Here is a 72,089-nt window from a genome sequence, read left to right as displayed (position 1 = left end):
TAAGCAACTGTTGGCCCTATAATTACATAAGAATATATTTTTTAAGTGGATTGGAATATACCTTTGGACACGTGTCCAACCATAAGTTTTTGTCCAGCAATCAACAGAGTTCATGTTTCAAATACGACTGATGAAACATGATGAGGATGATGATATATTCCAGCTTAGGAAGATAATTTTTCAAGATTTAGCATCTGTGATGATGATGATGAAGATATACTGTCCAGCCCAGGAAACTAATTTTTCAAGATTTTTCATCTGTGGCATTCTGTAATTGTACCAATTAAAGAGTTTAACCAGTGTCCCTCCTTGGCAGGTACATTCTTTATCATTTATAAGATGTTCACTATGTTCATGTTTATGTTTTTAATGTTTTTCACACTTTCAATTTTAAATAAATAAAAAAATAAAATAAAATAAAATAAAACCACTTAAAATATGAAGAAAAAAAAATGATTTAAAAAATTCAAAGAAAAAGGATATAAGCAATACCTTTGGGAAAATGCTCGATATGTTTATGTTTGTGTTTTTAATGTTTTTCACACTTTCAATTAAAATAAAATAAAATAAAATAAAAATCCTTACAATATGGAAGAAAAAAAATGACTTAAAAATCCAACAAAAAGGGATAAATAATCCTAATTTAAAATGTATATCAAAGTTTTCCCAAAAAGATGAACAATTTGTTGGAGGATATGCTATATGGGTCACAAAAAGTGATAAAAATGGCCTACAAAACAATAAGAAGGAAATACTAACAAGATGCACTAAATTCTGTATTTATTTATCAAAAATTCCTGATATCCTAACAATTGTATCGAGAATGAATTGACGATACAAACTGGTACAAATGACGCATTTGGCCACTACATACATATAGAGATACAACAATTGTATGGCCACAACACTTCTACTATATTAGTATGTTACGATATTTTGAACACTTGGTTTTAAATGCATACTCATCGCTGCGACAAAGATCCAAGTATAGCTAGCTTAAAAGCAAAGACAAAATAGATAGCAGCGAAAAGATATAGAGAATCAATGATGAAAGGATACGTTTCTCAATTGTCTTCTCGCCGGCCATTGTGATGTCCAGGAAAGCCTTGGCAAGAAAACCCAAAATTCAACTCCTTGCGCCAGATTCCAGCTTTAAAAAAAGTAGGCTTTGTTGAGGTTGAAACCTCAGCAGAGTTCCAACTACCAAAATAAGACGATAAAAGGAATTACAAAACAAAGGAACAAAGAGAAGATGAGGGGCAACAAAGGTTGCTAACTCCTAGTAGAAAGGATAGCAAAGAAAGATTGGTCTGATTAGTCCCTCCACATTGTATTTGGAGAGATGAACTATTCCAAATGGAGATTAATGGTCGGGCAGCTGTGTATTAGAAAGGCAGCTCACGATCTTCGATGATTTTCCACTTGATGAGCCACCATTGAGTCATGGACCAAAATTTCAGAGGCAATCAGATTATACGAATGACGATTATTGAATTTTTCTTTGTTGAACATTCACCAATATCTTTTGGGAAGTTAATATTTGCTAATCTGGCAGCATATCACACTTAATACACAAGCACTCAGAAATTGTACGCATAGCATAATTAACTGAAATTAAATCAATTAGTTCCTCCACGTTGGATTTGCAGAGATGATTTATACCAACTGGAGATGAGGAGCCTGGCAGCTCACCATCATCGATCAGATTTTACACTTGATGAGCCAACATTGGTCATGGACCAAAAACTCATAGGCAATCAGACAATACAAATGACGATTGATGAATTTTTCTTTGTTGACCATTCACCGACATCTGAAGTTATTTGATTCTCTGGCAGCATATCACACTTAACATGCAAGCACTCAGAAATTGTAGACATGGAATATTTAACTGGAACTAAATCAACTAGTTCCTCCGTGTTGGATTTGCAGAGATGAATTATCCCAAATGGAGATGAGGGGCCGGGCAGCTGTATTGGAAAGGCAGCTCACCATCATCAATCAGATTTTCCACTTGACGAGCCACCATTGGGTTACCATGGACCAAAAACTCAAAGGCAATCAGACAATACTAATAAGCCGGTTGATGAATTTTTCTCTGCTGAATGTTCACCAATATCTTTTGGGAAGTTATTTCATACTCTGGCAGCATACGACAATTAATACACAAGCACTCAGAAATTGTATGCATGGCATATTTAACTGAAATTAAATCGATTAAATTGTGGAACCCTCAGCCACTTAAGTCACTGTCCCAAAATCAGATTGTTTGTACAATCCTTGTTAGCATCTGCTCTTAAGGTGGGCCACATGCGACACGAATATGGATGATGGACATAGACGGTATGGATCAGTTAGTTGAGCATCCAGAAGAGGCCCATATAGATGTGGTCATACTTTTATATTGTAGGCCTTGATGTACCAAAAACTTAAACTACAAGGAGGCAAAGACTATTTCCCTCTTTTTTGAGGGAGTGTGGAAATGCAGGTTATTGGAATCCTACAATGGGAAGGACTCACCAAGGAGGTTTCTCTATAAAATGACCAGTCCCTGACTCTGGCTTGCAATCTCTCAATGCACAAAGCTTCACATCTGGCTGTGCTTATGGGCAAGCAAGGAGGAAGATATGTGACAGGGCACTATTCATCATATCCTTTAGGTAGCTTCAAGGTTCATCAATGGAGAAAACAGGTACATTTTCAAGGATCTAAATCCTCATTGGCACATGTATGTGATCTGTGGTTTCTGGGTGAATTGGTGCCCACAGTTGGTATCAGAGCCAACATTCATCTTATGTGAGGATTTCTTCCCAAGTTCAGAATTGTAATCATGGAAGCCAGTCTCAAGTAGGAAAGCCTGTTACAATTTTGTCACCAGTTGCATTTTCATGCCCACTGCATAGGTACTTTATAATTCCCGTGAGTTATATCTGGGGCAATTCATGCAATAAGAGATGGAAGATGCAATTCACAGCATACATGCCAACGTGGCATACAAATGATAGACATAGGCCATTCATCCCTGACCACACATGTAGCTAAAAAAAAGGAAGAAGATTCTCTATTCAACATGCACGTGGCCCACACCCACCTGATAAGTGGACCTTGTTGACCTTTGGTCCAGGTATTTTCATGTTAGGCCCCACTGATGAGTGCAATGGGCTCTGCGCATGTGCACAAATTCAATGTATGTGTGTCACTCACCTTTTCTATGTTGAGTTTTACTCACCAGGACGACACCTCATCAAAGACCGACAAACATGCATTGGACCCTTCAGTTCGGGGAACCAGACTGTCAATCACACAGTCCCATCATGTATAGGTCATGGCAGATGCTCCAAAGATCTCCCAGATTGGAACTACTCCGACTGAATGTGGACTCTTGTTGTATTCTCCTTAGCCGTTCATTTGCAGGGAATTGATCAGCTCAGAATCTCTGGCTCATTTATCTGTCGGGCCTTAAATTCACAGTGCCACGACTTATTATCAGGTCCTCATTGGGCACATTATAGCCATAAACGGGCCTGGAGTCCCGGTCTGTCTGGGCCCCATCAAAGATGTCCTTAATACCCGAGATGGAATCCAAACTTATGCCCAGAACCAGTCCAAAATCTTATGAATCAGCCCCGACCCGATGCTTGGTCGGGAGGGTCAAAAAGCCCACAAACAAGTCTGGCCCATTGCCAGACCTAATAAGGACCACCCTAATGTGTACATAGAGCAAAATGTACTCTATCGTTTCCCTTTAAAAAATAAAAAAAGGGTTTGTTAGTACTAAATATGATAGGGACCTCTCTACCACATGATGCAGGACATGAAATTCAAATATGATGTGCGAGATTTCAGGCTTAAGATCACGTTAGTTCAGAAACAATTACACAAATTCCATATCCCAAATGAAAGTCCAAACCATTCAATTAAGGGGAATCTATGCGGGTCTAGGCCTACACATGTTAGGGTTGGATCAATAAAAATTATGAACCACACAATACTCAAAGATAAGAAATAATCATCCACACATGCACAGTAATCAGTCCCTAATCCAAGGGATTCACTAATTTCAACTTAAGGAACCCTAGGGTAAAAAGAAGGGCAAATAAATTAAGGGTAATATAATCTAGGGTTAGGGTTTATGAAAATAGGTATGAAAATGAGAAAATAAGAGAAAACCTGAACCGGGAGACAATTCCCGCAAGCGGACAGTGGGCCAGGGCCTGGCGCACGTGCACACTAGCATGGCCGCACGTGCGAGCGGGTCCCACACCCGGAAACCAATTCCTTGGCCCTGGTCGGCCAGGGGTGGGCTCCAAACCCCCAAAGTTTCAAGGCGATCCGAGCTACGGGCTGTGCGCGGTGCTCTGCCGAAGTTTCAACCCTCCTGCAGGGCCAGATTCTAGAAACTGGTTGTAAGGAAAAGATCTGCTGCAAAACTAATGGATTCGAGGCGAGGATGGCTGTAGAAGGTGAGATATATGGATGGAAGGGGGTAGGGGCAGATGGGGATAGATGTGGCTTCGCACCACGGTGGTTAGTCATTCGAAAAGGGAGGGCTTCGCACCCACTTGAATCTTTCCACAACTCAGAAACTTAAAGAGTAGAAAAAAACTTGTAGGAATTTTTATTAAACTTCAATGAATCAAAAGAACTACAAGAGGTGCCTATTTATAGGAAAACGCTATACCCCAATACTCGCGCCATGTGCGCAACCTATTACTTGGTGATTAAGTAAACCAAAATAAAAACTAATCAAAAAAATCTAAAGCATCCATGATATTCTAAATAACATAAATAATCAAAACCTAAAATATGAAATTAATCTGACTAGTGGGCCCCGATCATGAGATCCCATGATGGGCTTTACTTGATTATCGGGCCCACTCTAATAAACCAAAACTCCGTCTCCTAACTAGGAGGCCCTCCCTGGACGTCGTCATCGAGCCAGATCGACGGTGGGGCCCTCCCTCTCCTTCCGTACCTACATAGGGGGTGACGTGCGTGCACGTGTGCGCGTGATGTCCCCATCACCATACACGTGACAGGGAAATGTGTGAACACAGATTCTCCTAACTGTGGGCCCCATCATTGGGTGTCCCATGCTTCAAAATGATACTGGCCTGCAGATTCTTGCCGTCACTTATTTGTACTTTCACCAGGGAAAGTCAGATTCTTGAACATAAGTGCACTGTATGGACAATATGTGCACAGTGTCCAATCCGGACCTCCCATAATTCTTTACCCATGCATGGGCCGTGGGCATCATGTATGGACCATCCAATATGAGCGTTGTGGATTAGGACGTTATATATGTACTGTGCATAGAGGTTACAATTAACCCATTGAACATTACTTGATCTCAAACCTTGCTATAAACATGTGTACCACTGCATTTTGGTTAAATTGCATGAATAGATATTTGTCACTATTAAAGTTGAACCACAAAAAAAAAAAAAAAAAAAAAAAAAAATGTTGTTTGCGTATCAAGATTTAAATTGAGATTAATTCATGCTAAATGGTCACTCAGGCCTAAGTAACCTATCCGAATCTAAGGCATTCGATAAAAGCCCGACTTCATGTCCGTTTATATTCTAAAGGGTCCATAGTGTGATAAAGTGGCTAGATAGATTAAATTGTAGTGACCATAGATGACCCAGTTGCCCTGGATAGACTAAAGTGGAGTGATCATAGATGACCCAGTTACCGTCTCCTTGTTTAAGGACATTGAGTACATCCATTAGAGGAAATGGATTTGTGGAATACTAGTTTCTAAGGATTAGAGGGTAGAATTAGTTGCATGTTCCACCAAAGTGGCAATAACCAATGATGCCCGTCATTTATTGGATTCAAAGAGCATGTCATACTTGCTATACATTAAGGATATAAAAAAATGGGGCGTTTGTCTTCAAATGGGCAGCGTTCGACCCAAAGGAGTTCACTATTCAATGGAAGTCAAACGATATGGAGTGGATGATGTTAATGATATAAGATATAAGATAAAAGGGTCAATCTTGCCACAAAAGTGTTGGGCCATTCGGGCTTATGTTGTTGGCATTCAACCAGGTTGTGAGAATCATTCGTGTGTTGTTATCTCTGCCCAAAGGAATTGATCTTAATGATGCACTAGTTTTCACACCATGTTTGATGTTTAGGCCCATCATCTTGAATGATCTACTTGACCACTCCGTCAATTAGATGAAGGGTTAGCATGATAAAGTCTTCACTCATGTTGTTAATGCAATTATTTTCTAATATGAGCTTCTGCAACTTTGTGCCATGGTTATTAATGTTGTTTCAATTAATTCCTAAATCAATAACATTCCTCCTCTCATCGGTTTTAACTTCCAAGAGCATAAAGAGATCCTCGAGATCACTCTATGGTGCATAGACCTAGACTTAGCTTTGAGAGAGGAACAACCTCTTAAACCCACCGAATCAAGTTCAATAGTAGAGGTGGCCAAGTCTGAGAAGTAGGAGCGATCGATTAGGTTAAGTTTTATGATTATAAGGCATTCCATATCGAAGTCTATTCGTGAAGGTATACCTAAGAAATAAAATATGAAAGAATTCCTAATCGAAATTAGAAAAAGATTCACCAAATCTGATAAGGCAGAGACACATCTTAGCAAACTCATCTCCTTAAAGTACAACAGCAATGGGAATATAAGGGAACGTATCATGAAGATGTCCCACCTCACCTCTAAACTAAGGGCGCTCAACTTGGACATTTGGAAATATGGTGGTCTATCTCGTACTAATTACTCTTCCACTTCGCTTTAGCACATTCAATGTCAATTACAAAGCACAAAAGGAAAAGCGGACCTTGACCGAGCTGATTACACAATGTGTGCAGGAAGATGAAAGACTTAAGCAAGATCGACCTAAGAGTGCTCACACTGCGTACTCGTGCAAATAACTCTAAGAAAGGAAGAAACATGCTGTGGATAATGGTAAGTTAAAGGTAACAAAAGACGTTTTGCAAGCAAAGGATAAAAGAAAGACGGATGAAACCTGCTACTTCTGAAACTAGAATGATTATTTCAAGAAGTGCTAATATATAAGGTTTGGTTACATAACAGAAAAATAAATGTAAAGCTCTTACCTGTTTAAGATTAAGCTTAATTGAAACACATGAGCATTCATGATAGATCAATTCAGGGGCCACTACTCATATTTAAAATTCTATGTGAAGGTTTCTAAAGAGCCGGAGACCCACTGATGCGGAGTGCTACGTCATCATAGAGAATGAAACTAAACAGTAGATCGATGCAGAAAATCTTCATAGGATAAAATTAGAGTCCATTTTTCCATTGGGACCTTATCAACACCTTTATTTCTCTTCTAAGACAATATGATTTTTTATGATGATAATTATAGATTTCTTTTAGAAGTAAAAAGACAGTGTAAATCTTTGGTTCAAATGTTATTGGTGTTGACTCGCTAATGCATAACCTATATTAATTAAGCCTTGATGCTTACCATTTTATGCACGTGGTGAATGTGGATGTGAAGAATGGCATAAGAACACTACACACGAGCATAGAAGTTGGGTGCCAATAAGGATTTTAGCTTTTTAGAGGTGATGTACAGATATTTATTGCCAGATAAAAGCATAACATCACTTTTACAGATGATTATTCCCACTATGACACTCATCCTTTATCTATGAAAGGGCACACATGTATTCATACAATAGCATACCACTCAATAATCTATATCTAGTATGCAAAATATTAATAATAATAATAATAACAACAACAATAATAATAATAATGAAGTTGAAAGACAAAACAAGGTTCTTGAGGGCATGGGACATCTATAGTAAAACCCAGAATCATCTGTGACAATTTCATCAACTATCTTAAGGGATTAAGGGATTCAGATTCTATTACCATTCATAGAATATAAGGATGGTCGAAACAAGGAATGCGAAAATTCTGAAGGAAAGAAAAAACCATAATAACACAACCCAGAAACTCGTTTGAGGGGCAAAACATAACTTTCTCCATGCTAGCCACAAGGAAGATTTGCCCATTCCTCAATTAGCCAATGTGGGAATAATGGAAGGTCAACCAGAGGTTCCTCAAAACAATCCCATCCAAAAAAGAAATGACCAAAAGGATACCATTAATGGACATATGGTATAACCAAGGCTTCCTAACCCAAGGGTCTAAACATTAGGTGTGCAAAGAAATCTCATAGTCACGTCAATGGTAGTTAAGGTTTAATGAGGTAATTTCTTCATTCAGTTCTAAAGGAAACACCACTTATAAGTGTATACAGGCCCGTGAGAGTTTCTTGGTGTTGTATGTTAATGACAGTTCAGGTCTGCACTCGACTTAATAGAGCATCTACAATAGGAATGCTCGGGAGATATATGATGAATCCAATATTGATCCACAAAGGAGCTACGATCTTTACAAAGAATTAAAGAGTTTATGCTCACAGACCAATCAGTTGAAACCGATTGGATATACAGATTTTGACTAATGCTGAATGCCTTATCAGCACCAAGTCCACATCAGGTTTTGTTTTCATGCCAAATGCCTTACGGTTGTATCCATCATTAAAGCAGAGGTTATCGCCTACAACAAAGCCAGGTGTTAGGTGTGTCACGATACAATGTTCTTCTTAGATAACAAGTTCCTTGTTGTAAAATAGATGATTCAAAATCACCAGATATCTATAAATCTCTATACATCTACTAATCAAGGCATTACCTCCTTGTAGGATATTGCATTAGCAGGAGATTATACAGACAACATAATAGTTATGTACACATTCCACTTTACTCAAGTTCAATTGATGATTCTGGTGTTATAGCATTATACCTTCTGTTCATTACTTTCATTCATTGTTCATGCATAAATTGATGAACAAAATGGTTTAGCTTTTATTTAATGCATAAAACATCTCTTGGTAGAGATGGCAGGACCGCTTGAAAATTACCATACATGACCACAATTGGCTTGTAATTTCCATACCACAAGTCCGAGCGACAAGATCGATGTCAATAAGAGTGCTCATATATGTGACTTGGCCTCAAGGCTTAAGTGTTTGTATTAATTGGCATATAATTTTAAATGTCCTATTCACCCCCTTCTAGGACTTGGCCATAATTCTAAGCTTCAAAAGCCTCCTCATCATGGTATTGTATCAGATAACCACGCAATTTCACACTATCCCATGTAGGAGCATCCTCTTACTGGATAATTCCTCTTTTTTCCAAAAATAAAAACATTAGCAATACAGAGCATCTTCCTAGCAGTGACCGATATTCCAAACATCCTAAGCATATTTACTTGGAACCAAAAACATATCCAGGGATTTCCAATTCAAAGAAGAAAAAAGAAGGTAGAAACAATTCCAGAAGGCAGAAACAATGCCGAATGATAAAAACAAAACAGGTTATGCTTCCAAGCAATCATGAAATCATGGGTTGGAGGGGCAAAACATAACTTTCTCCATGCTAGCCACAAGGAAGATTTGCCCATTCCTCAATTAGCCAATGTGGGAATAATGGAAGGTCAACCAGAGGTTCCTCAAAACAATCCCATCCAAAAAAGAAATGACCAAAAGGATACCATTAATGGACATATGGTATAACCAAGGCTTCCTAACCCAGGGGTCTAAACATTAGGTGTGCAAAGAAATCTCATAGTCACGTCAATGGTAGTTAAGGTTTAATGAGGTAATTTCTTCATTCAGTTCTAAAGGAAACACCACTTATAAGTGTATACAGGCCCGTGAGAGTTTCTTGGTGTTGTATGTTAATGACAGTTCAGGTCTGCACTCGACTTAATAGAGCATCTACAATAGGAATGCTCGGGAGATATATGATGAATCCAATATTGATCCACAAAGGAGCTACGATCTTTACAAAGAATTAAAGAGTTTATGCTCACAGACCAATCAGTTGAAACCGATTGGATATACAGATTTTGACTAATGCTGAATGCCTTATCAGCACCAAGTCCACATCAGGTTTTGTTTTCATGCCAAATGCCTTACGGTTGTATCCATCATTAAAGCAGAGGTTATCGCCTACAACAAAGCCAGGTGTTAGGTGTGTCACGATACAATGTTCTTCTTAGATAACAAGTTCCTTGTTGTAAAATAGATGATTCAAAATCACCAGATATCTATAAATCTCTATACATCTACTAATCAAGGCATTACCTCCTTGTAGGATATTGCATTAGCAGGAGATTATACAGACAACATAATAGTTATGTACACATTCCACTTTACTCAAGTTCAATTGATGATTCTGGTGTTATAGCATTATACCTTCTGTTCATTACTTTCATTCATTGTTCATGCATAAATTGATGAACAAAATGGTTTAGCTTTTATTTAATGCATAAAACATCTCTTGGTAGAGATGGCAGGACCGCTTGAAAATTACCATACATGACCACAATTGGCTTGTAATTTCCATACCACAAGTCCGAGCGACAAGATCGATGTCAATAAGAGTGCTCATATATGTGACTTGGCCTCAAGGCTTAAGTGTTTGTATTAATTGGCATATAATTTTAAATGTCCTATTCACCCCCTTCTAGGACTTGGCCATAATTCTAAGCTTCAAAAGCCTCCTCATCATGGTATTGTATCAGATAACCACGCAATTTCACACTATCCCATGTAGGAGCATCCTCTTACTGGATAATTCCTCTTTTTTCCAAAAATAAAAACATTAGCAATACAGAGCATCTTCCTAGCAGTGACCGATATTCCAAACATCCTAAGCATATTTACTTGGAACCAAAAACATATCCAGGGATTTCCAATTCAAAGAAGAAAAAAGAAGGTAGAAACAATTCCAGAAGGCAGAAACAATGCCGAATGATAAAAACAAAACAGGTTATGCTTCCAAGCAATCATGAAATCATGGGTTGGAAAATCATGCCAAAGCAATGCTACGCTGCTTCACACAACTTGCAGCACACGTGTGTGAGATCTGATCCAAGTGTTAGATGGGGCTGACCACGGACAATACCCTGTCCAATATATTAGGCGAAACCACTCATCAGATGGCCACAATTGTAAGAGGAAAATGGACGGCTTGATTCATTCATTAGAAAGATAATCACCATCTGCCTATCTTCAGCATACACGGGAACTCAGATCATGGACATCCCTGTCTGGCTTCCTGTCCACCTACAGCCCCACCTGGTAGGTGAGCGATGTGACCTTATCAACGGATTGGATGGCAAATAAACATTACGGTGGGCCCTAGGAATTTTTCAATGGTGAGCGTTCAATGACCACTGTTTCCTATGGTGTGGTCCGCTTGAGATTTGAATCTACTTCATTTTTTGAACCATGCCCTAAAATAAGCTGGAAAAACTGATGGACGGGATAGATATACAACACAGAGACGAAGGTAGGCCCCACGGTTAGGGCCTCACCTACTAAGCTGTTCCTAGGGTCTCACCAAATCCACTCCCATCTGGTAGATGGCCAGGATCTCTCACACGTGCATCACGCTAGCACGTGTACTCTTGAATCTCTCCCCACGCGGGAGTGCCGCATTTCTCGACTCATCCACAAAAGAATAAAATTGAACAGAGCCAACATCGCCCAAAACCGCGCACGTTAGCATCAGCAAACTCGGATTTTGCTTCTTTACGCGGGGGGGGCGCACTACCCAAGCCGCGTTTCTTTCTGCTGCAAGATTCGCCACTAGGAAAAGAATTCCACGTGACCGAAGAAAAAGACCGAAAGATTCCACTCGAGTTTTTTTGTTCCAGATTATCCTTCCATAAACGATTTAAAAAAAAGGGGGGTATTCGCCTCTTCTGCCCCACCTAGTGATGATCCTGACCGCTCATCCCGGACTTCCCAAGATAAACGGTTTATAATTCATCTTCCTGCAGACGCCCAGGATATCTAATTGGTCAGGTTTCGCCACGTGGCAATGTAGGCACGGGGTAGAAGGGATTTTTGCTATCTGTAGTCCGCGAGAAGGAAACGGATTGGCTACTCCCCTGCCACCAATAAATGGCTGCTAGTCGGTGCTCTGTGGGCATTATAGGAAACGGTGTTGAATGAACGTTAACCGTTAAAAACTTTTTGAAGGCCATAAAAGTTTTGGATCAAGCTGATCATTGTTTCTTCCCTTCTATATGGGTCTGTATGACCTAATCAACAGGTTGTATGTCAAATAAACAGTACAACCTAATCAACAGGTTGTATGTCAAATAAACAGTACAGTGGGCTTTAGGATGATTTTAATGGTGGGTATCCAATCACTATTGTTTTCATGACCTGAGATTTGCATCCCTCTCATTTTTGGGATAGAGGCTAAAATGATCTGGAAAAATGGATGAAACACATACATCATGGTGGGGCCCAGAGAGCACAAGGGGGAGTAGCCAATCCGTTTCCCCGCGAGATGGGGAAATGGGTTAATGGTTGAATTTGGACCGTCTATCTGAAGGACCCCAATAAGTGGTCGGATTTGCAAAACTGCACCAACGATCCCAGCCGTCCGATTAATAAACTCTGTTCCCATTATACAATGCTCATCCAGAACCGGCGGCGTTTTCTGTTCGAGCAAGCATTTCATTATAAAGACGGAGCTCGCCTCCAGTGACCCAGACCGTTCATCTAGTGGACCCTTACGGGTACGGACAATGTAGAATAATCCCAGCCATCGATTGCTAGACTTTTCCCATTGCATGTGAACTGTTGGATGTGTTACTTTCGATCGTCCATGGCCTAAAGCATCGCCCATCAGAGGAGCCCAGTAAATGGAAGGTCTGGATTACATGCAAAGATATCATTGCGTTGTTGCTGTTTTTCCCTTCAATTCCACGAAAAGAGAGAAATAAATCGCACCTGAAACCGCCAGTCGAACGCCCAAACCGCTTCCGACTAGGAGTAAAACCAGAACCGGCGGTTTTGAGCAAAAATGAAACCGCCTTTCGAAGGAACAGCGGTTTTCGGGGACGCAAGAAGCAATTTCGCGCAGAAGCGAGGAGAGAGCAGCGATGCCGAGATACCTGGGGAAAGACAAAGGCGCGACTGTAGAGTCGCAATTAGATCTGACGGTTGTTATCGCTACCTACGTTCCAGTGTCGAATTTGGACCGTCCGATCAGTACAGATTACTGGACGCGGATTGCGTACTACCCCCGCCCGTCCCTAGCTCCGAACGGGCAGTTCTGTGGCCGGGCCCACCGTGAAGTATCTGTACATCCAAGCCGTCTATCCCTTTTCTCAGATTACTTTAAGGCATCAAAACAAAAATGAGTCAGATCCAATGGTCAAATGGACCACACCACAGATGACTCTTGCATTTAATGCATATGACATTTAATGCTTTGTGCATTTTAATGCAACCCAGCTTATTATTTGGTGTGGTCCACTTGAGCGTTGGATCTGCCTCATTTTTGTGGTCATGCTTTAGAATAATCTGAAAAAAGGGATTGACGGCTTGGATGTACAGATACATCACGGTGGGCCCGCCCACAGAACTGCCCGTTCGGAGCTAGGGACGGGCGGGGGTAGTACGCAATCCGCGTCCGAGATTAGATCTTTTCAGGAACGGGTTTGCTCGGATTCAGTACCACCACCACATTACCGTACGGTAGACGGTTACCTCCATCCGATTGCATCCTTGGATTCATCTGAATCGTTCATGTTCTGAGTACTACCATAATAATCATGCTTCATTGAAAAGATGACTTTTGAAATTCTGAATCTTCATCCCCAATCATACATTTAACAAATGTTTCATAAGATGGCCCAGAATCATAGAATATAGAAGATAAACGGTTCAGATCATCATTTAAGATGCACTAAACTAAACCTGGGTTACAAGAATCCCCAGTAACCCTAAGCTATGTTATTTCCAATATGCTGCTTTGCGCCCAAACCGGGCTCGATTCGGCTGGTACACGAACCAGCGATTTGGGCGGGACTCTCACCCTGGGTCCCACCTTGATGTATGCATTGTATATCTAATGCGTTCATATCTTTTTCCAACTTATTTTATGGCATGAGGCCAAAATTGTATATCTAAGCTGTTCTTATGTTTTTCGAACTCATTTTAGACCATGACACTCACCATGGGACCCACCTTGATATATGCAGTGCATATCTAAGCTGTTCATATGTTTTTCCAACTCATCTTATGGCATGACAAAATGACTACCCATATAAATCTCATTTTGGTGGCCTATAATATTTATTGGCCATCCAAAACATTTTGGTGGCATGGCATCTGGTTTATCATTTAACACGCACTCACACAACGTGGATACTCGAACTCATGATCCCGTCTTGAAACTTTTATGAGTCTACCATTGATGCCTGAGTAAGGATGTACCTATGATTGAATTCAACTAGTACAGTGCACTCAGGGAGTATAAATGGGCACCACACCATTCTATCCTCACAAATTTAGGGTTGTCAGTGGGCAGGGCTGGCGCATCGGGATTTCGGGCCTGACCAGTCTTAGGCTGAGCTTGGGCTCTTGGGTTCCTTTTCTTTGAGTGTATTTAAGAAGATTACGGGGATTTGAGGACATTTTTCCCTAAGTCCATTTCTTAGGGTTGTGTGTTCAGAAGTAAATGAAATTTAAGGCATTTGAAAATCATGTTTTTAATGTGTATCGAAATGTCACATTTTTATTGTGAGGTGTGTAATATGAGTGGAAGGTCTTTTTCCTTCATATCAGAAGGCTCGAGAGTTGCACATCCACTGAAGGTGACACTAAGCTACTAATCTACTATATAAATGGCATCCAGATGATACCCAAAATAATCCAATTGTGAACGGCAACACTTAAATCACATGGTGGAATAATCTAAACTTTTCAAATGTTGGCCAACTAAATTAAAAGTTAAAAAGCTACTGAGTCACTCATTTGTGATCCTTACATTTGTAGCTTACTTGAAGTTTAGAATTTCTTATTTTTTGTCAAAATATATATTTCAATGGGTTTATTACAATCATTATATCGTATGTCACATATGTTTACTAATTTGGAATATTAAAAGCTAATTTAGTTAATTAAAGTCAAATCATGTAAATATATAAAAGAAAGCCAATGCATTTCAAATACATGCTCATGTATTTCAATTATAAGCTACTAAACACAATCGAGAATTCAAAATTATGTTTATTCCAGTGTAATTCTGATTTAATTCTAATAAATACAAGCTCTCAAATATCTAAAGAATTGCATGAGGGAAATGGAAACGAAATCGATCTTGTCATAATTGCAAGGGATTGATTTAGAAGCTAAAAATGCTCGAATATCTAAAGAATCTTTGGTTAAAAGAATCCAACTTATTCAAACTCTTTTAATGAGAGCCCTTAAAAAAGAAGTTTCTTGGAAACAATAATCTAGAGCGAAATGGATAAAGGAGGGAGATAAAAACACCAGGTACTTTCATAGCATTGCAAGTATGCATGCTAGGTTCAACAATATCAGTAGCATTGTAGTGAACGGGAACAGGATAGATGATAAAGATCATATAGCGGATGAGGCTATATCGTATTTCAGCTCCCTCCTTAAGGGAAAAGACTGGTGTAGGCCTCGGCTAGATCTTCTTGAAGTGGAGAGCATCTCGCATGAAGATGCTATCCTGATTGAATCTCCCTTCCCTGTTGAGGAAGTAAGGTAAACAATAAGAGATCTTAGTAGTGACAAGGCTCCATGTCCAGATGGGTTCCCCATTATTTTCTTTTAACATTTTTGCGATATTATTCATAAAGATGTGGACTTCCTCAATGAATTCCATGGTAGAAGTAGATTATCCAAAGGTCTTGGTGCTACCTTTATTGCTCCTATTCCTAAAATATTGGGGGTGGCTTCTCTTAAAGATTTCAGACCGATTAATTTGCTTGGGAGTCCATACAAAATTCTAGTCAAAGATCTGGCGTCTCACTTAAAGAAGGTCATAGGGAAAATCATTTCAGATAATCAAAGTGCATTTATATCAGGTAGACAGATTGTGAATTGTGTTTTAATCGCAAACGAATGTTTGGACTCTAGCCATAAGTCCGGCGTGAAGAGAATCATATGCAAATTGGACATTAAAAGAGCCTATGATCATGTGGATTAGGGTTTCTTACAATACATGATGAAGCGGATGGGGTTCGGGGATAAATGGAGAGGGTGGATGGGTGAATGCATTGATTCGGCTCACTTCTTCATTCTCCTCAATGGGTCCCCAAAAGGTTTCTTCAAGAGTTCGAGAGGCTTGAGGCAAGGAGATCCTCTATCTCCATTCCTTTTCCTCATTGTGGGGGAGGCTCTTTCCAGAATGCTTCACAAAGGTCAAATTAAAGGTATTCTAAGTGGTATCAAAATGAAAAGTATGCTTAATCCGATTTTGCATATTCAATTTGCGGATGATACTTTGATTTTTTCCGAAGCCAATCTAGAAAAGGTGGAAAATCTTTCGCACAACGATTCGGTATTTTGAAGCTGTTTCGGGATGGAGAGTCAATTTGGCAAAGTCCAAGATGTTCGGGGTCAATATAAAGAAAAAGGAGATTGATTTCTTGGCGGATATTCTTAATTGCTCTTCGGTCACTCTTCCTTCTTTGTTCGTTGGACTTCCTTTATGCACAGGTTCGCCTCCTAAGAGTGTTTGGGAGAAGGTCATCTCCTGGTTTGAGAAGTATCTTGCCAGATGGAAATGCCGTTATTTATCTCTGGGAGGGTAGCTCACTCTCATTAAGGCGGCTCTATCCAATCTTCCGTTATACTTTATGTCTTTACTCAGATGTTCGGCTTCGGTTTTGGCTATCCTTGATAAATTAAAACGGAACTTCCTATGGCATGGAAAGAAAGATAAGCAAAAAATTTCATCTTCTTCAATGGAAAGAGGTGTGTAAGCATATCTCTGAAGGTGGAGCAGGGGTTAAAGATTTAAAGTTAATGAACCGGGCCCTCCTCGGGAAAAGGATATGGAGACTAGAGTCAGAAGAAGGGAACCTATGGAACAACATTATTAAATGCAAATACGGGAGATCTGTGGGAGGATGATGGACTAAAGATTCCTCTTCATATAGGGTGTCGGCTATATGGAGGGGTATTTAAAAAATGAAAAAGCAGGTCCTCAAAGGTATTAGGTTTGATCTTGGTAATGGTATTAACACTCGATTTGGAAAGATATTTGGGTGGGGGATGTGCCGCTTAAAGAGAGATTCACGAACATCTATCTCCTTGCTTCGAGCAAAGAAATTTTTGTTGCTGATTGCTATTATGTGTTAGACGGTAAGATAGTGTGGAATATAATTTGCCAAAGGAATCTTCAAGATTGAAAAATTAGTGAGTTCATGGACCTTCTGGAATGTATTCATCCAGTTAATCCAAATAAGTCTAGATCAGATAGCTTAATTTGGAGAATGGAAAAATCCAGCAGATTTTCAGTTAAATCTCTTTATAATCAGCTTCATAGCAACCAGGATAGTACAGATCCTCAGCAGTATCATCTCTTATGGAAATATTCGGCTACCCCCCAAGTTTGTGGTCTTTGGATGGTTAGTGGCCAAGAAGAGAATCCTCATAATTGATAATTTGAGGAAAAGGGGGATGGTGCTCCCAAACATTTGTTTATGTTGTATGCAGGAAGAAGAATTAGTCGACCATCTCCTAGTTCACTGCCCCTTCATCACGTCAATTCGGTCTGAATTTTGTTCTCGATTTTGGGTAGAAAGAAATGGTAAATGCTTCAGGAATATTGGAAAAGTTAGGACGAGGCTATGGAGGATGGCTATTTTTGCTACATGGTGGTCGGTTTAGGTAGAAAGAAATGGTAGATGCTTCAAGAATATTTTGAATTCTATTGATGCGGTTGCTTTCAAGGCTAAACAATTATTATTAGAATGGGCTATTCATGTAGATTCTCCAAAAGGGTGTGATTTTTTCTTTGTGGGGTCTAGTTGAGTCCACCTTCTTAGCAAACTATCTCTCATTTTTTCTATATCTTTTTGCTTCTTAATATGATTTCGTCATCTTAAAATAATAATAATTATTATTATTAAAAAATAAAAAAATAAAATACAAGCTTTCAAATGGGTCCTTAAGACTGAGGGCAAAGCTTGGGCTTAAAATTCGGGCTTGTTTCTCAGTCAATTCAAAGTAAAATGTTGAATAGCAACTCATCAACTATGGTGTGAGTGTGTGGGTGTGTGTGGAGCGTAGGTGCATGTGTAAATAAATAAAATAAAATAAAAATAATAATAAACCCGTTAGCTTAACTTAAACTTTACCTAACCAACTCATGATTAGGGTTTGTAAATGCAATTTTGTAATATACGCAATACGTTAACATCCTCGTATGTTTTATTACACAACTCATATTTGCTTTGCAATGCATAATCCACTTAAGAAACAATTACTTTAGAGCTTAGCCTAACATTCACATCTCAACCAAGCTCAAACCTACGTTCCAAGCTCTTACCTAGAGAGTTGACACTATAAACAAAATCGAAACCCTTCGGATATTTACGTAAAAAGTCACTTGTGTAGTAATCTAACTTGTCTCAAATCAAGTCATGTCAGCCATAACTCCAATTGAATAATGTTGTGTTTTTATAACAAAAACAATCTCGAACACCATAACACTGTTGGCATGCCGCGTGCCATGTGTTGCTTGTGTGACAATGATTAAGCTAATTACACGTGGCAATAGTTTTATATTGTTGGATAATTGTTTCTATAAAAAGGTACATGAATAATTGCAGTACTATTGAATGTATTTTCTAAGCCATTTAAAAGCATATTGGTGTAAAATTTGAAGATATATTTGGCACTTAATATATAAAAAATTTTGTGTTGAAATTTGGATTGAAAATTTATTGTATCTTGAAGATAAATTGCATATTTCCTTGGTTTGGACTCTTAGAATTACTAGAAAAAAAAAGTACAGGGCAACAAATCTATCTTGAAAAATTGATCATTCAAGTTTAACCTTGAACACGATGGATTTGATAGTCTCATTATATTTTTCAGCTATCCTAGGTTGTATAGTATATTAAATCTTTTCCAACAAATAAAATGTCTATACCTTGAAAAAGGTAGCCCAACTTCATGTTTCGGCCTACCATTTAGGTGGTATAAATGCCCCCTTAGCAAGCCATGTTGACAAGAAAGATCTGATTGGATAACACCTGGCATACGTGGACCAGATCGCAATCGTTCTTTCTGTAGGCCCGCGTAGCGAATGGCCGATCATCGGAAAATTTTACGGCAATCCCAACCTTTAATCCTCGTGACATGGACGGTAAAGATCCGTTTGGTGGAAGCAGGAGTATAATACAATGCTCTGGTCGAGAGTATTCCGGCTACATTATGGTGCCTTTAGCTTGTAAAAGTGGAGCATTAGTCCAGTGATCCCAACCTCTATATGATGGGCCTCGTTGTAGATGGCCCATGCAGTAAGAATTCTACAGATTAAAAGATGCCACGGATAGAATATTTGGCTTTTTCTGATAAGATCTCAACCGTTGCCTTTTTTCTCTTTCCAAACCGTTTTTTGTTGCCCATCTATGGAAGGGAAATGATATTTACACGTGGGATTTTGGTGCATGGACCATTCAGAGTGGGACCATATATCAACGGTTTGGATCACTGAAGCAAGTGCTCTACCTATAAAAACTGAAAGCTTGAATGGTGCAGTTCAAACATTTAGCTCATGGTTGGGCAATCCAAACCGTTGACAAGATGCATGATGTAGTCTCACAGCGGATGGCTCATATAACAAAATCACCCACACTGGAATCTCAAGCATTGGATGAAGATTCGGCCTCTGATCAAGGGAAGCGGATTGGCTGATGTACCACACACCAGCTATATAGCTGCTGTAGGTACGAGACCTGCGAGGACGAGCACTGACGCTCTTCGAGCTCTGACTTGTACGAACGGTTCATATTAAAGTTACATGGGCTCTACAGTGATGTATTTATTATATCTACACCGTTCATCTATTTATGCAAAAAATTAATCATATCCAAAGACCATCTGGACCACATCACAAATAGCAGCGGAGATAATGATTTTCTTCGTTAAACAATTCGTAGGGCCCATCATAACATTTATTTGATTTTCTTCGTTAAACAATTCGTAGGGCCCATCATAACATTTATTTTCCATCCAATCTGTTCATAAGGTCACAAAGACTTGAGAATGAAGAGGAAAAAAAAAATTCATATTGATCCAAAACTTTTGTAACCCCAAAAAAGGTTTCAATGATAGACATTCAATCCCCCACTGCTTTTTGCAGTGTGGTCCACTTGATAGTTAGATCTGTCTTATTTTTCAGTCTCAAGCCTTAAGATGAGCTCGTCAAATGGATAGACGGTTTGGATATAACACATACCTTGTGATCAGACCCACAGAACTTGATGACGCCAATACAGCAGCTATATAGCTGGTGTGAGGTACATCAGCCAATCTGCTTCCCTGGTCAAAGGAAATCTGTCTGTTCGATTTAGACCGTTGATTAATTTTATTTTAACGGTCAGCCGCCATTCAGACTGGATCATCCATTCACCCGGATTTTCCACGTTATGAGTCATCCACAGTGCGTTTTGATTCTGTTCGCGAATCAGGTTCCAGCGTGTGTAGCCGCACCTCAGGGGGACGCGGATTGCGTCCAACCCCGCCTGCCTCCGGCCACGAACGGTCAGAACTGTAGGGGGGGCCACTGTGATTTATCTATTTATCCACGCCGCCCATCCCTTTTCTCAAATCATTTTAAGATATGATCTCAAAAATGAGGTAGATCCAACGCTCAAGTGGATCACACCACAAATGACTCTTGCATTTAATGCAACCCAAGCTTACTATTTGGTGTGGTCCACTTGAACGTTGGCTCTGCCTCATTTTGGTAATCGTTCCTTAAAATGATCTTATAAAAGGGATGGTCCGTGTGGATAAACAGATACATCACAGGTGTGCCCCCCACACATCTGCCTGTTCGTGAGTAGAGATGGGCGGGGTAAGACGCAATCCGCGTCCACCTCCGGGGCTTGCATCTGATGATCAGAACCGTCCATGTTAGAACTCCTGCTATACAGCCCACCGTAAGAAAATTTGAACGGATGATTTTGACCATCACTATGTGTAGTGAATTTAGAACGTTGAAAAGATATTTTCAATCGCTCACATTCAACTCTAAAAATCAAAGGCTACGATCAATCGCTTATCTACTTTACATAATGATAATAAGGACGGCTCAAAACACCCGACCATGTCATCAGGTAGGCCCCAGTGGGTGGCCACAGACAGAGGCGAGACGAACCCGTAGTGTGTGCGTGTGTACTCGTAGAGGGTGGGCAAGGGCTGAAAATCCTTGACTGGACTTTAGGTTGAATTGGACTTGGTAATTAAAGGCACACTGACACGTGACTTTTGAATGGTTTTCAACTTCCTATTTTTATCCCCACAGGAATGTTCTTCAAATCTAGCCCCACAGGGTGGCAACATTGGTTGGGTTGAACCCGAACCCGACTGGGTTAGGTTGAGATTGGGCTGGATTCCAGCTGAACTTCATGTTCAAATGCACATGGGTTAAGGTGTAGTGGCACATGACATTGGAATGTTTTTTAGAATGGATTATAAATCTAAGCCTACCGGTATGGGTTTGGGCTAGGGCTGAAAATGTTCTATCATGTTATCAGATGTCTTAAATTTGCCTGTAAGCTGAAAATTTCTACCTTGATTAGACGTCGTAAATTTATTTATGACTGACAACTTAATCCCATCAAGCAAGTGTCGATCTCATCGACAATCCATTCGATCTCATTGAAAAAATCTTGATTTATTCTAATTGTTCGTTGGAATGTTTTTTTTATCCAAATCGATATAATTGAAAATGACTTCGATCCAATTGAAGAGCCTTCCATGGCTGTTGATCCCATCGACACAAGCATATAGTTTTGGAGAATTACAGGAATTATTTTTCTATTCTAGGTGCAATACTATATATGAGTGTATTTATGAGATTAGGGTAAGTTCAAGTAAACCTAAGCTTTTCTAAGGGGGGTGGAACGTTTTTGGAGACTTAAGGAAGGTGAAAATGATTGTTTTTTTTTTTTTTCTATTATTATTGTCAGTAATTACATCTATTGTACCATTGCTTTTATAGTGATTCGTTGTCACTTTGTGTTATAATTTTTTCCACAATGATTTTTTCATATAAAATTGTGTACTTTGTGATTGATTGTTTATGTTTGCTTAATCTCATGTGATCCGAATTCAAGGTTTACTTCTGCAGATTCCCAACATACATGCCTTAAGGATGAATTGGGCCGAGGATTGGGCAACCCAACCCAATTCAAAGCTAACCTTGTATCATACGTATACAATTAAGTTACAACTAGCATACATGATAAAAACATTAAATCATAGCTTCCATGAAAAAATAAGCTCATGGTTAGAACCAACATGCTATGAACCTTCTACCATACAAGTTTCAAGATTGGAATTGTTCGTGCATGAAAATATGGCTCATGATTGGAATTGATTTGGGGAGCACATGCTACGTGGTCAAGTGATTGGACCTTCCATCTTCTAGACTCTATGCTATCTCATGTGGAAACAAAATAATTAATGTCACCATCTTTAAATGAATTTTGGACATTAAAAAAAAAAAAATTTCTAATATCTCTCATTCAACTCTAAAAATGTAAGTATTAGACCATTAATGAATGATGATTGTCGGATAATACCTTATCATGTTAACCACGAAAACATGGATGGATAAATCACAGAATGTTTGAATGTGGTGGCATGGATTCTCACTTGCCAAACCAAACTCAAATCTTCCCCAGTGTTTGATGATGCATGCGCTAATCCAACCCATCCAGTTATTAATCCACTATTTAAAGAAAAAAGGTGCTTGTTTATGAGTTGGTTAAATGGACATGGAATCCAGTGTCCAGATCCTTTTATCCAAACAGGGAATGAGAGTCGATGGACTCTGCCATGAGAAACATTTGAGTATGCAAGTGTATACTATAGGCAATGGATTGGAATTTCCACTCTTTTTGGGAATCTACAGGTGTACAGGGCTGGCATAGGTGACCATTACTAAGTGCAAATAAACCAGCTAGGTCTCATCAGTGGGACTTTGGCAAAATGGTAATGATATAAAGAGCCTCAACTAGCCAATAAATCTCAGATCCATGGATGGCTTGGAGGTTAAATGTTTGATTTTTGCTTTCGAAATGCACGACTCCATGTGGTGTTCTAGCTTTGGGCATTCAAGTAAAGGCTTCAGGTGTGGAGTTGGAATACCCATCTCGTATTGTTGTGCCCTAGAAAACTAATGCTTGTGTTTTAGACTTTAGTTTCATCTTAATATGAATTATTCTTTTAATGGGTTAAATAGAGGAATTCTTTTGGTTATCCTTGGAAACTTGAGATTGGACATAACGGTCACAAGCAAAAAGAAAGTTATGGGCCATGGATCTCAGTATCCAGTTTAAACCTTGATCACACAAACTAGTGGTTTCTCTTGATGAAGTCAACCTATGTAAGGGGGCTGATTCCGAACAGAGATGATTGATCTCTACCATTGGTTCAATGATGAGTTGCCATGCTTTTACCTTACTCACAGATGAATATTGTGAGCATTCATGGGTATGGACTCTTATTGTTAAACCTTGAATGCTTGTATTTGTGAATTACTTCAAGTCTCTAAATCAAAGGGTCCATCATGCCTAAGCTAGGTCGACTTATATATGTAATAGCTTTAATCAAACCTTAAATATGAGGATATATAAGGAGTTTAAAGTCTTGGTATTATGTGTTTTGGGTCACTTCACACAGTTATATTGGTGACCGATGTACAGTGATGTTGGATCCATGTATCATGGTCTAGCTGAGACACATGATTCAACGAGGAATCTACGAGGAATGATTATTATACTGATCTAATGGCATGTACCATACAATAAGTGTCTTCTCAACTTGCCCGTGCATCTAATGTATTTCAATAGTTAATTGAAGTTTTCAACTATTAAATTTTAGTTTTAACCCCTATACTACACCAAAATCGTCATTTATGAATGGTTTTAAGTTGTTCCTAAATTATTCAGGAACGGTTTAAAACCGTTCCTAAATTAGGCGTCGCAAAAAAAGGACCAGTTCAGAACCCTATTGGGTGCCGTTCTAAATTTTAGAGATGGAATTTTAGGAACGTTTTAAAACCGTTCTAGTTTCAACATTCATTTTTTCTTATTTCGGAACAATTTTAAACCAAAAAACCTGCTATAAAAAATAAAAAATAATAAAAATATTTGAAAAAAAAGAATCAAAGATATTTGAAGCCATATTCATTTAAGAATCAAGAGAGTAAAAACAACCATGATGTAATCTAAAACATTATTTATCTGACTTGCAAACCTAACAGTAAAAACTAAAATCTGCAATGGAAGACTTACAAATAAAAAGATAATTCAATGAAGTCCGTCAAGCAGATGAAGAGCTCCACAATGTGATGGCCTTTTATGTACTTGACTAACAAGCAACAAGTAAAAAATAAGAATAAAAACATGTGAATAGATTGAAAGAACAATCAACTATCAAAACAGTGTGAAAAAAATTGTGACAACAGAACATACATATGAGGGACTGTTGTTAGTTGACTCACTTGGTTTTTGGATATGCTCGATACACTCCTGACCAGAGGGGAACTTTTTCTAGACCAAGCAGGGCTACGAATGGTAAGGGAGACATAATCAGCTCAATCTAGAGAAAGATTCTAAGGTTAAGATAGTTTGCCATGTTTATTGCGAAAACCAAACCCAATTGTTGAGCCTATAATACAAAAAACAAACAAAATAAAGCAATATCTAGTCGAATCATGTGAAGAGGCAATCCAAGGCAAACATGCCAGCATGGCATGCTTGAAAAAAGATTTGAGCAACTCATTTGGTTGGGACCACTGTAAAAAAGCCCTATCCCAAAAATAAATATGGTCTATCCATTCAGTTGGCAACATGCATGCATTAAATTTAGATTATATCTTTTCTTCAACATGACTACTTTTCTTGTAAAAGTACAACCCATTTGATGGACTACCTTATTTTTAGCCCAGGTCATGTTTGTGGTCTCCTACCTGATGAATGGCTCTAAATCTCACTCGCATGTGCCAATTTGGTTGTCCTACACATCCACCTCTTGAAAAGATAGCTTGAAAACCAGTAGAAAAAGGAGCACACGCATTTTTATTGTCTTTTGCATACTTCGAATTATTTTCTAAATGCAATGCACATGCATTTTACTAATAGTATCTAGTTACGAATATTAATTAGAGGAAGGCGTAATACTTATGAAGCTCAAGTTTTCCACCATCTTTTGTTGCAGAACATTTGCATGAAAGAGTCACTCCATGTTTGTCAAGCACCTACATTAAATAACAAAATAAAAAATAAAATAAAAAAAACTTTTGAGCATTACAATTTCCTTAATTCAATGGAAACTGGTAACAAAGTAGCCACAGAGTAATACCTTCACATGGTAATGCTCTTTCTTTGATGCATTACCAAAATCAGTCCTTGGGACAACCAGATCAACAACTTGCATGCATTCATCAGCAACATTTGTATAAAATGTCTTCCTCACTTCATCTGTATCTTATGACCTAATACTTTCTCCAGAATGATCAGGCCGAGACTTTGATGACATCCTTACTTGCAATCAAAGCCTCTATAATCTTTTAAATTCAAGAACAAAAAGAACACTTTGGAAACCAAAATCATTGAAGGATGACCAAAAGTAATTGGAAAATGAAAACCCCAAAGTATCTGTAGATAGAGTTTTCCATTCACATGCAACTAGTTGTAGGTGATTATTCCTTATTCCCCATAGAAAAATGGCTTCTCTAGGAAGGGAAAAAAAGAAGCCATGAAGGATTTGTGCAAACATACATCTCAAAATAATAATAATAATAATAATAATAATAATAATCTTTTGATACTTAACATAGCTAATTTTAAAGTCATGAAGGATTTGTACAATCTAGAAAAAAGCTACAGAGCATAATAAAGGAACCTGCAATTTCTGGTTTGTAAGTGCTAGTTGATGTTGTAGTTTTCTTATTTCTTCTTTCTGAGAGGAGCATCTATCTTGTAAAAGAAGATCAAAATCACATACCATATTTGTTAGATCTTAAACAAGATAAAAATTTAGGAAAAGAAAGCAACATACCTCAAAGTAAATTTGTTTTTGCAGTCAAACTTTTTCAACTCTATAGAGGATTTTTCCAGTATATTCGGTGTATCTATCTATTTCAGCCTTTAAGGTATGCACCTTTAAGGTCTGCACTTGTGCTAGTTGGAGATCGTGATTCTCTCTTACTTGATGCAACTCTCCTCTGAATAAGCATAAATGAAACATTGATGCCTGCAACAGCGAATGGGTATTCCCACATGGCTCGCTTCCCTGAAAGTTTGAACAATAACCTTTGAAAAGAAGCCTTCATTTTGAGTTTGCATAAAATTAGTAATAAATCAACAATGCAAAAATCTGACAGCAAAGTCAGCTTAAAATAAAATAACATGATGACAAAAGTAACATGCTAGTAAGAAATCAATTACAAAGACAAAGGAACAAATCTGGTCTGGCTTACTAGATAAGTCCTGGCAAAAAATAATAGATTCTCAAGTGAGATGTACCCACAACCCTTGAGAAAAGGAAAATCCTTATAATGTTGCACAATTTTTCTGTGAAAGGACGCATGAGTTGTCCAAACAAATAAGGTATAAATGCATGGGAAAAAGAGAAGAGTAGGGCTTCGTCCAACAAATTGGGTCATCAAAATCGAGATTAGAGCTTAATCCTAATTCTGCAGGATCCCTATCCAGAAGGACTTTCAATTTCATGTGGAAAAAAAAAATTCAGTTCAGGCCATAAATGATACAAAGTCTACTTGTTTCTTGGACAACACAAGTATACAAGGAAAAGTCTAACAAGAACATTAAAAAAATAAAGGATGTCAAAAAAATAAACACGAATTATATTTTAACTGCAAAAACATGGAAAAAAAAAAAAAACGAGTACAAATACTAAAAGAAGTCAGATATAAAAGAATCACAATTTCTCAACAAGGAAATTTCTAGCAAATTAAGGATTGGAAGAATCTTACCATTCGGAAAGACATGGCTGCAAATCAAGAGCAGAAGGAAATGGGGAAGAGAATGAGAGAAACTACTGTTTAAAATATATTTTGAAACAAATAGACAATATCTGCAATGCAAAGGGCTGGTTTAGAGAGGCCTTCATAAGCTGAAAAAAAAAAATTTGAATCTAGGAGGATAAGTATCATCCAAATCAGTCATATTTTTACATGGTACCCCTTGAAATGTGTTCTAAACTCAATGACCAGTTTAGATCATTCTGTTGAACTGTACGAATTACATGATGCAACTAGGAAAACTATAATTTACCGGTTTTGTTGTGGCCGTCAGTGAAAATGCGAAGAACTGGCCTAGAACTCATATCTAGTTGAGCAAAGAACTTCCAAACAAGGAAATCAGCAAGCTTGCACAAAATGTGAATTGGTAGCTATTCATTAAGAACAGAAAAGGTACATTTCACCAACAAGGAAAGTGATAATGCAAGTTTAGTACGAATTTTAAAGAAAAGATAGAACATGCATCAGATTCCATCTGCAATCTAAGCAAATAGTATTTTCTCATATGTACTATAATGCAAGAAGTTATAGAAGAGTTCTACATGATTATAACCCAACAAAGATCATAAAGCCAGTGACAATTGATATATGACAATATCTCCTGAAAAGCTATTGCATGTGAAACGTAGAGAACTGGCTTTTTATAAATAGAGAAGAAGAAAATAAAATGTGGATATTGTGCTGATTAAGGGTGTGTTTGGTTGGACCAAATATCATCAAATTTCATGATATTCTGCCCCAAATTAGGCTGATTAATCACGAAATTTCATGATATCTGGTGCAACCAAATTTCATGATATCTTTTTTTTTTTTTTTGGTTGGAGGCCTGCTTTGTTTCATGATATGGAAGCAAGATATTCAAACATTTTACAGTAAATGCTGGAAGGGCTGAAATGCAATGTTGTGTAGCCCATCTGAAATCTAAAACCAATGGGTCAAAATTGAAAACCATTTCAGGTAGGAGAGCTAAAATGGTTGGTTATGATTTTGGAAGTCTAGATCATATTATGTTGAAGTAGGACTGTCAAAGGGCTGTATGAGGCAAAGTAACATCAAAACTTTGAATAGGTCCAGCCTGAATAGTTCAAAATCGGGCAGAAGCTGACCCCAGGCCTGGCCTGAGGGCCTGCACGAATATATTATCTGTACAATTTTCTCCTCCATTAATAATATTTCTTTTTGAAAAAAAAAAAGAAACAGTTCATTGTTAACCTCATTTAACGAGAATGCAGTGGTGCAGGTATTCTATTTCATTTTAAACTAGTAATTGATTTATATTCACTACAAAGAAAGATCAAAGAAGAATATATACGCAGTGGTACTGGGATATCATTTTATCAATTCATGATACCTCATATTGCTACTCAGGAGTATGTACTTGAAAGGATGATTAGGGGATCTTTCTTGTTGGTGATGCCTTGTGTTCATCTACTTTTGGAGATGGCATCTCTCTCTCTCTCTCTCTCTCTCTCTCTCTCTCTCTCTCTCTCTCTCTCTACCTTTTTCCCTCTTTTTTTTTTCAATTCTAAAAAAATGGGGCCTAAAGTAAGTTCTTTTATCCAAAAGTAGGTTTTCACATGGAGGCATCAGTTAGGTATGAGGCGCACCTATGTTTGTTACTCTTATGAAGGAGTTGCTCAAGCCATTTCCATTGTGGTCGATGCTACTGTTGTTACCACTACTGCATCATTATCCCAACTGACAGTGGTGGTAATACACCTCGGCAGGTAAGCGAGTGGCAGGAGTTGCTCTAACTTAGATTGTTGGATTGTCGTGAGTTAACCTAGTGAAATTATAATCTCCATGAATATGAAGAGTACCAACAATAAGACGGTAAGACACCTTGACTAGAGTTTTAGAGTGAGAACCATCAATCGAATATGTAGGATAGCGTTCATTTCTTTTTCTTTGATTTGAATCGAAAATAAAAGAATTGAGTGAATCAAAATGACACAGGGAAGGACGTGATGAGCTCGATCACCGTCTTCCACAAGGAATAATTACTTCGAATCCACGTAGTTCTTTGGACTCTTCACAGAGATTCCTTGAGTCCACGAGGGAATAAAAAGAAATAAATTCTAATAAAATCAAAAATAAAATGATTGATTATAAAATTGAATTCACAATCCTTGAAATAATGATGTCAAACTTAGGAAGAAGTTTCATAATCAAACTCCCTAAAAACATGAATTACTATAAATAGTAAGTTAGACGGTCATGATTTCTACTAGACTTCATGTTTTCGGCCAAAAATAGTAAGTGTCCAATTTTGCCTAACCACGTTATTCTCCTAATTTTTATAAACCCTTTTCATGTTGGGCACAACTCTTAAAACTCAAAAGGATCAAAAGTTATGATTGAACTAAAACTTACTATAAATAGTAAAAATGAAATTAAAATGGACTTTCGACCATCGTTCTGATGGAATCTCGCAAATTTGGAGTGGGCAACCCGGCATTGCCCGGTTGGTTGGCTAAAGTAGCTTCTCCTACCCAAAATCATATATGGTATGTTGTAAAACTCATTCTGGTTTGCAAGATATGACTGCTTTAAGATTCTTATAGTCTTGATTACTTTTGCCTCTAATGAAGCCTTCTTTGGTCCATCTTGGCGATGAAAGTCACTATGCCAAAATCAGGAATTCCGTCGCAAAAATTGCTTGGTTTAACGGCGGATTTAATTTGTTACTAACAGAAAATGTTCGTCGCCAATCCCGTTTCTGTTCCCAAGTCGCGGAATTTCATGATGGACCAAAATCCGTCGCTAAAATCTGTTTTATGACAGATTTACGACGGATTGCGGTCCGTTGTAAATTTGTGACGGGTTAAACCCGTCGCAGATTTTGATTTTGCAATGGAACATGATCTGTTGCAAATTACTGCCCTAAATAGCACTTTGCGACGGCTTTTAGTTGCTTTTGTGATGGATCATTGTCCGTCGTAAAAAGGACTTGCCGCAAAACATTTGTTTTTTTCATTTTTTTTAAAGAAAATGGTGAAAATTTATATTTTTTTGTAGTCTAAGAATTGTTTTTTAATAGAATTTCAGTGGTTTACTTGTACATATTTGTATCTAAGATTATTTTTTAACAATTGATTGAATGCAAAGAATTTTTTTATTTTGTTTTTATATCAAATGAGTGGAAATTATTATTATTTTTTAAATTTAAAACTAATATTTAAATGATTTGTAATATCACATGAAAAAGAATATCGAGAAGTTTAAAAAATTTAACAATGTTTGAGAAAATTTGAGATTTGAAAAAAAAAACCGTGATTTAATAAAAATCTATATTTTGGGGAAAAAAAAAGAATATTGAATAAAGTTGATAATTTTGGAAAAAAGAATTTGATTTCGAGAAAAAAATAAAATCCTGAAAAAGAAAATTAAAAAGTTTTTAAAAAATGTGAAAATTTTGACAACATTGAAAAATGAAAATATTTTGATAAAGAAAATAAGAGTTTGTATTTTGAAAAATAAAATAAAATTGAGAAGTTCGAAAAATATGCTTAAAAAAATGGAGAAATTCAAAAAATTGAAAATTTTAAGATAAAACGATATTAAAAAATCAATACTTTAATAAAAAACAAACATTTTGAAACCGAAAATAAAGTTGAAAATTTTTGTGATATTGAAAAATAATTGAAAATGTTCAAAAATTGAAATTAAAAGAAAAAGTTATTTATAAAAACTAAGATTTTGAAAAAGAAAATATCATTTTAAAAAAGAAAATGAAAAGTCGAAAACAAAATGATGCTTTTGAAGAAAAAAAATTGGCATTTTGAAATTTTTGAGGAAAAAAAATAAATTTTGAGAAATTTTTTGAGGTTTTGAAAAGAAAGAAAATTCAGAATTTGTATTTTTATTTTTTTGAAATATTTGATAATAAAAATGATACTTTATTAAAAGTTTTCAAAGAAAAATTAAGAGTAAAAAATATACATTTTGAAAAAAAAATGTGATTTATAAATGAAAATTGAGATTTATCTATGAAAAAAAAAAACTTTTTTTACTAAATTATTAGCACATCCACTAATTAAACCTTTAACCATTTTTGGACAATCTAATTAGTTCAGATTGAAGAGTAAATAACTTCAGATGTTTAAATCAAATTTCACTCAAATTGTTGATCAATCTTGTATGCCCAGTATCTTTCTCATATGTAGCCTAACTGGGGCGAGTAACTAGTCAAATTGAGGGTATTGATTAGTAAAATAGAGTGAATGGACCAGATATGTAAAATGAGTTGTGACCCAACTTACTGACCTCATGGGAACCTAAGAATTGATGTTAGTAAGTTTTGTGGGCCCCATCGTGATGTGTGTCGAACATCAACACCGTGCATTTGATGTGTCCCCTTCAGCTTATGAGATATCTCAAAAATCATCCGTATACGAAACTTAGGTAGGCCATACCATCTAAAACTATGTAAAGACATACTGAAAAATATAAAAGCACTTCGTGGCGCCGACATGAGTTTTGGATGTGGCTGAAACTTGGTCTGACCCCTCATCCAAGTGTGACACACATAATGAGTAAGTTGGATATGTAAATCACATTTAGGCAGACCTAATATATAATTATGAATGTTTTAAGGAAACCTCCTTCCACTACATTTAGGTGAGTTACACATAACCCTTAGCATATTAAGTAAACTCTGTGGGGTCCACCATTATTTATTTATTTTATCCACTCCATTCATCCATGTTAACAGATATTTTGAGGTCTAAAAAAAAGAGAAAAAAAAAAGCATATCCAAAGCTCAAGTGGACCACACCACAAGAAAATAGTTTGATTGAACCTCTACCATTGAAAAATTCTTAGAGGTCGTAGAAGTTTTGGATCAAGCTGATGTTTATGTTTTCTCTTCATCCATATCTTTTTGATATTATGAACAGGTTAGATGACTAATAAACATTACCGTGGTCCAAGGAAGGTATCAACGTTGGAAATTATTATTCCACACAGTTTTGTGTGGCATGGTCTACTTGAGCTTTGAATTTACTGAAAATTTGAGATCAACCCATACCGTCCATCCATTTTTCGAGATAATTTTAGAGAATTATCCAAAAAATAAATCATATCCAAATATTAAATGGACCACACCACAAATACCAGCAGGGATGATGATTTTCACAATTAAAAAATTTGTAGGGCCCACCATAACATTTATTTTCCATCCAATTTGTTCATAAGGTCACAAAGACCTGGATGAAGAGGAAAAACAAATTTCATATTGATCCAAAAATTCTATGACCCCAAAAGGGTTTCAATGGTAGACGTTCAATCCCCCACTGCTTTTGATCGTGTGGTCAACTTGATGGTTAGATCTGTCTTATTTTTCGTCTCAAGCATTATGACGAGCTCGCCATATGGATGGACGGTTTGGATATAACACATACCTAATGATAGGACCCACAGAACTTGCTGACGTCACCCAGCCCATTCACTTTGAGCAATCCATCTCTCTTACGCTCTCCTCTCTCCTCTCTCTTCCTATAGATCTCTCCTTCCTCTCTCTTCCTGTCGATCTCTCTCCCTCCTCTCTTCCTTGCTCGATCTCTCTTCCCACTGTCTCTCTCTCTCTATCCCCACCCGAGATCCTGTTGCCGACCGCCCTACCCACGCACGCCCTTTCGCTCTCTCTGAATCTGTGGTTGAAGGCTTAAATCTGCAGGAACATTGAGGTATTTCTCTCTCTCTCTCTCTCTCTCTCTCTCTCTCTCTCTCTCTCTCTCTCTCTCTCTCTCTCTCTCTCTCTCTCTCTCAATCTCAATGCCGATTTAGGGTTTTTGGGTTTATCTGCACAACATTGGAATTCTCTCTATCCCCACGAACATTGAGGAATTCTCAAATTCATTACACAACAATCATTCCTCTTTACATTTTTTTTAAATCATATTGTGACAAGGAGCATGCTAGGACTTGATTGGGCTCGAGGATTTGCAGGCGTGAACACAAGATCCTATTAGGTCAGGACCATGTGTGCAGCTAGTATATATGGTAGTAAGAGATTGCTAAGCCCACGTGTTCAGGGGCCCACCCATCCAGGCCCAAGCAGACATGATGATTGGCACACATGTCAAAGATCTTGATTTTCCATCAGGGTCCCACCAATGAATTTTTATTGTAACAGACCATTCGAGATGAACCGACCTACATAAGTGGGTCACATCAGTCCATTTTGTATGAAAACACTTCCTTACAGCTCAAAGTTGCAGTAACTACCACAGTTCTGAAACTCAGTTTGAGTAACTACCACAGTTCCAAAATTCAATGACTTGGCTCAGAAACTCGCTGAGTCATCTTGGGGAGAGACAATGACCTCTAACTCTGTTTTTGCTATCTACTTAGCCATTTTAGTTGCATACACCATTTTAAATATGTAATACTACTTTCAAGTACTCTATAATTTAATTATAAATATTGACTGGAGCTGTCTTCGAGTTAACCTGACTTGACTGGACATTGAGCAGAGTTTTTGGGTTTTTTTTTAAAAAATTATGATCATAATCCCTACATGAGGGGATTAGGTACTGCCCAAGCCTCACCCAAGATGTTGTGGTCCTTACAGTGAGGCCCACCTATATATATTTATGTTGGTAGAGAGGCTAATTGCTTCTTATTGTTGTTTTCCATTGCATTTTGCAGACAATTCCTGGAGCAACTGCATACTATGTCCAAAATATATGAGATCTGTTCTAGATTCTATGGGATGTATCAGGTGATATAACTTTTCCTATTCAGGCTTTCTGTAAATAGTATTTCCCGATTCAGCTCTCTTTATATGGTTCTTGGGACATAACAGAACAGTTTGAAATGAACAACAATCGGTAGGTGGAGGTCCACTACATAGATATTGGATTTCATTTCACCATCACTGAGAGTTTCATGGATTTGTTTGAAGGCCTTACATATGTTCAAGCAGATTTTGCTCTTGCAGGAGCCAATAGGGCCCACCTATGATCAACGATGACAATTTGATAGGAGGAATGCTTGGTAGATTTGGAACATGTGCCAAAAGTATCCATGAATGGGTAATCACAACCAAACAATTAAGGGCATACAAGATGGACGGTAAGAGTAAAAATGGTTTTATGACTCATTTTGCAGACCCTTATCTGAATGGATCACTTAATCAGGGTGAAATTGGGGCCTTGTACAGTCCATGGTGGACTGTTCCTATTCTCTTCTTCAGGGATACTCCCTTTGGGATGAAACGGAAGGGGTGAGCATCTCCTTCTTTCACGTCTTTTGAATCATCTCATGCCTTTCATGTGATCATAGGTGGGTACAGTTGGGCCCACATAGGAATTCAAATGGTAACAAGGTTTGAATAACTTGTGCTGGATCATAGCTTGCCATCTTACGATTGTTTGTAATTTGTGGAATATTTGGGTACCTATGCAGGAAAATGCATATTGGTTGATTGACGCAGGGATGAACGTGATGAGGATAACTACTCCGAATCCACGGAGCTTCTCTGGACTCCTCACAGAGACTTCTCGAATCCACGAGGAAAGAAAGCAGAAAATAGAAATAAATTCTAATAAATTCGAAATTGATTAATTGATGAATAAAAACGAGTTTACAACCCTTTAAATAGGGGTACCAAGCAATGTGAAAGAAATTAGAATCAAACTACAACTCAAACTCTTAGAATCCGCGACTTACTATAAATAGTAAACTTACTATTAATAGACGGTCGTGATGTCTACTAGTGCGCAAGGTTTTCGGCCAAAAATAGTAAGTGTCCTATTTGGCTTCACCAACCCGTTCTCCTAATTATTCTAAGCTCTTTTCATGTTGGGCGCAACTCCTAAAGCCCGACGGATGAAGAGTTATAATCAAACTAAAACTTACTATTTATAGTAAAAACGAAATTAAAACAGGGAAACGACCATCGATCCAGGGGTTTTTCACAATTCCGGGCTGCGCAACCCGGCGTAGCTGGGTTTGTTGGCTAAAGTAGCTCGTTCTACCCCAAAATCATATATTTTACATCAGATAACTCATTCCGGATTGCAAGATACGCCCGATTTAAGGTTCGATGGTCTGGATCACTTCTGTCGTCGACTGGGCCTTTTCTGATCCATCTTGGCCATGTAACTGTCCGCGACCCGCTCTACATCATTGATGCATGGAGGAAGTGATGATATAACCACACAAGCTAGCCCTAAGGAATGTAGTAAGTCAACTCTGACTCTTTGAACACTTTGCCTTTTCACTTGAAAAAGAGAATCTCAATTATGATGCATCATAGAGATCCATCTTAAATGAAAAAGGATGCAGCTGAGAAAGAGCTACATTTCAGGATATTCAAGGACAATGTGGAATTCATAGAATCCTTCAACAATGTCGGAATGAATTGATGATTCTCTTGAAAGAACCTTTATTTCTTTCTTTGTTTTAGAGTGCATCCTAGAGACATTTGTATCAGACTGAATTGATGGAAGGATTGAATGTCATTAAAACATCTCAATAGGCCCTGCACGTCAATTTGTATGTTCAACTTATCCTAGAGACATTTGTATCAGACTATGAATTGAATTGGCAAAATTTAATCATAGATGCCACAGGTGAGTGCAGAATGCTAGTAGTAGACTAGTCATCCCTACTTTATCGCTTAGCATCCTCATAAACACAACATGCGATTGATACTTGAGTCACCAATAATCTGTATAGTGAAGCCACACAACTACAATCTATAGGTCAGAAGATAGTGAAAGCTATTAGTCTTTGGGAAAAACAAATTACATGTGGCTTTAAAAGTAGGTGTTAGAAAACATCTATGAGTGTCAATTCACACAGTAGCTTCATGAATGTTACACAACTCAAAATGAAGCTAATGCACCAATTTTTTCTTTACTTGATGCCTTTAAACATTTGTTCCAGCAATGATCAGAATAATGCATTTGAAGGACTATGTTTTAGGCAGTTGCATTGATAGGGACATTCATATCGCATTGTAGTGTCTTGCTTTTTGAACTATTGTGTGACTGCTATTTCTGCTTTGCAGTGCTATTGGCCAAAATCTGTAAACAAGTACTTATGTTTGGGAGATTTGCTTTGTGGTTCTCATTTCCATCTGTGGCTTGGTTTTATTTTCACTTCTCATTGGGTAATATGCAGGTTAGTACTAATTCTCATTTCCATTTGTGGCTTGGCGTTATTTTCAATTCTCCTTGGCAATATGCAAGTAACTAAATCCTCAACCATCTCATGGCCAACATTAATTTGAGTCAGCATAAACCTTTGGATCCTCTTTTTGAAAGGTATATTGGCTCTCCGTATTATGCATTGAAAGGCACAACTCCTAATCTTTGCAAATCATGGTGTAACATGTCAATCTCCAAGTCTCGATGAGTGGATGGTGTGCCTGTTTTTTCTTGTTTATTTGAGAAGCGCAATGCGATATGCTGGCTCAATATTGAGGGAAATGATTGGCAAATATTCTATTCCATTGAAATTGGGATTGTCTACTATCCTTTTCAATCTGGCATGCTTAAGTCTTTTGTTGATATTGTTAAGAAAAAACATCCGTAAATTCTTGCAAGTTTTATGCTTGAGTGGAATACAGTTTTATTTATTTATTATTTCATACTGTTGTGATTGAACTGATTGTTACATCCATGCAGGGCTTAGAGTGGAAGGAGAAAGTAGAAGAATCTTCAACTAGAACGATGTCTCTAAGCTTAAAAACAGTGTTTGAGCAGCTTGCAGTGGAAGTTGAGCCTAGTACCTCAGAAGCATTGGATCAAGAGAGAGAAGTGTTCCCAGATCTACCAAATGAAGTTACCCAAGCAAGGTGGTGCTTGTAGGCTTGTAGCAAGAAGTGTTCCCAGATCTACCAATTAGCTAATGAATCATGAATGCCTTCATGAAGTCCTTTGTGCTTTGTAACATGATCTCCAAGAGCACATAGCTTTGAAGGCATTCCATCTGCATTTGCTGAACACAAGTATTGCAAATAAAATTCCTCGGGCGTGGGTTCAACAGAAATTCACTCCCATTTGATCAGGTCCTTTAGAAGGGGATCAGTCCATTCATGCTTCCTGACTTGACCAACCAATATACAGTGAGAATTGGCTATTGAAGCATTAAAACATATGCTGTATATCCTGCAAGGAAGCTCATATGGTAAAGGAAGCAATGAGATTAGAAATAGCAATCATTAGCGTTTTCCCCATAGCTAAATTCTCATGCATGAGGTATAAGATGAAAATTTTAAGAGGTATGTACTTTGTATATAAAAAGGGTGCGCCCACAAGTACAGTTTGTTAGCAGTGAAAATTGCTCATTTGAACATTGGATTTTTCCTTGCTAGTTACACTGTTTGTCGAAGATCCTGAAATTTGATATGGGTTCCAGGAATTTGGCTATCCCTAGAAGCTCTTCTGTAACTAGCCTGTCATTTGGTAATTCCATTTCTAATGCAGGTCAGCCTAAGCGGCATCTTCTTACAACTGGATGGAGTGTGTTTGCAAGTGCAAAGAGGCTTGTTGCAGGTGATTCAGTCCTTTTCATCTGGTATGCTGACTTAGAATCCTCATGCCACCTATGTGATGCACGTAGCATTTCAATCTGTCATGTCATATGTAGTTTGTATCTGACACTGAAATATATTGCTTTCGTCATCAGGAAAGAAAAGAATCAGTTATTCCTTGGAACCCGGTGTGCTAATCAGCCACAAACAGTCATGTCGGTTTTATCAAGTGATAGCATGCATATAGGGCTCCTTGCTGCAGCAGCTCATGCAGCCGCCGCAAATAGTCGTTTCACTATTTTTTATAACCCAGGGTAGAATTAATGCAACTCATAAAACTTGAATGTTGTAAATATCATGCAAATATAACAGTTATGTATTATTTTGTTTTACTTTGTTTTCAGGGCAAGCCCATTTGAATTTGTCATACCTCTAGCCAAATATGCTAAAGCAGTCTACCACACCCGTGTTTCAGTTGGCATGCGCTTTCGGATGCTATTTGAGACAGAAGAGTCAAGTGTGCGTCGGTAAGTTTCATGCTCAAAATGTCTCTCTTTCGTTCTTCCTCCCTTCTGAACTTTTTTATGCTGTTGTTTGGAATTTCACATTTATCTATGGCAGATATGATATGCCTTTGAACTATTTGATGTTTAAGCCATGCAAACTGCCATCCACATGTTTTGTTTTTCATTGTATTGACCTTTTATGCTTGTATATACACTTCGCACTTAGTACATGGGCACAATAACTGGCATAGGTGATTTAGATCCTGTTCGTTGGATTATTGGTCTCTCCTTCTGATGCTGTTTCATTGGCAATAGCAGGAGAGCTCTCTTCTGCTCTTTCTTTTTCTACTCTGCATTCTAGCTTGAATATCAGAAGAAATGTTTATGTGATGTTCTGCAGGAAGAAAATGCAGTTTTGTGTTCAACCAGCAACAATCTGCATGAGGCCTGCCTTTAGTTATTCTAAATTGTTGATCTGGTTGGCCTCATAGGAGATGGTCATGCTCCAATCTAATCCCCATGAAATGATCCTAGAAAACTGATGAAAATGGACAACTACTACAAATTGTCTAGATTTAACAGGGGTCAAGTTGGACAGTTAGGATCATCCAGCCTGGAAGATTTTTTGGGGAATACCATTACATGGGCTGATCATATGAACATTTAGACCGCCAAAAAACTGGGGCACATGTACAATTTCTGGGGCTAAGTTAATACAGCAAATGCTTTGATTGAACATCGTAAATTTCGTCATATCGAAAATCCATGTTCAAATTCACAAAAGTAGAAACATAAAAAAATCATCAATCTGTTTACCTGTAATTTCAGAGGATCTGAAGGCTTTTCCACAAATTTGGGTCGGACAAGCAGTCTCTTCACAGAAGTCCTGATTCTTGAGGCTTTGATCAGTGGTGACAATAGCTTACCGTTCTTTGTAGAATTGGCATACGAGTTGTTCTCTTTTCCACACTGTTGAACCGTTTTATGGGCTGTAATGGTTGATTTTTTTTTGGCTATTTCGTTACCTTGTTTCATCAGTAGCTGACCTAATTTTGGCTATTTACTATATATTTAATTCAGTTTCTTATTAAGGCCTGCTGAGCATCCAAACACACAATCGTGTGAATTATTTTTTGGTTCATCTTAGACTCTTCTTTCCTAACCTGGTACAAGACTCTTAATCATCCTGAGCTATTTGCATCAAGAAATGACCAGATACAAGGTATCCAATGCATCAGTGTAGAAAAGATGGATACACAGACATACAGATTCATTATTTAGTGAAAATCATTATTATCAAATGAAAATTATATAATTTAAAGTATCTATAGAAATCTATATCTACACTGTCAGTGTTTGAAGTATAAAGTTGGAAACATCAGAAGAAAGAGGATTTCGAGATAACTATACCTGTTATGGTTTGTTTTCATCAATATACAGGCTAAAATAATTGGAAGGGCAGGGTTCCCAAAGTTTGATGAATATGTTCCCATGGTAGACAAAGCTACGGATTCAAGCTGGAAGAAAGAAGTGTCCCATCAAAAGCTCTGTAAGTATGCAAGTATATATTAGATTTCATTAGGGAGTTGCAAGCTTTTGCAAGTCAATGGTTATATGTTGTTATATGAGGTATCATATTTAGTGGATCCCATTTATGTGCATGTGTTTGTCTTATGAGGTATCATATAATACTTTGGCAGGGAGTTTTTATTTTCAGTTTGCTTGAACCTTTTAGTTTGATGAATAGGATTCTTATTAAACAATCGTGTGAATAGGATTTATTTTGTGAATAAGATTCTTATTAAACAATCATATGAATTATTTTTTGAATAACTATCAGGTGTAAGATTCAAAAATTTTTATTTTTAAAAATAAAAAAAAATAAAAAAATCTGACAATTTTTTCTCAATTCACAGATATTTTAGCGACGGACCAAATCCGTTGCTAATTTCTGAACAAGTTGAAAATCCACGCAGTCGTCGCTCTCCTCATATTAGCGATGGATCTTATCCGTCGCCAATATTTTTAATGATGAATAATTAGGGTGGGTTTAGGGAATTATAGCGTAGTTTTTATTTTTGCGACGGATCTTATCCGTTGAAAAAAACGACAGTATCACAGACCAAGTGACGGACGACATCCGTCGTTTATTTGGTTTAACGACGGTTTTGGTCCGTCGCAATTCGTGATTTTTGGTGAAGTGTCCGTGACCCACTCTACATCACAAAAGGAGGTTCATGGAGTAGGGTAAAGATGTTAGAGGAATAGTTATTTTGTAACGTACTAGTTGTATTTAAAATTCTTTTAGTCTTTGCCCTAATGTGTTAGTTATTAATGATTGGAAATCATGGTTGGCACTAAAGGATGATTCAGTTCTGTTGGGGGTGACTAAACTATGTTGCTACTTAAATGGAGTGTGTACCCCCAATGAAATTGAAGTAACCGTACTTTCTCTCCTTTTGGGTTTTGCATCAATGAACCACCTAGATTTCCAATTACACTATTCCAACACAATTGTTGATTTTCCTTTGCTGCCTGGAACAAAAAAAAAGATCAGCTTAGCCTTGAGGCTAAGGTTTTGTAGAAGACCGGACCTTACTGCTCTTTGTCAACAATAGAAAATTTTCACAGAGCATAAGGCGTGGAGGGGATATTTGAAAAGCGCACCTTGTTTGGTTGAATACAAGGGATAAGATTACATGGGAGTTTGAAATAAATTCAGGTCTTCCCTCCCTTTAATTTTTTATTTCGCTCTGCAAGATTCTTCCCTAGGGAAGACCGTATAAGATATTAGGGAATTGATTCAGAAGGGTAGGGATTATTTGTGAAAAATGCACACACATTTGATTTTTATTTTTTTGCCTTAGGGATTAATTAATGTCAACAAATATTAAGAGAGGAGTTATGTAATGTCACTTTGGAAATGGTAATGTTATCCACCTTGACCATCAGTTGCATCACCCCGAGTTAGACTCAGGGTCTAAAAATCAATCCCATCCGTGATTCAAGTAGACCATACAATTGGAAACAATGTACAGGAAACAATTCACCCTCCAAATTGTTTCCCTTTGTGTGACCCATTTAAATCACGTATGGACCTTCTTCTTCTTCTTTTTTAACCATAGGCCTAGTTTTTGGTGCGGCATCTAATTATTAGAGTGGATTTCACATACTCATCTCAGTAGGCCATGTAAAAAATCAAGGGTGAAAATCTCTTTCAAATATTTCCCTTGGTGTGGCCACTTGAATCACATCTTTAGATAATTTTTGGCTCTAGGCCTAACATGAGATTACACATTTAATGGTGAGAGTAGATCTCATGTACACATCACGATGAGCCCATTAAAAATCAGATGTGGGATTATAGGTTAACGACTAAGCAACAATAACTTTAACCTTTCATGTGTATATGACATCCCACCCTTTAATAGGTTGGCCCGTTATGCACATCGCCTTTTGGAAAACTCCCGCAACAACCACTCATCAAGTGGACCAGACTTGTGTTTTGCTAGTTATTAATTTATGAACATTATTTTATACGATGTAGACCATTTGATGGGCAAATACTACTGACCAATGCGCTAACTAATCCTCGTGGTGGGAACCTATTTGAAGGTTGGATGTCACATGTACTTAATACTTAGAAATTCTATGTACAGCTGAACTGCAACTTGTGGTCCCACTAATTGAACTCAAGAACTCTTTAGGGGCCACCCATGATTTTTTACAGATCCCACTGTTATGTGTACATGAGATCCTCTCTGACCATTAGTTCTGTAATTTCATGATGGATGGAGACCCAAAAATCAAGTTGACTTATGATTAAAGTAGGCCACACCAATAGAAAGAATTAGGAGAGAGACATCCATCCTTGTTTTTACTAGGCCCACCATGATGAGTATATGAAATCCACTCCAACAATTATATGTCACACTAAAAGCTAATGGAGACCTAAAGTAAGATCCATACATAATTTAAGTCGGCTACACCATAGGAAAAAGTTTGAATGGTGAGCTTTTTTTTAATACACTATTTCCAATCAAATGGTCCACTTGAATCTTAATAGGGTGATTTTTGGGACCTAGGATTAACATGGGATGATGCATATGATGGTCTGGGTGGATTTTGGGGGACACCCAAGCAACCAACCACTTTTCCAAAGTAATGTAGAAAAACATTTCTCCAAATATTTATTAACATTAACTAGTCCCTAAATTAGTTGTTGGACATCCAACTGGCTCTCTTTGAGCATCTCTCTTTTATATACATGTCTGTTGAATTTGAAGCTATGATTATTTTCATATTAACCGACAATTAGTCATCGACTACCCAACCAGTTGAGAAATCATTTCAGTATAGTCGTTGTTATAGAAACCATCTAAAGTGGGGCCCAGTATCTGGACTGTTGAACTTGAGGTACACAGAGCCACGTGTGTAATTTCTGACCGCATGTGTATCAATCCATGACACTAATGATTTCTCCAAGTGGTTGCCTCGGGACACCTTGACAATCCAAATATCCAATTAATCTATCACACCACCTATCAGGTCCACCACACATTCATTTACTACGGTGCAAAAATAACACAGATGGAACGATTCTAACCATCCATTCAATATCCCATAAAATGGGTAGTCAATAAAACACATCCTGGTCCTGATGGACAGTCCTGATCAGTCGATGGGGCTGTCCATGTATCTTGATGCATCTAGGATGACCATAACTTAGTCTTCTCCGAGAGCACCGAATAATTTCAATATTCCAGATGAGAAAGTCTCTCCCATCTCTTCCGTGAATGGTGTGTATTAGATGCGTCCCTACAGAAAGTTGGTGCACCACCGTCCTTTTTATCAATCAACGTCGCGTCGCATTCCCCATTTCCAATCTTCTCTTTGACTTGTTATATCAGACTAATAAAATAAAATAAAAACTTAAATTCTGGAAGATCCGTTTCTTATTTGGTAGGCTTTATCATACACTTTTTCGTTTGGATTCAATCAACAAATGAGATCAAAAATGAATTTCATATTGACAAATGAGGTGGGCCACACAATGCCCACCGTGAGGTTACCCTCCCTCATATACATGTATACACGTGTGAAACGTGTGTCACGGGCTACATGCACCAGACCGCGTTGTGGACCGAGAGATAGACGGCGGCTGCACCAGGCACGCGGCCAGTGCTCGTTCCAGGTAGTTTACGATCTCGGTCATGGACGGTCGATTTTGGCCCTCGAGACTTACGCAGTCAGCAGCGAGATAGCCCACGTAAACAACGGCCTCGATCTCATTAGGGGTCGGGGGTGGCAGCTTCCGGTCTAGAATCTGGTGGATCTCGTCCGTTACAATGTAAGGGACAGCGAAATCAACGACGTTGCGTGGCCCACCTCCGTCGCGATGGATGGCTTTGTAACCGGTTAGCAATTCCAGCAACACAACGCCAAAGCTATAGACATCGCTCTTTGTAGTCAGCTGCTGGAGCCGGTAGTACTCAGGGTCCATGTAGCCAACCGTACCAGCGGCACGTAACGATAGGTGAGATTCCTCATCGTCAGGGCCCATCAAAGACAGTCCGAAATCAGAGACCTTAGCCGTCCACGTGGCATCGAGTAGTATGTTGGATGACTTTATATCGCGGTGGATGATTGGTGGGACTGCGTACGTGTGGAGGTACTCGATTCCTCTAGCCGCGTCCAAAGCCACCTTGAGCCGAGCCGTCCATGAAATGAGCGGCGAGCTTTCTAGCTTGTGGAGGTGGTCATGCAAGGTGCCGTTGGGAAGGTAGTCATATACAAGCACGCTCTCATGCTCGCTATCGCAGAACCCGATTAGCCGGACCAGGTTCTTGTGGTTGAGTCGAGACAGCAGAGCTAGCTCGGCTAGGAATGCGGATTGCTTCTCTTGGCGCTTGGTGCCTATCCATCCGGCGTATGATGATGGAGCAGTTAGCTCAGCTCGCTTGATCGCTACATCTCGATCATCATCGAGTGTGGCCCGGTACACGGACCCGAAACTACCGGTGCCGATCTTATGATCATCGGAGAAATTGTTTGTGATTTGGAGTAACATTGGGAGGGAGAATTCTTCTAGGTTGCCGCCCGCGCCCATGCTGATTAGCTTGCTGAGCCGTTTATCCAGCTGGGGTTGCATAGACGCGATGCGAGAAATGGCTCGCATGCTCGGAGCATGTGACGGAACTTGCGCGGCGTCATCTAAACGGCCCGAATCATGGATCCGACAACCTCTCACTTTACAGACCCGAAACAACAAGAACCAAGCTACAGCAGCTACACCAATCGTAGTGCCGACAATGCCCACCACTAGGAAAGCCACCCTCCTGTCATTCGTCCCATTCCTCCTACCGTCGGATCCGGGGATGGTAGGCGGCAATGGACCCGGTGGATCTGTTTCGGGTTCACAACGTTTGCAGATCTGACTGTTTATACAGAGGGTGCCGGAACCGTCCAGGATTCCACATGGACATTCATTTGAAGTGCATGGCCCAGGCAATACTCTACCGAAGACCGTTTGATTAGGCTCGAAATGCAAATTACCCCAACAAACCAATGAATAATTGAATGTTAATATCCCACAGAAAACACTTCCCTTCGCTTGAATTTCAACAAACTCCGCCTGTGCAAGATATCCCGGCAACGTGAAATTGCGGTCGCCCCAACAAACGGCAGATCCATTGGCGTCGAGAGCGCAGCTACGTCGGTCTCCCAACGCCAACGAACGGAATTTACCCTCCGGAGCGATCCCCACCCTCTCCCCCCAACACACGACCGTATCATTAAGCCGAATTGCGCACGCGTGCCGTGATCCTGCTGCTACGACAGTGAAATTCCCACTCGGCACGGATTCAAGCACATTCGAATTAGTCCTGAGGCATCGGACCGCGCCTTGATCAGTCAACCCACATACGAAATCTCCTCCCACGGCGATCGATGAGAAGTTCTGGTTGCCCAGCGGGGAGAGTTCAAGGGGTGGCCAGCACGCAATGCGGCGGGTCCGGCTCAGAATACCACAGAAATTGGACGTGCCGGATTCCAGCTCATCAATTGGGGGGCCGTTGTAGACTCTTTGATAAGGCATGCCCCTTCGGGACATCGTGATTGTACCGTTCTCAGAGAATCTCCAGCAACGAATGGTGTCGTTGGACGATCTGCCCGGGGATATGAGACCGCAAACGAATCTGTCTCCGCCTACGATCGCATAAAATGAGAGGTTGGCATTCGATATCGGATCTTGGAGGCCATAACTAGTACAATTGACGATGGACGATTGCGAACCGTTGATTGAGGGGATTAGTGCACAGATTAAGGTGCGATTAGTGGTATGGGAGATAGAAAAAGTAGAGAGAGGAGTAGAAAGGGTGGGAAGAGTAGAAAGAGACAGAGAAAAGACTACTAAGAGAAGATAGCGGGGGAGCTGAGGAGCCATGGAAATGAAGCGTCGTGTGTGTTGGAGATGGAAAATCTCATTGTAATCAGAGAGAGAGAGAGATAGAGAGAGAGAGAGAGAGAGAGATGTTTTGGATTATTGGAAGAGGAGGTGGATTTAGATATTGGGTTTTTTTTTTTTGGGAAGACGCGGTTTTAAGAGAGCAGAGACCAACGACTCAGTCGTTTGAACTTTGGATGTTAGTCCGAGTCAAAACAAGAGAAGAGAAAGTGCTCTCTCTCTCTCTCTCTCTCTCTCTCTCTCTCCCTCTCTCTGTCTTTCTTTCTCAGTGACGAATGCTATGTGGGCCCACGCGCGAGTGGGCTCCTCCACACGGCAAGCGCATATGGCACACATGTGAGAGATCTGAGCTTTCCATCAGACTGGCCACACTGTTTAGATCTCCTGACCTAATAGTCAGGTTGTTTCACTCCTCCGGTGGACTGCAGTGTATAAAGACAAACAGACGGCTATAATTTTTTAGCCGTTATATGATGTGGCCTGCCTGAGTAGAATTTTCGAGTTTAAGGGAGCGGATTAGGTGTGGCCCTTACCGTGGGGCCTACCTTGATTATCTACTCTACATCCAGGCCTTCCATCCGTTCTTCCAGATCATTATAGGGCATTAACTAAAAAATGAAGTATATACAGATCTAAGATGGACAATACTATAGGAAATTGTGGTGATTGAAGGATCCACCATTAAAATTTCTTAAGGCTCACTGTAATGTTTTCAAAATTTTAATTTTCCATCCAACTGGTTGATTAGGTCACGCAAACCTGGATGAAGGGAAAGACTAAATATCAGCTTGATCTACAACTTTTTTAGCCCACAAAAAGTTTTTAATGGTAAATCACCACTCTTTTCTATGGTATGGTCCACCTAAGATTTATATCTATTTCATTTTTGTGTTCAAGAACTGAAATGAACCAGAAAAACGGATGGACGGTGTAGATAAAGAATACATACATCAAGGTGGGTCCCACGGTAAGGGCCTCACCGTCTTGGCCTCTTGGGTGAGGCCGGGGCCGCACCTAATCCGCTCACATGTTTAGTAAGTAACGCGGATTAGCTGCCGACAGGTTGAGTAGCCAGACTTGCTAATGAAGTGACGTCACCAAGTTCCTTAGGCCTCACCATTATGTATTGTTTGTATCCAGACCGTCCATTCATTTGGAGAGATCATTTTACATCATGAACCTAAGAATGAGTAAGATCCAAAGCTCAAGTGGACCCCATCAAAGAAAACAGTGGGGAGAGTGATGCCCACCATTAAAAACTTCTATGGGCCACAAAAGCTTTCGATCAAGCTGATATTTGTGTTTTTCCTTATTTCATGTCTGTGTTAATTTATGAACATGTTTGATCTCAAATAAACATCATGGTGGACATTAAGAAGGTTTCAACAGTGGAAATTACTCTCCCCACTATTTTCTGTGGTGGGGTCCACTCCAAATTTGGATCCAACTCATTATTTATCTCATACCCTAAAATGATCTCTCCAAATGGATGGACGGTGTGGATACAACACATACATCATGGTGGTGCATATAGACTTGGTGACATCACTTCAGTAGTCCCATTCAACCTTCCAGTAGCTAATCCGCGTAGCCTAGCACACCAACGGCAAGTTGGAAGCGGATTGCCTGAGCCCCCGGGCACTAGATATTCCTGTGCCGCGTGTTGTCCGAAGCTGTGTGGGGCCCACATGGATTTCCCTAACAAATCCACTCTGTCCATCAGTTTTGCAGGACTAAAAATCAGCAGATCCAAAACTCATTTGGGCCATACCACACGAAACAGCAGGGATTGAACGGCCAATATTGGAAGCTTTGAAGGGGCAACAGAAGTCTTGCATCTGGATAATATTTGTGTCTACAGTTTATCTGAGTGGTAATAACCCTATGAACGGTTTAGATGGCATATAAATATCATGATAAGCTCCATTAAGGTTTCAACGGTGGACGTTTTGTTTCCCCCAGTCTCGTTTGATATGGCCACTTGGGTCTTGGTTCCGCCTGATTTTTAGCTTCCTATCCTTATTGTTCTCTAGAAAAACTGATGGACTGAGTGAATTTGGGGAGGGGATTAGGTGAGACCTGGGACCTACGGAGGTGGGTGGGACTCCTGACTGTGGAGCCCATTGTGATGTATGTGACTCCATCCATACCGTTCATCCGTATTTAAAGCTCATTTTAGGGCATGATCCAAAAAATGAATGGGAAATAAACATTCTAGTAGCTCCATGGAAGTTTTAATGGTGAGTATTCAATCATTACTGTTTCCCGTGGTATGGTCTACATAAGATTTGGATCTGCTTTATTTTTGAAATCTTGCCATAAAATGAGCTTCTAAAATAGTTGGACGGTATTGATTTAAGGCACATACATCACTGTGAGCCCCACAGTTAGGGTTCCACGCACCTCGGTGTCGGTGGACATAGGGTCTCACCTAATCCGCTCCCGTGAATTTGCACGGGAATCTCTGTGGCCCACACAGCTTCATTCATTCGGAAGCGGATTGCGTCCGACCCCGGTGGGACCTAGCAAGGTCCGGCCAGACTGTGTGGGGCCCACCATAATTTATATGTTTATCCATGCTGTCTATCTCTTTTTTTTAAGATTATGCTAAGAATGGGCCTAGAAATGAGGAAGATCCAACGCTCAAGTGGACCACAACAAATAATAGGCTTGCTTGTGCATTAAATGCAAGAGTATGATCCACTAGAGGGCCGGATCTGCCACATTTTTTGGTCCTTTCCTTAATATAATATAGGAAAAGGGATGGACAGTGTGGATAAACATATACATCACGGTGGGCCCCAAAAAGATCTGGTCGGACCTTGCTAAGTCCGACCGGGGTCGGACACAATCCGGTCCCCATTAAGACGGAAACGGATTCGCTACTCCCCCTGCCACCGGCCAATGGCTGGTGGTCGGTGCTACGTGGGCCCCACCATGATGTATGTGTTTCATCAACTCCTTCCATCTATTTTTTTAAAGTCATTTTATGGCATTACACGAAAAATTAGATATATTCCAATCTCAAGTGGACCACATTATAGGAAACAGTGTTGAATGAATGTCAACCATTAAAAACTTTTGGGGCCCATAGAAGTATTGGATCAAGCTGATCTTTCTTTTTTTTTCCCTTCATCCGAGTCTTTATGACCTAATCAACAGATTGGATGTCAAATAAACAGTACAATGAGCCTTAGTAGGATTTAAATGATGGATATCTAATTACTATTGTTTTCCTGTGGTGTGGTCCACCTGAGATTTATATCCCTCTCATTTTTGGAATAGAGCCCTAAAATGATCTTAAAAATGGATGAATGGAATGGATGAAATAAATACATCATGGTGGGGCCCACAGAGCACCGACCATCAGCCACGGGGCTGGTGTCAGGGGGAGTAGCCAATCCGTTCCCCATCAATGGAACGGGGCAATACCCTGGCCCAAAGGCAAAGGAAACCGCGTCCAGAAAATGTCTGGTGCGTACGTGTGTAGAGGCGGGGCTTCACCCACTTTTAGGCTTCAATAAGTCCGCTTTTGGGCACATGACACGTGTGTGAGATCCAAGCCACTCATCAGGCGGCCCTACACTTCAAACGCCTTGTCCCAGAATCAAGCTGGCCTCTGAGCACCACGTCCGTCCGGACCATTTAAAGAAAATAATTCGATGGATAAGAGACTAATCAACGGTCCAAATTCAATCTACACGATCTGGCCAATCTGATGCTCATGCCAGATTTTTCGATAGCCATCCACCCCTGTGGATGAGCGGCTCTCGTGTTTTACACGTGTACGATGTTTCCAAGGGTGAGAGGCATGAACATTTTTGTGTTCATGCCTTAAAATAATGTGAGAAAAGTAGAGCCGGGCATCGGACTGAGTCGGATCGGATTTGGTCCAACTCGGTCAGGTTCGAAATTTGTAGGCCTTGACCCGAACCCGATCAGATTTGGGACCGGATTCGAGTCATTTAACTCAAACAAATCCTAACTCTTGCTGGCCTGAATCGATCCGAGTCCGACTTGGCTAGGAAAACCGATTCAGATCGGATTAAGTAAGGTTCGGATAAAAAACTAATGGATGGTGTAGATAAACCAAAAAAAGTTCAAGATGTGGCCCCACATAATTTACTCAGTAGGAAAAAAACGGACGGTTAGCTTCCACATAGAGATAGCTTCTTGAAGAAACTTTACACCACAAACATAGCTTCTTGAAGAAACTTTACACCACAGACATAGCTTCTTGGAGAAGCTTCGTACCTCCCAAGTGTCTAGTGGTCGGTGTTCTATAGGGCCCACCATGATGTATGTGTGTCATCCATGTCGTCCATCTATTTTTATATATCATTTTATGATATGAGAAAAAAATGAAGTATATCTCAATCTTAAGTGGACCACATTACAGGAAACAGTGTTGAATGAATTTTGACCATTAAAAACGTTTTGGGGGCAATAAAAGTTTTGGATCAAGCTTATATTTATTGTTTCGCTTCATCTGGGTCTTTATGACCAAATCAACCGATTGGATTTTAAATAAACAGTACAGTGGGCCTTCGAAGGATTTTATTAGTGAATATCCATTCATTAGTGTTTTGCTGTGGTGTGGCCCACGTAAGATTTATATCCCTATAATTTTTCTAATCAAGCCCTAAAATGATCTATAAAAATGGATGAACGGAATGGATGAAACACATACATCATGGTGGGGCCCACAGAGCACCGACCATCAGCCACAGAGCTGGTGTACTTGTACTTGCTCTGTAGCTAGCACTAGCTATATAGCTGATCTAGCTACGTACGTGTCGTGCGAAGACGAGTAGCACTGATGCTCTGAGTTGTACGAACGGTTCAAAGGAGATCCACATTACATGGCCCCACAGTGACATGTTTACTATATCTACACCGTTCATCTATTTTTAGAGATCATTTTAGAGCATTATCCAAAAACTGAATCATATCTAAAGATCATCTGGACCACATCATAAATAGCAGCAGAGATAATGATTTTCACCGTTAAAAAATTTGTAAGGCCCACCATAACATTTATTTTACATCCAATTTGTACATAAGGTCGCAAGTACCTGAAAAAACATATTTCATGAGTTTACAAGTACATGATTGAAGAGGAAAAACAAATTTCATATTCCTATTGTCACGCCCCAAACTCGGAGACCGGGCTCACAAAATTCCCGATCGCCGAATCCGGCGCCGACAGCCTCCGTAGAACCCCATTCTCGGCTCCCAGCGCCCATTCGCCAGGTTCCGATCCTGGGATGCTACAAGGAGGATTTCCAACTTCAGTTTGATTCGTAATAAGCATAACCAAAGGCATAACCCACAAACAACAACCAAAAACTCCATCACATTTCCACTATAATCAAAAACTTTATAAGTACAATGAGCATAAGGGAAATACAATGATGATAGACCAAAAGCTCCAAAAGATCAGCTACGCGCCCAAGCCTCAGCGCTGCTGCGATCCTACGTCACCTGCACGCAACGATCGTGCATAAGCTTATGGAAAGCTTAGAGGATGGTGAAAGTGTATACTCAAGGTGGTAATGCAGCTATGCAGTATCAGAGTAATGCGGAACATGCTGATGAATGCCAAGAATCCCATTAGCCGTACCAAGGCCATGCGGTGCAAAGAATGATGTCGGCCATGCCAAGGCCATGCAATGCGAAATGCAACACAAGCATACAAATCCTCATCTAAGTCCACATGTCAATACGGCTCAAATCTGGAATATCACCGGGGTCTAGTACACTCCAAGCCAGATTGCCGCCCCATCGCGCGCAATAAGGTGAGTGGAAAAGACCTCACTCGGCTTCTCAATAGCGGACCCATTCCTCGAGCCGGTCAGACTCAGCCAGCAATGCCCCCTATGCTCGGGCGAGTAAGGTCACGCACCTTTCCAACCGACCACGACACGTGGGAGACGCGGCCTCGGTAATCGGCACTCCGCGCTCATGCACCCACTCGGCCTAGACGTTGGAGCAACCTCCTGGTACCATAAGGGTTTAGGGACTTTCACCCAGGATATCTATCGCACCCCATGTAGAAAAGATTTTCGGTATCCAATCCCGCCAACCACGATACGCCTGTGGAGGCTACTACCCGATGTCGCTAGGGCGTACAAGAACCATATCACACAATGCGAATGCATGAATCACACTATTCATCATGCAGAATCCTGCGCGTATCGTACGCTCATGTAGGGCAACACCCCTATACGGGGCCCCTAGACAATCTGCCAGAAGGCATATGCGATGATCAGTCATTTCTCATATCAAGCATACGTATGATGCATATGGTCATGAATCATGGAACTGAGCATGCTATATAGAATGGATGATAATCATAACAAAGATGGGCCTAAACGGCCTACACATCAAACGTATGAGCCTAACAATGGGCCCTAGGGAAAGTCATAATGCGGACATTTAACCACACTATACTTGCAATGTGGACGTCAAACCACCATTGCTCCCAAGGCATAGCCCTGACGTAAACATCATTACATAAATCATGTTGGGACTGCACATTGCAATGGACCTTAGGTACATCCCATTGGGCCTTAAATACGTCAAATGGGCCATATCATATGGGCCTTATATTCATCAAGTGGGCCACATCATTGGGCCGCGCCAATGGGCCCTATGTGCATTGCAATGGGCCATAACCCGTGGGCCTTAGAATGCATTAAATGGGCCTAATCTCATGGGCCTTATGAGTATCAAATGGGCTACACCAATTGGGCCCCATATGTACATCAAGTGGGCCTCAACCCATTGGCCCCATTACGTCTTAATGGGCCTCGACCCATGGGCCCCTAATGCATTAAATGGGCCTTATATATGTATATCAAAGTGGGCCTTGCATATACATCAAAGTGGGCCTCAACCATGGCCCTCAAGTGAACTGAAATGGGCCTCCCACCATCAATAAATTATATGCAATATAATATATATACATATATATATTATATATAATATAATATTGTATATATACATATAACATATAATATTATATATAATATAATATTATATATATACACACCAATACACACGCACACGCACACCCACCCACACAGTGGGCTCTACATTTACAGTGGGCTCCACGTCCACCATCCAGTCGGACAGTGGTAATGAAACACATTCATCTATGTGGGCTCCATGTGGGGCCCACCATAATGTTTATAATCCATCCAGACCGTTGATAAGGTCACATGGGCCCAAATGAAGGGTGAAAACAAATTTCACCTTGATCCCAAACTTCTGTGGGCCCAGAAAGGGTTCCAACGGTAGAGTCCAATTCACACTGTTTCCTTTGATGTGGGCCACCCGAGTCTTGGATCAGTCTGATTTTTGGGGTGGGCCCACGTCAGGGGTGGGGCCCACGGCTACAGCCGTGGTGGCTGTACGTCCGCCCGCTGGGCGCTGGCGCGCAGGCAGCGCTGCTGCCTTCTGACACAGCAGCAGCAGCTGCTGCGTTGTTTTTTTTTTTTTTTGATTCTTCAGGGGATTTTGCAGGTGGGGTCCATATCCAGTGAATCTACGCCGTCCAATGTTCTTCCATGGCTCACCACGAGCAAAACAAGTCCAATATTGGACATATTTCAATGTATAACCAATCAAGGAAGTTTTCAATGGTGAAAACCACCATTTGCTATGGTATGGCCCGCCTGAAGGTCTGATGGATCCCATCTTTCAGGTCAACGCCTAAAAAGAGCTTGGGAAAGGAATGGATGGTGTGGATTTAATACATACATCAAGGTGGGGCCTACATGAGTGGACCACCCCAAGGCTTGGAAAAGAAAAGATGATATTTATATTTCTTTCAGGCAACGTCCAGCGTCCCTGGACGCTGGACTTTCCATGTACGTAGGAGGTGGGCCCTGCTTAGGTGGGCCACCAGGGGATGGATGGCAGGGTACTTACACATATAAAGTGGGCCCCACTTTTAAATGATTTGGATAAAATACCTACCTCATGGTGGGGTCCATTCAAGTGGGCCACATAACCTCATTATTACAAAAATAAAATAAATAAAATAAATAAGATAAAAGGGAGAGAGATAGAGAGTGAGACCGTGTGATGGAGGGACCCCGGCACTATGGGCCCTCCCTTGCACTAAATCATACATCAAGTGGGTCCCATTACATGTGGGTCCATGAAATTGAAATTCGACGGTGGAGATCCCTTCTCCACTTAAAATGAACGGTCTAGATGACCCTAAGCATGTAAGGAACTAAACATCATGATGGGGTCCATGGAGAATGGCCCCATCATGGAATGATCATGATGATCCAAGTGGGCCATCGGCCACATCTTAGGGTCCAAAGCCAGATCCAAACCATTGATCGGTTGGCCTCACTTGGCCCATCTTAAAAATATCAAAATCTACCCTATCAAGACACCCACCACTTGATCTTCTTGCTCCCTTGGCTTCCTTAGCTCCTTGTGCTACCCTTTGATGGAGGAAGATGAGAAATGGATGGTTGAGATGAGAGATGAAGGGGTAGGAAAGGTGGGCCTCACAAATGCCATTTTCTCACCATGGGGAACTCATACGTATGGGACTTGCTTATGGGAGAGTATGGAATGAGAGAGAGACTTGTAAGGGAGAGAGAGAGAGAGAGAGAGAATGATGGGTGATGGAGTGATGGATGGGAGAGAGGGATGGGTGTGTAAGAACTTTATGACTTTTTTGGCAAAAGTTGTAAGAAAAGCATGGGTGGTGTAAGAGCTTTTTGACTTTTGGGGCTTGCTTGGGAAAGGGTGAAAGTTGATGTGTACTTGACGTGATGGGATTGATTGATTGATGTGACACCTCGTAGAGATTCTCTCGGGATTCGCACGCGCGGCGTTTCCTCGCACCGAACGCTGGCCCACAACTCCCGACCAGAGCATCGCATCAGCGCGCGAGTCGCGGCATTGGAACCGCGGCGACGACGCGGTCGCTAAGGTACGAGTCCTGGGTTGAGTCGACTCGGGTTGACGGCATGAGAATCCAGGTCGTCACAAGTACCTGACAAAACAGATAATTGCATAAAGTCACAAGTACATGATTGAAGAGGAAAAACAAATTTCATATTCCTATGACCCTAAAAAGGGTTTCAATGGTAGACGTTCAATCTCCCTCTAGTTTTTGCAGTGTGGTCCAGTTGATGGTTAGATCTGCCTTATTTTTTGTCTCAAGCATTAAAATGAGCTCGCCAACTGGATGGACGGTTTGGATATAACACATACCTCGTGATCAGACCCACAAAACTTGCTAACGTTACCTGAGTCCATCCACTTCGTAGCTGCTGACTCTCTTTCTTTTTCCTTCTTTCTTATATCTCTCTCCAGTAGCTAAGTCCAAGCTCCAAATCCTCCTTCTCGCCTTCTTCTTCAACCGAAATAGAGAAGCAGATATGGAGAGAGAATCTATGATATAGAAAGATGGAGAGAGATAGAGAGATAGGGACGGGCTCAAGTGTACATTGGGCGGGATTTTTTGGCGCCGAAAGCCTAGGCGGTAAAAGTAAAAAGGAATACACACACACACACATAAAAATAAACGCGGCCCGGATCGGGTTGGTCCGAATCGGATCCAATCGAATCGGGTTCGAGATCGGGTCGATTCGGAACAGGGACTATCCGGATTCGACCTGAAGATAATTCGGATCTGGATTACGCTACCTGATCCTGACCGATCCTAACCATCGGTTCTGTTCGATTCGGGTCGGATCGGGTCTGATCGGGCCGGATCCACCGGTTCGGGTATGAAATGCCTAGCTTTAGAGAAAAGGGATTAACGGTTTGGATGTACAGGTACATCACGGTGGGCCCGCTCACAGAACTGCCCGTTCGGAGCTAGGGAGGGGCGGGGGTAGTACGTAATCCGCGTCTAATTAAGGGAGCGAGTAGGTAGGGTAGCCAGCTCGACCTGTCTTTGTGCCGGGCTTGGACCTACTAACTTGGTCATGGCCGAAGCTTGAGCCTCCCATGCATGGCTTGATCAAAATTTCTGTTGGGGCTTGATATTTATTTATTTATTTATTTTTATCTCTATCTCGCTTTAAATTCGCTAATTTGAATTGCACTACTCTGATTGCTCATGTGTAAAATGAGTGTGAATATGAACGAGGTCACACGTGCATTTTATTTGGTTAACACTCGGAAACTCGGGATCGGGGTCTCTGTACTTAGGTACCAATTTTTAGGGTGTTACATCCATGGTGCCTTCAGGCTTATAATGTGCAAGGCATTCTCCCTAAAGCTAGTAGGGGCTGCTCGAAAGTGGTACAAGCACCTAAAACCTAAATTTATTGGCTCTTTTACGCAACTTAGTAGGGTGGTTTGTTATCCAATTTATTGGGGAAAAGGACATAAGGAAACACATGACCCACCTCCTCATGATAGCATAGAGGGAGGATGAACTCTTGAGAGACAATATTGTGCGGTTCAATGTTGAGGTTGTCCAAGTGGACAGTTACTCAGATCAGGTCTCCCTCACAGCCATGATGGGTAGTCTCAAACAAGGGAAGTTTCTTTTCTTGATTGGGAAAAAACCCCTGATAACTCTTGCCGACCTCCTAACTGAGCTAAAAAAATATTCAAATGTGGAAGAGTTATTCAGTGCATGTATAGCCAGTTGAGGCAAAAAGAATCCAGTAAAAGACATGAAATGAAAGGAAGGGAGGGAGGCGCCCATTACAAACTCAAAGAGGAGAAAAGCTGAAGACTAGAGCAGTGGCTCTTGATCTAGTTGGCCTTCAGAAAGCTAGTTCTGCAAATATACTCCCTCGAATACCACACAGAACAAGTACTCATGGAGGCCAGGGATAAAAGAATCCTAAGGTGGCCAACCAAGATGCGAGCTGACCCCAAGAATAAATACCGTCACTTTCACAGGGATCATGGTTATAACACAGTCGAGTGTTTTGATCTCAAGGAGGAAATTAAGTCTCTTATTCAGAAGGGACATCTGCGTGAATTCATTGACAAAGGAAAATCGACCGACAAACAGTAAGAGCGACATGATGAGTAAGCCGACAATGAAGCAATAGGCGAAATGTGTACCATCTTTAGAGGACCTATCGGAGGTGAAGACTCAAATCAAGCGCACTGAACCCATGCTTGAAGCGCAACCAATAGTGAAAGAGAACACTAGGTTTATCTTACTGGACGACCCAGTAAGAAACTTAGGATGAATACATGTAGCCTCATCTTCACCGAAGATGATACACATGGGCTTCAACATTCGCATGATGATGTCCTACTAGTCACCATGACTGTCACTAACCACAAAGTACATCAAATATTGGTTGACACTAGGAGCTCGGCGGACATTCTGTTCGTAGTTGCATTCATTAAAATGGGAGTTGGGAGGTTAAGATTATGACCCATGCGAACTGTAATGCCCTGAAAATCGGGGGTCGTGCATATACTCGACTCCCGAGTTCCCGGGGTCACTTATATCTAATTTTCATTAATATGCGATCCAGTCTAAATGCGCAGCCTGGAATCTCCTGGAACATGAAGTACATCCACACAAGTCCACTGAAATGAAAGAGACTGAATACAAATATATATATATATACATGTCCAAAGGAATACATGGGTCGCATAAGATGCTACCCAACAAAATCGCAAAAGAATAGTAACTCCAAAAAAGAATAAAACTGAGCCCCCCTGCTCAGCGATCCAATTCCGCCTCTCAAGCTGGCGGAGAACCGCCATTAACTGGAAGTAGGACAGCTCGTCCTCCTCCTCGAAGCTCGCCTCACCAGGCTCATCTGCCCCTGAACCACCTGCATCTACAAACGGGTCTGGTTGGTGTTTTAAAACACCGTCCCAGAGTGGGAGTGAGTGATCAACTCAGTGGGTGCTATTAGTCTTAAGTTATCACAAGCATCAATTATAATATGGTCTTAATGAAAAGCATACAATCACATACGTCTAAGTAATCTTATTAATGCGCATGTATGCAGCATGACATGATGCATGCCCTCACCACAACGCTCCCTCGTGCGACACCATCTAACGATCGCCAATGCCAACACTCCCTCAGTGCGACCTCGACTGCCGAGTCGCCACCCTAACTAATGCGATGCATGTGATCGTGTTAGCCGTGTGATTAATTAGGTCCATTCATCCAGCAGATTTGGAAATCTGGTACACCCCACGTATCAATGCCCTAAACGGGTTGCGAGGCCAAGACCCCCCAATGCGTGAGGCCGAGACCCCGCGGTCCGTGATCCCGTCGGGTTCCTCATCCCCGACTTCAAGCACATGAGGAGTGCCATGAGAAAGGGATCGCTCGCGGTCACTATGGGGAGGCGCGGTACCCCAGCATAGGCCGACAGCTCGGACATAGTGTCCCATTCCACCATGCCCGGCTCACGAGGCTGTGGACCAAATTTCAAGTGGGTTATTGATGAGCGACAACGGTTGTAGGGTGTTCCAGGTTCCATACATGTGTGAGCAAACAGGGTTAACAAACAAGGTTGGTCAGATAGTAGGCTAGACCACCCGAGTCGGGCGAGCATGAGGCGAGTGACATCGGGCACAAAGGACCCATGTAGTCGAACTACAGCCACCCGAACACACCCGCCCAAACGCATGGGTCTAGCCATAGCATAGTCCAACCGATGGGACTACCGTCACTCCTCAAATTCCTGACCAACCCAAGGAGGGTGAGGGGATTCATAGCATACCAACTATCCAAAAATCATCAAGCATAATAGTATCCTATACTTATGCATTCCATCCATACAATACGGACATCCTCGCAAGCAAATATACATTGTTAATAACTAAGGTGCGTGTGAGTGTGTGAGGAAGTTAAACACTTCCTCCATCCCAAGAAATCATGTGCACAAGGTTATGAATCATACGCATAAAGCAACACCACATGTGAGGAAAAGAATCAAGCAACTATGGGCATATTGTCAACCATACATCAATGTCATGTGAGAGGAAAAATCAATCATCATATGAGTCAAGCAACAATTTCATATTATTTCAACAAACCTACAACTCCTAGGGTTTCTCTAAATTCTCCAAATATGACATCTAAGCAACCAAAATCATTAATCTCATATTAGAATTGGTGCTAGGCCACCTAAGAGCAATAGTCCGCACCTATGGATCGTTGGAAACTTGAAAAACGACCTAGGAATGAGGCTTTTAGGGTCGGACGGCCAGATTCCCTAAAACAACCATTTGCATGTTAGAAATCCATGAAATCCCTTCTCAATACATGGATTTCAAGAAAAATGGGGGAGGGGTTTTACCTAGATGACCAACGGACGATTCTTGTGATTGTGGTGGAGGTTTTCTTGGAGAAGAAGTGGAGAGTTGCAAGGTTGAGCTCCCTTGGGCCCCACCATGAACACCACCTTCCTTCACTCTCTTCTTCCTCTCTCTTTCTCCTCCTTTCTCCTCTTTCTCTTCTCCTTTTCCTCTCTTCTCTCTTTCCTTCTCTAGGATAAAATCGTATGGGGAGAGAGAGAGCCCAAATGAGGCCCTTTTATAATGCCAAGTTTGGTGGAAATGGCCCCAAGTGTTGGGTTTTTACTATACTAGACCTATGGGAGGGTCCTTTCAAGATCTAGGGCCCACTATGAGGTGTACACATTGATTTACACCGTAGAATAGTTAGCCCTAATGATGATCTACGTATGGACATGATCGGCCCGCCATTTGGATGCGGCGATCAACAGATATGATTAGAAGTCTATTCAACGGTCACCGATGGTCGATCGGGGCCAAGACTATACGGATATGAGCAGGGAAATATTCTTACTCCACGTGTGAAGTTTGGTCACAAACCGACGGTCCGAAATCCTCAACTTTGCATAAGAGTGGATGACTCAATTCACTTAAGTTTCAACTCATTTCTTTAGAGTATTTGCGCTTCTCATGCACTCGTCCTACGGCTCAAGTTGAGCGGTTCTGGACACTACCTAGGTCCGACTCCCACGATGGACGTCGAGCCCAGTAAGACGAACATTACTCTATAATTTTGGAACTAGTGGCCCACCAACGAGCGGTCTAGAGCTTGTTCAGAAAATCGGGGCGGTTCTGGTGGCCCTCTGACCATGAAACTTATAGGATATGTGCTTCATGGCCCGATGAAGGGCCATGCAAAATTTGAGAATGATCAGATATGGGGTTTGGTCGCACGGGTCTGATTCGCGATCAACGGTCACCGTGCCACGATCGGGTCCCAGAGTTTGTGAACAGGTGTAAAAAAAATTCATTAGACCTCCCCTAAAAATGTAGAAGAGATCCGACGGCTGGATAGCCTTGTATCTTAGCTTCATTTGCGAGCACCAGATTCCGGTCCTGGCATAAGTGGGGTGCATTTAGTCAGTGCCAGATCCCACTTCTGGGTGTCCACTGGGTCCATGGTCCGCGATGGTCCACAAGCCCAGTGAGCTCTATGGTTTTCTAAATTTTTAGATTTTTCTGACCTTCCCGCGTCCCGGTACAGCCCGCACGGGCAGTCGCTAGGTGTAAACGGCCATCTGGCTTGGAGGCCCGCACCAGGTTCTACCAGGACCCATCTGGTCTACTCAATTGGGTTAATCTTGGTCTAATTTATTTGTGATACCTCATTACGAGTAACTTAAACAAATGGTCTTGTGAAAAATCCTACGTGGACGCCCCAAGACACTGTTCTGGTTGGGCGGGACGTTACACTACACCTGATGTTCAAGTGATCGGGCGGATTCATTGACTTTCTACGACTGATTAATCGGACTGGTGCGGTTCTTTACTGGTACCACCCCAGTATACACTAACATTGAGTCCTTATGGTTAATAAGTAATATTAATAGTTAATTTAAATTTTAAAAAAAAAAAATTTAAGAAATTTTGGAAATCCAAAACAGTGAAAATTCAGGATGTTACACGAACCCCCTTACTTGACTTTGTAAGGGAAAAGGTGACCTCAAAAGGAAGTGTCCTCCTGCCTATAACAGCCGATGAGGCTACTAACCAAGTCACCATTATGGGTGTACAACATTATCCTGACTAGGCCATCGTTAAATGCCATGAGAGCTATGGTATCCACCTATCACCTCGCTATGAAGTTTCCAACCGAGCATGGAGCCAATCAGGTTAAAGGTTACCAGCATGAAGCCTGACAATGTTATTCAACGACTCTCTAATCAAAGACACAATGACAATAAGCAATGCAAATTACCTCCCTAGACCCACGAGAAGAAATTGTCGAAAGAGGGTTACCAGTGAAGGACCTCATTGCGATATATCTCTCCGAAGCGGACCCATCCTATACTATATAGATATCGTTACTCAAGCCACAACTTCAGGTGGAGATACTTGATCTGCTGAAACAATATGCCAATGTATTTGCATGGTCCCATAAGGATATGCCTGGTATAGACCCAAGAGTTATGGTCCATCGACTGAACGTGGACCCTGATCATAAGCCTATAGGGTAGAAAAGGCGAGCATTTGACCCTCAAAGATATGCGACAATTGACGAGTAGGTCAGCAAGCACCTCGAGGTCGGATTCATCGAGGAAATACATTACCCTGACTAGTTGGCAAATGTCGTGCTAGTAAAGAAAGCCAATGGAAAATGGCTGGTCTGTGTAAATTATACTGACCTAAATAAGTCTTGCCCAAAGGATAATTTTCCCCTCCTAAATATTGATCAGTTGGTAGACAACGTTGTTGGGCACGCACTCCCCAGCTTCATGGATGCATATTCTAGGCACAATCAAATTACGATGTCGAGCCCGATAAACAGAAAACGGCCTTCATCACCGATAGAGGACTGTACTACTACCTAATAACGTCGTTTGGCTTAAAGAATGCTGGAGTGATCTACTAGCGCTTAGTGAACATAATGTTCACCAAAAAAATTGGAAGCACGATGGAGGTATACATGGACAATATGCTCGTCAAGAGTTCTAAGGCAAGTGACTAAGTAACAAACCTAAAGGAAATGTTTGGGATCCTAAGAAAATACCGAATAAAGTTGAACCCGAGCAAGTGCGCCTTTGGCGTCTGTTCACTACCCCAAGTGCAGGGTTGCGATGTAGTAATAACTCGGTGAGACCGAGGTCGAATCCACAAGGACTAAACTTGTACGTATTCTGAAAGTAACTAGAAGTAGAATTAGAAGAGCTTTCTTATGGTGCTAAAACAACGAAAGTTCATATAATTGCAATTTCCATCATGATGATAACCTTTTGAGCTTTTGAAGATACAATTCATGTTTTCTTTGGAAATATTTTATTAGGAGACGACATAGAAACTAAAAAAGTTTTTTTTTTTTTGGTTGGCTTTTGTATTTGTAGTTTTCATAATTTAGTATATATGGGTAGGATTGGGATTGCAAGATATGCTTTTGGTATAGTTTGGGATTGCAAGATATGCTTTTTTGTTGGCTTTTGTATTTGTAGTTTTCGTAATTTAGTATATATGGTCAAGATTGGGATTGCAAGATATGCTTTTGGTATAGTTTGATGTTGACCTTCTAGGTGGTCAGCACTTCTCAATCCGCATGCTGTTACAGCCATTAGAGCCAATTCATTTGGCTTCTGTCTTTTGGAAATCCTTCTTAATCATTAAATCATCCCCCAGGTGCTGCATGTTTATCCACTCCTAATCATTGGAAACTATATTGCATCACAAGATTATATTGGGAAAAATACCAACATTAGATGGCCCAACCAGGGCTTATACATTTATCAGTGGCAGGTGGGTTGGTAAATCGTCTTTGTGACCACTATCAAGCAGAGAGCTGAATGGTCTTTTACTCCCGCTGCTTTCTTGAAACTGCATTGTACTATGAATGCTTTATTTTAGTTTCAATATTCTACAATGATTTCCTTGTTTATTTATGAACCATTAGCGGTGACATTTATGAGGGAAGGTTAGGAGGGACTTGATATCCGGTCTTAAGAACCTTGAAGGAAACTAGCAATGAAGGTTGTTCATTTTGGCATCATAACTTCGTTGTTTAGAACTGAGGATTGAAATTTGAATGGTAAGGAGTTGATACTTAACTATTTTGGTGGGAATACCCTTCGAAAAGGTCTCAGATACTAGTAACAAGTAAGTGCTATAGATGCATTCTCGGGATTGTGGAGCGGAGGAGTATTGAGACTGTCTCTGTAGCTGGAAATCTCTTCTCTTTTTCTAATTTCTTCTTTTCAGTAAGTTGCTAAGTATAACGAGGAAAATGTGTGTATTCCAATGACTCCAACAGGCACATTCATTAGGATGAAAGATATTTTTTGCTATGATTTCTGGGCTCTACTTGAGTGGTTTTAGATTCTCCAAATTGATATCTATGGTCCTAAGTGAGAGAAATGAAGGCTAGGAAATTCAATCATTTATCTTTTTGTACATCTCTAATATCTCCATGGATCGCATGTGAAATGCTCTTTCAATGGTAATTGAACTATGATAAAAATAAAAAAAATATATAAGTTTTTTGTTTTTTTTTTAAGTAGCATTTAGATTGTTCTCACTAGTTACTTGGTGAACACTTGATAAAAACTAGCTTTGCTAAGTGAGAGAAGGCTCAAAATTTTCTGTAAACACTTATGTATGCCATTTAAGTTGTATGCCTAGCTATTTTGCATGTGGCGATCACCATGGTATTTGTATGACATCTTGTCTATATGCTAAGGTTCTCCCACTATGAAAATGGGATGCCCAAAAAATCAGGTGGATCCAACTATCAAGTGGGGTACATAATAAAAAATAGCAAACAACCACCCTAAAAGGACTACATTCATACAGGGGACATTTAATGGTTGAATTGAATTGATTTTTGAGCTTCATGGTGGGATAACCTACTGCAGTTGTGTCACGCCCTAGACTTGGTAACCGGACTCACAGAAAACCCGATAGCCGATTTTGGCCGCAACAGCCTCCGTAGTACCCCATTCTCGGTTCCTGAGGTAGGTTTCGATCCTGAAATCCTACAAGGAGGATTTCCATAATAGTATAATCATTTCCAATACGAGCATACCCAAGATCACAGTAAGTAAAATCTCAAAAATAACAAAGGACCACATCGCAAAATTCACTATAAATTTAAACTTTTACAAGCTTTTATAAGGTCCAAAAGGACATACATAAGATAACAGAAGAAGGAAAGAAAAGTTTACAACACTGGAGTCCTCAAATTCAACTCTACTCCACGCTCTGCCGCTACGATGCCCGCCTAGGATCTCATGAACGCATCAATCGTGCATAAGCTTATAGAAGCTTAGAGGGTGGTGACAGTGTGTGACAATGGTGCACAAAAGAATAGTATGAGGTACAGGAAGGGAAACATGCTCCATGACAATATCACTAGCCTTACCAAGGCTTATCATGAATAAGATGCAATGGGTATTGGGTGCCAAGGATCCACTTATAGCTATCAAGATGCTACCTTAATTGATTTAAGTAACAAACTGGAATTGGAATCCTATCTTATCCAGTGGAAGATAAACTATTTAAGCATAATCTGAACTTTCATTGAGATAGTTCACACATGAAGATACATTACATTGATTGGAAGGGATTCCATCATCCTACTATGCCTAGGAGATAATGGTGAACAACATGATTTAACAATCTCCGCAACTCAAAATATATTAAGAAGATATCAAAAGCCTTCATAGAATCTATTTAATTTGAGTCACAATAAACCATAGAAAACTGAAAATATTCCTTAATTCAAACTATAAATTAATGAAGTTCAACATAAACATGAATCAAAGCAAGATATACATCCTAACACGTTACAAGCTTCAGCTCTTAGCCCTAGCTAAGAGGTTTAGTTAACCATCGACATGATTAAAACCAAATCTCTTAAACAAAATATGAAAATAAACTAAGGAAGAGGAAGAAAAACTCTTAGGAGGTTGCTCCACCCTTTGGCTCTACTCCTTGAACCCTAATTCGTTTCTAGAACTCCTCAAAGAACCCATATTTATAGCCTTTGCTTGGACAGATTTTGAAACCGCCTCAAATTTACGCATCGGTCGGACCGAAGTCCAGTTTGAGTTGTGACAGGATTCTGTTTCAACAGTTGCCTGATTTCGATCACACAAAGCTTGGGATTAGTCGGACCGAATTATCCTTCAGTCAGACCGAATTAAGTCCTTTAAGTGTTAGAGCTTTTTGTGCACTTTTGGTCGAAACAAATCCTCCCTTCGGTTGGACCGAATTATCCTTCGGTCGATCTGAATTAGCTCTAAATTTCATCGTTGGTTGCTCGACTATTTTGTGCGATTTTGGTTGGATCGAACTTGGGTTCAATCGAACCAAACTATCGTGTTTTTTGCTACGGAATGTGAAATCTTTCCAGTCATTTCTTCATCATTTGTACTTGGTTTACTTGGATCTTTGTCATATGAATTCCCCATTCTTGGTCTCCTAAGATCTATCCTTTGCTTTGATGATTCTTGAACATCAAATCTATGCTTTTAACGTTCTTTTCAATCCAAGCTCTCAGACTCACCACGTAATACAAATATGTATAAAATATATCCATTAGGCACTATCATATTCATAAAATCAAGATGTAGACAGGGGGAAATATGCAATATTTAACACTTAACACACCCCCCCAACCAACATTTTCTAGTCTCGAGCAAAACATGCGTGACATAATCTTCAATTCTTGAATTACAATTCCTCTTTCAGACAATAATCTTTTGTGTAAACAAGTATGAATAAGTATAATCCAAAAGAAGCAAGGGTGAAAATTTATAAACCTAGAGCCGAATCACATGAGCAATCAATCAAATAGATTCTTTATTAATTACTTAGGAGCATAAGTTCATATATTAAGTTTTTCCAATGTGCTCAGTGAATTCCAACTTACCTTCCATAAAAATACTATTATTTCATAATGTTATCCATGCTCATCACCTCAAAGATTAATTGAACAATTAAGTACCGATTTCAAACTTATCTCATTTTTTCTCTTTTTTCAGTTTTTGAATTTATATCAACAATTCCCTTTATTTATTCATTTTTTTCGGTCTTTTCATATTCATTCTTTTTCAATCTTTTCATCATACATGGCCTTTTTATCGATCTCACTATTTTTTAACTGGTTCTTTTCGTCTTTTTAAGGTGGATATAATGCTCGAGAGTCAATTCTCAATATCTATCAATGATACACATGCTAACAATTAGAAATTCTACCATTATTCATAGGGAACAAATTGAATGTGTCTTGTGATTTAGATCAACACGATATTCAAACTTCCTCTTAATCAATTAAATGAAAGAACTTAAATGATAGTTTACTTAGTTGATCAAACTCTAACAACTCAAAATTCAATCTCCATCTTATCATCATCCTCAAAACATTCTTAAGTGCACAAACTATTGCTTTCCAATTAGTTTTTTAATTTGAAATTTAAAAAAAATTCAAAATTTTTGCTCAAAGACTAAGAAATTTTTTATTAGTTTACCTAACCCACACCCCCCAACCTAAAATCTACATTGTTCTCAATGTATAAGATATAAGCATGCAATGCACATGAGACAATGAAAAGAAAGGGAAGTGATGGAAAGATATTACCTAAAGAAGGCAAATTGAAGCTTTTCCAAAGTTCTCAACATGAAAATGGGTTAGCACGAAGACTAAACAAACTGAAAAATAAACTATCTTAATCCTAGATCCTATGAAAGCAATAAACCTAGCTATACCTTCATTAGACTAGGAGGTCAATCCTGGTACACAGGATCGATCAGATATATGGACATGTCCTCTGAATCAAACTTCTCAATAAATAGCTTGAGACGATGCCGTTTACTTTGAAAACATTGTCATTCATTAGATTCTTTATCTTGATGGCCCCATGAGGGTAAACATTCGTAACAGTGAAAGGGCCAGTCCAACGAGAGCGAAGTTGACCCAGAAAAAGATACAACAGAGAATTGTACAGCTGGACTTTTTGACCAGTTATAAATGATTTCTGAAGGATGTTCCGATCATAGAACACCTTCATCATGTCCTTGTAAATTCTTGAGTTCTCATATTCATCATTCTGGATTTTCTCGTGTTCATTCAATTGAAGCTTGCGCAGTGAGCTAGCGTTGTCTAAGTTAAAATTTAAAATTTTGGTAGCCCAGTAGGCCTTATATTCCAACTCCACAAGCAAGTGGCAAGCTTTCCCATAGATAAGTCTAAAGGGAGACATTCCAATTAGGGTCTTAAAAGCTATATGGTACGCCCATAAAGCATTAATCAAGCTAATTAACCAATCCTTTCGGTGAGGATTAACCATTTTTTTCAAATTTTGTTTAATTTCCTTGTTGGAGATCTTAGCTTGCCCACTCGTCTGTGAAATTGCGGTAGAACCGGTATAGTAGAAGTATGAAAGTATGTCTAAGTATCCTAGAAGGGGGTGAATAAGACTTTTCAAAAGTTATTTTCCTATGACAACAAACAATGCCTATCTTTTATAAAAATGAGTAAGGCAAAGTAACTTCATGACTTTCAAGACAATAGAGGGTCCAAAACACATAGGCTTACATAAGATTTATATTAAAGAGAAGCCTATAAAAATAGTGTGTGACAGTGTGTGGGATGTGATTCCTATCAATACTTATGCATTCAATAAATCATGCATCATAATAATCATTTCATAAACATAAGCATAATTAGATTAATGCACAGAAAGTAATCCCAAACACAATCATGTATAGTGGTTTGGCTACTTGCCTACTCCGCTCCCAGCGGATGCACTCTCTCCTTAAGTATACCAGATTTCACTATTCAATGGTTTTAAATCAGGTTAACCATGAACCTTCAAAACCTACACAAGATTAACTAAGGGACCTACACAAGGTTACCTTAGGTGCCTACACAAGGCGACGAGTCCTACACAAAGATACAACTAGGAGCCTACACAAGGCAATACATCCTTTACAAGGATAACACGTCCTACACAAGGACAACATATTCTCCCATCAGAGGCTTATAAAGAAGTCTTGGCGAGTTTATCACTCAAACTCTGAATCCCAATCCTACACAAGGAAAGGGCTTTAGACTCAATGGACTCCTTATACTTACAAATAAGTGAGTGAGCCCCTTTCTTACACAATCTGAAGATCTTCAATGTTGACGAAGAATCTTCATCTCCCTTGAACGACAACCACTTCTGATGCTTTAATCAATGCTCCGAGGTTGTGAGGTTTAGTGTTTGGTTGGTCTTCTCTATTTAGATAATATGATTTAAACACATAGAGAAGATTCCCATGAGATATGCATTCAAGAGTTCCAACATAAAGATTTGCCTATGATGAGTGTTATTGGAAACTTATTGAATGCTAGAGTTCATAATTCAATCCAAGCAATGAAGATGTTGAGTAAATGCTTATGTCAAAGATTGAATGATGAACTCTAATGGAAAAAAAGGAATAAAGAAAAGGGTATAAACTCTTAAAGCAACTCTCTCAAACTCTCTTAAATTCTAGCTCCTTTTGCAAGAAGCAAGCATTTTGTATTTATAAAGTTGAAATTCCAACAGTAAAAAAATGGGCAGAAATCTGACATTGTCGATGACATCGAAGGGTGTCATCGAAATTTGAATTTTGATGTCATTGAACCTTCTTCGATTGCATCAACTTCCTACACAAGATATTCAATTTAGTGTAGGACAGATTCTGTCTGATCTCATTAAGCATCCTTCGATGTCATTGACGTGCACTGCGTTGCCATCAAGGGATGTCTCGATGCCATCGGGATTCCTTTTTGAAAAATATGCAAAGGTTGCTGGACAGTTTTGTCCCTTTTTCGATGTCATCGATCAAACCTTCAAGTCATTGAGATTTGAATTTTGATGACATCGAAAGGTCTTTGATATGCTCGAGGAAATTAAATTTTTCTTGAAAGCTTGCTAGACAAACTAGAGTTAATTTCTATGTAATCGAGTAGTTTTTTATCCCATCGATAACTTAATCTTGATGCCATCGAAAAGGGTTCGATTACATCAAGGAGCATTTAGAGTATATTTGGTTTTTGGAAGAAGTAAGCCCAAGGTCGATGCAATCGAAAGGCATTCGATGTCATCGAAACATAAGTTTCGATGTCATCGAACAACATTCGATGCAATCAACAGCTCCCAGTACATTTTCATTTTGTTGCTGGACAATATGGACATGTATTCGATGCAATGAACGATGTTCAATGGCATCGAAGATGTCCTCAATTGTAGCTCGATGCAATCGACAGGGCATATGTTTAACTTGTTTGCATTTATACTTTCTTTAATACTCAAAGTGCTAGCAACTCAAACTTACCAGAAGTTTTTAACTAGTTTAGGGTAAGTTGGGTTCTTATGGGGTCATATACCTGTCAGGGTTTGTTTTGGGTTTTGATGAGGCTTAGTTTACCTGTTAAGCATGATCGTATGCCTTCATCTTGATGAGTCTTGGGCTTGATGTCTTCAACTTAGGGCTCACTTGACTGACAAACTCAATACTCACATATATTGACAAACAAGGGCACTTTCAATCTGTAAGTGGTATGGAGTGCTCACTTTATGAGAGATGCCATATTTCTTCAAAAGTGTGAGCCTCCATCACTAATGATGACTCGAGGCGTTCCGAAACGGAAAATGATATTTTATTTTAAGAATCTAATTACTGTTTTATGATCATTGTTCCAGCTCGGGATCGCTTCGACCTATTTAGTGACATATTCTGCTACCAACAATATGTAAATATTTCCAAAGGATTGGGGGAATGGCCCCATGAAATCAATGCCCAGCAGCCGAATGCTTCAATGATAAGAATTATGTATAGTGGCATCATATTTTGATAGGATAATCCTCCCAATTTCTGGCAACGCTCACAAGCTTCGCAAAACTCATGAGCATCTCTGAACATAGTGGACTAGTAAAAGCCCCACTGCAGAATTTTGGTCATGGTCTTTTTAGCAGAAAAGTGACCACCATATGCCTGAGAGTGACAAAAGGAGATTACACTCTAATGTTCACTGTCTGGGACACATCTCCTTAGAATTTGGTTTGGGCAATATTTAAACAGGTAAGGGTCATCCTAAAAAAACTTACGTACCTCGATGTAATTTCTTTTTATCTTTTGCAGTCCAATATGTTGGTGTGAAATCTTTGGTAAGATAGTTCGCGATGTCAGCAAATCAAGGTAATTGGGAGAGTTTAAACAATTGTTCATCAGGGAACATATCATTTATTGGTGTCGGCTCAAGAGAATCAAGGAGATCGAGTCTCGAAAGATGGTCAGCCACTACGTCTATACCCTCCCTTTTTGTCTTATATGTCTATGTCAAATTCCTGAAATAGAAGGATCCATCTTATTAGGTGAGGCTTGACATCCTTCTTAGAAAGAAGGTATTTTAATGTCGCATGATTAGTGTAAATGATGATCTTTGATCTGATCAAGTAGGACCTAAATTTGTCTAAAGAAAACACTACGGATAAGAGTTCCTTCTCCATAGTAGAATGGTTCACTTTGGCAGAATTTAGAGTTCTACTCACATAGTGAATGACATAGGGCTTTTTTTCTTTTCTTTGGCCTAACATCACCCCAATAGCATAGTCAGACGCATCGCACATAATCTTAAAAGATATATTCCAGTCGGGTAGCTGTATGATATGAGCTGTAGTCAACATGCCCTTAAGCTTAGTGAAAGTTTCATGGCATTGTTTAGTCCACTCGTATGGTGCATCCTTTTGAAGTAGATTACATAAAGGATGAGAGAGATGGCTAAAGTCCTTTATGAATCGTCTATAAAATTCGGCATGTCCTAATAAGGATTGTACGTCATGTATGCTCTTAGGTGGAGGTAGGTTAGAGATAAGATCAATTTTAGCCTTATTTACCTCAATTCTCTTAGATAAAATTATATGTGCAAGCACTATTCCCTTGGGAACCATGAAATGACACTTCTCCTAATTCAAAACCAATTCTTTTCTTCATATCACTTCAGCACATTTTTAAGATTCTTCAAACACTCATTGAAGGATGGACTAAAGATAGAGAAGTCATCCATGAAAACCTCTAAACATTGCCCCACCATGTCAGAAAATATGCTCAACATGCATCACTGAAAGGTGGCAGGGGCATTATATAATCCGAACGACATCCTTCGGTAAGCATAGGTGTCAAAGGGACGTGTGAATATTGCATTCTCTTAATCTTCAAGGGCTATCTCTATCTGATTGTAGCCCAAATATCCGTCAATGAAGCAATAGTAAGAGTGACCAGCTAGCCTTTCCAAAATTTGATCGATGAAGGGCAAAGGAAAGTGGTCCTTTCTTATGACGGTAACTTTCTGTAGTCAATACACTTCAACCAGAAGCGACTTTAGTTGGCATGAGTTCATTGTCGACATGGGCTATGATGGTGATTCCATACTTTTTAGGAACCACCTGAGTTGGACTCACCCATTGACTGTTGGATATAGGGTATATGATACCCACATCTAACAACTTAAGTACCTCAGCCTTAATCACTTCTTTCATATTTAGATTTAATCGACGTTGTGGTTGTTGGCAGGGTTTCGCATTATCCTCAAGATGAATGCAGTGAGTACAAATCAAAGGATCAATTCCCTTAAGGTCCACAATCGACCATCTAAGGGCTCCTTTACGCTTGATGAGAGTAGAAATAAGCACATTCTCTTGTTCTTTCTCAAGGTGAGAAGAAATCATCACCAGGTATGTCTCATCTTAACCTAAGTAGACATATTTAAGATCAGCAGACAATAGTTTTAGGTCAAGCTTTAGTATTTTGAGACTAGACGGTAGAGGCACAACATCGGTTTCTGGCAAAGTCTCAAATTGTGACCTTCACCAATTAACTTCAAGTACTAGCGTAGCATCAAGCATGGAATCCATCTCCCTAATCATGTCATCATTCAAATCAAGGGAGTAGGCTAAGCACGTCTTTAGAGGGTTAGTATAAAGAGTCAGGAGTGCTCTATCTTCCACGAAAGAATCGATCATATTAATGTTAGGGGTATTGTCATCATCCTCTGTTTGTTTGCTCATATTGAAAAAGATGTTGAGTTTCAATGTCATATTCCCTAAAGACAAATTCATAACTCCATTCCTACAGTTAATAATGGCATTAGATGTAGTAAGGAATGAGCGACTACGAATAACGGGGATCTGAGTGCTCACATCTATGATGGGTTAAGTATCCAGGACAATAAAATCTACTAGATAGTAGAATTTATCAACTTGGACCAACACATCCTCAATCATCCCTCACGGTACACGGACCAAACGATTAACAAGTTGTAATGTGGTCCGGGTGGGTTTTAATTCACCAAAACCCAATTGTTCATGTATCGAGAAAGGAATCAAATTAACGCTCTCTCCTAAGTCAAGAACTGTGTGCTCAATCTGGTGATTCCCGATTATACAGGTGATAGTTGGGCTACCAGGATCTTTATATTTTTGTGGCACATCTTGCTTGAGGATGGCACTCACTTTTTCT

The 72,089-nt window shown here is 39.8% G+C and overlaps 3 protein-coding genes across 10 annotated transcripts in view; 1 reads left to right on the top strand and 2 right to left on the bottom strand.

The window, feature by feature from the left end:
• The window catches only part of LOC131242820 (YTH domain-containing protein ECT3-like), a 24,151-nt gene extending 11,122 nt beyond the window's left edge, over positions 1-13,029 (bottom strand). The window contains exons 1-2 of one of the 5 annotated variants that reach the window (XM_058241720.1): positions 12,841-13,029; positions 1,060-1,200 (exon numbers count right to left, since the gene is read on the bottom strand). In XM_058241720.1, the coding sequence (XP_058097703.1) occupies positions 1,060-1,087 (28 nt within the window). In that variant the 5' untranslated portion in view covers positions 1,088-1,200; positions 12,841-13,029. Of the gene's footprint in view, positions 1-1,059; positions 1,660-12,840 lie in introns of those variants that run through there. The other 4 variants (XM_058241721.1, XM_058241723.1, XM_058241719.1 and 1 more) reach the window with 4 other exon arrangements.
• Positions 13,030-35,738: 22,709 nt separating this feature from the next.
• LOC131242819 (auxin response factor 12-like) lies at positions 35,739-39,656 on the top strand. Of its 4 annotated transcripts, XM_058241716.1 has the most exons (7): positions 35,739-36,295; positions 36,410-36,438; positions 36,802-36,971; positions 37,603-37,693; positions 37,805-37,963; positions 38,054-38,176; positions 39,596-39,656. In XM_058241716.1, the coding sequence occupies exons 3-7, from the start codon at positions 36,953-36,955 to the stop codon at positions 39,603-39,605; spliced, it is 402 nt and encodes a 133-aa protein (XP_058097699.1). In that variant the 5' UTR covers positions 35,739-36,295; positions 36,410-36,438; positions 36,802-36,952; the 3' UTR covers positions 39,606-39,656. The 4 variants fall into 4 exon arrangements, 2 of the variants coding, with proteins under 2 accessions (XP_058097699.1, XP_058097700.1); XR_009169736.1 differs by having other exon boundaries at positions 35,739-36,971; positions 37,603-37,671; positions 38,125-38,176; XM_058241717.1 differs by having other exon boundaries at positions 35,739-36,971; positions 37,603-37,671.
• Positions 39,657-43,080: 3,424 nt separating this feature from the next.
• LOC131242818 (serine/threonine-protein kinase-like protein CCR4) lies at positions 43,081-45,789 on the bottom strand. The gene has a single exon (XM_058241715.1). It carries the CDS (start codon positions 45,597-45,599, stop codon positions 43,266-43,268), a length of 2,334 nt encoding a protein of 777 aa, XP_058097698.1. The 5' UTR covers positions 45,600-45,789; the 3' UTR covers positions 43,081-43,265.
• Positions 45,790-72,089: the final 26,300 nt, after the last annotated feature.

The sequence above is a fragment of the Magnolia sinica genome, chromosome 4 (genome assembly GCF_029962835.1).
Source record: "Magnolia sinica isolate HGM2019 chromosome 4, MsV1, whole genome shotgun sequence".
Lineage (NCBI taxonomy): Eukaryota > Viridiplantae > Streptophyta > Magnoliopsida > Magnoliales > Magnoliaceae > Magnolia > Magnolia sinica.
Note: the sequence above shows the minus strand (reverse complement) of the source record. Positions and strands in the feature narration are given on the sequence as shown.

Bases quoted from the DNA above. Each gene is read 5' to 3' on its own strand.
- LOC131242819 (XM_058241716.1), top strand. The intron at 37,694-37,804 runs GTATGCTGACTT...TTTCGTCATCAG, and splicing joins GATTCAGTCCTTTTCATCTG to GAAAGAAAAGAATCAGTTAT. The intron at 37,964-38,053 runs GTAGAATTAATG...CTTTGTTTTCAG, and splicing joins ACTATTTTTTATAACCCAGG to GGCAAGCCCATTTGAATTTG.
- LOC131242818 (XM_058241715.1), bottom strand. From the start codon at position 45,599: ATGGCTCCTCAGCTCCCCCGCTATCTTCTCTTAGTAGTCTTTTCTCTG.